This window comes from Oryctolagus cuniculus, chromosome 2 (assembly GCF_964237555.1).
Source record: "Oryctolagus cuniculus chromosome 2, mOryCun1.1, whole genome shotgun sequence".
Lineage (NCBI taxonomy): Eukaryota > Metazoa > Chordata > Mammalia > Lagomorpha > Leporidae > Oryctolagus > Oryctolagus cuniculus.
In genome coordinates, this window is record NC_091433.1 from 57363431 (window position 1) to 57435519 (window position 72089).

The following is a 72089-nucleotide window of genomic DNA, read 5'->3' on the forward strand; positions in this document are numbered from 1 at the left end:
CATATGAAAGATTTATTCATACCCACATGCTTATTGCGGCTCAAGACATGGAATCAACCCAGATGCCTATCAACTGACAACTAGATAAAGGAATTTTGATATATGTGTGTATATGTATATATAGTGTGTGTATATATATATAATGTAATTACTATAAAAATAAAATTTTGTCTTCTGCAATGAAATGGATGCAACTGGAAACCATTAAGTTTAGTGAAATAAGCCAGTCCCAAAATGACAAATATGATATGATTTCTGATATGTGGTTGTTAATATAGAACGTGAAGAATGGATAGGAATGAAATGGACACTTGTGCTATGATTGTTGTTTTCAGCCCTTGTTTATACTCCTGTGGCACTATACTCTTCCTACCTTTTACTTGAATATTATGGTTCATGATGAATTAAGCCTGTGAATATGGAGTATATTAAAGCTATGTTTTTTCAAAAGTTGAAGAAATAGGAAGAGGGGAAGAAGAGAGATTCAGGGAGGGTGAGAAGGAGGGAGGGGAAATGGTTGGCTTCTTTCAGCTGTACCTGTGACATGCATCCAATCTGTTATATTTTGCATCAATAAAAATTTTTACAAAAGAAAATTTTATCTTCCTGTTTTCTAATACTTGACATTAAAAGCCACAATCATGATTCTCATGATCTTTTTCTTTTCCATGATCATCATATTCTCTACAACACAAAGCCAAAAACAAAATAATAATAACTTATATATGAGATTCCAGAATGCTAGTTACTGAACCAAATGGAAATTTTGAACCCAACTTATATGTCTTCACTTTTAAAATTTGTTTCCTTATTATGAATTAAATATAAGAGTATTTGAAATAAATTATTTAATATTGAAATACAGTGTTTAAATTTTAATGAAAGGCTTTACAAATTAATATACAACATTAAAATTCACAATTTTGGGGAATCCAATACAGATATTTATATGAGTGTCAGAATAAACTATGCAAAAATAAATTAGTCAAAATACAGGAATATTGTAGTTTTAGGCATACATAAAATGATATTACAAAACATTGGTTTTAAAATACATATTTTTAATTATATGTATTTGTGGGGTGCACAGTCTCATAATTCAAAGCATGTATACAGTTTTTAGTGATCAAATCAAAGTGCTTAGCATTTCCATCTCCATAATCATTTAAATTTTTTGATTAAATGTAAGCATTGGATATATTCCTGGGGTACAATGAGGAATTATGATTCATGCATATAGAGAGAATATGCATGGACCAAATTAGGAAAGTAATGTTTCCATAGTCAAACAATATTTTTAAAAATTAGAATAATGGCAGTGTTGTCTATCATGTTTTCTTATTTGGAAATAAATCCAAATTATTTTGATGTATTAGTTAATATCTTATCAAAACATAATATATGATAATTACATACTATTCCACTTCAACATAAAGTATTATTGATTTGATTATTTTCTCAAAGTTAGAATTTTCAATTTTTTCAATATTATGAGTAATGCTACATTCAAGTTTCTTTCCTATAAGTATTTGGGCAAATCACTGGATATTACTTTAGAATCATTTCATCAAACAGAGCTTGCTCATTGCCACGCTGCTGTCTTTTTTTCTTCAGTGTGGGGCTTGACTTGTGCTTCTATATTCTGCCATTGGAAGCACCAGTATTTTTACACTCTAATTGCAAGTGGTATCAATTTAATGATTACATTTTGGTTGGTAAAAGACAGAAATACATGGACTCTGTACTCCTGGAAGAAAAATTCACGAGAGTTCAGGTACACAGTAAATGATAACATTCTTGAAGTGTGTAGCAAGTGAAAAGAGAGGACATAGGACATCTTCTTCTGAAAAGCACCACCAGGATGTGCCACCTCAGGGTGCTTCCTTTATTGACAAGGATTACGTTAGCCATTTCTACAGTGCATGGGCATGCTCTAACATCACTTGTGACATTACTTGATAATCGTCAGAACATAATTGTGAAGACATTGGTGGGGTGCCTTGTGACTTGGTTTACTACATAAGTAAGTATGGGAAAGTAGCTGCATGTCCTCATGGGAGCCAACATTCCCATGAGAACTCAATGCTCTGCTTTTTTTTTTTTTTTTAAGATTTATTTATTTTTTGAAAGGCAGAGAGAGAGAGAGAGAGAGAGTCTTGCATCTGTTGGTTCACTCCCCAAATCACCACAACGGCCAGAGCTGTGCTGATCCAAAGCCAGGATCCAGGAGCTTTCTCCAGGTCTCCCAAGCAGGTGCAGTGGCCCAAGAACTTGGATCATCTTCTTCGGTGCTCTTCTTGATAATAGGTCAATTATTACCTCTAATCAGTTTCTGTGGCCACAATCTATGTTCAGAAGAAATGTGTTCCCAACTGAGAATGTGTTGGCAGGAGCTCTGTTCCCACATTCTGTGGTCACACTCTGTTTTCAGGAGCAGTGTGTTTCCAACTTAGAGTGCTTTGGCAGAAGCTATGTTTCCTATATAATATGGTGATTTATGAGAAAAAGAGTGCAGTAAGTAGAATAACTGTGCTCCAAAAATGTTCTTGTTCTGACCCCCAAAACCTGCAAATATGATACCTGAGAAAGGGAAGTTAAAATTGCGATCCAATCAAATTTACTAATCAGCTGAATTTAACATAGGGAGATAACCCTGTTTATCCAGATTAAAACAATGTAATGACAAAGATCCTCCTGTGTTAAAGAAGGAAGAAAAAGAGGCAGACAGAGAATGAAGTGATAGAAAGATTCCATCTGCTGTCTGTTAGAGCCCTTGATAATGGAGGAATGAGGTTATGATCTATAAAATGAGAGTAGCTTCTAGAAGCTGGAAAGGAACTTGCAGGAAAGAATACAGTCATTCCAATAATTTCTTTTTAGCCACAATAACCAGTGCAATATTCAGAAATGTTGAACTCTAAGATGACAACAAATAGACTATGAAGAACTAACACAAATGTTATAAGAAAAAAATAGGCAAGATATGATAGCATTAAAATCTTGGTTGTAGCCAAAATGTTCCATGAAAATCGCTGTCATACTATTCTCTAGTGACACTTCTTGTGTCTGTGGCATTGGCAGAAGTGTCTCCTCTCAATCTTGTTTTCATTTCATCTACACTTTTCTTAATGTAAAGCTTCATACATTGATTTAGCTCCTTTTTAAAATTTTCTACTTCATTTACACCCTCTTTAATTATTGTTTTCTTCCTTCTGTCTTTGGGCTTCCTTTGTTTTTCTTTTGCTAAATCCTAAGCATAAGTTGTTTTTGGAGATGTTTCTTCTTTGTAAGGTAGGTATTTATTATCTCTACATGTCTATCTTGATGCTGCTTTGACTATAACCAAAAAAATTTTATGTTCTATTTATATTTTCATTTAAATCAAGATGCTTCTGTAATGCATTAATTGGTCTTTGAAGGTATCACATAAGTATCTTGAATTGTCTCTGTTTTCTTATTTTTTTTCTCCTTTGATTAATCTCCCACAGAAAATAGATTCTAATAGACATACTCAGAAGTCCAATATTTGCTAGTCAGAAGCCAGTTCTTTGTGAGTCCTGGAAAAGTTGCTCATATAACTATCAACTTTTTCTGTACCTAGGAGAAAGCTCAGAACTGGAACTTTTTGCTCTGTCTTCTCTGTGCAATGAAGTAGAGAATATCTAGGATGTCTAATAGTCTAAGTCCTGCAACCATTCTCCCAGAGATGGCTCAACTGTGCTGTGCCTGTCGGCACTCAAAAACTAGGTAGACAGATGACAGTTCTTTGAGCATGCCTGGAGATGTTATGGTACCTGACATACACAAAATTCTTGTCTTTGGTGGGATTTCACAGCAGCTTACTCTATGCTGAGCAGGAATACTATCTATGCCATCTAACATCTCAAGTCACCATCTCTTTTCTCAGTGGGTGTCTAGACTGTGGGAGAATATGCAGAGCTCCAAGACTGCCAAAAGAGAAACGAGTCCTTCATAACGTCTCCCTCAGAAGGTTTAGAGACTAAACACAAATCAAACAATTCCAATCCTTGGTCAGCCTAGAAGGCTGAAGATTTTATCCTGAATAATAGCATTACAGTAGGGCAAATAATCCACTTGGAAAGTGTCCTGAATCTCCCTAAAAAAATTGTTGATTCTAAATTTGCATTTTCCTAGTGTGCAGGAGCCTTTCAATTAGCTTCAGCATTTGTCACACAGGGAATCTGTCCACAAAATTATTGTTGAATCAATGTGGTTTGTGGAATAGGAGGGTGCAGGACTCCCTAGTCTGCTCTCTTCCCACCATTGCTCTGTAGGAAACTGCTGATTTTCTCAAATATTTTCCGTATGTTTAGTGTGTATGTTCCTCCCAGCTTTTTGAACTGATTTCCTTAAAAATGATTTTAAGTCTTTTCAATATTTTTCTGATTTGTTTTGTTCTATTGATTCTTAAGGGGCTATGTCTTAATTGTTGGTATCTTTTGGGTAAAAGGCCTTTCCTCTTTCACATTATATCATTGGGCCACTTTCTTGCCTGATGATGGGACCAGCAGAAGCCGCTGGGTTTAAGTCTTCCCATGTCATTTAGAGAAGGATTGAGAGATGGATGACACATCTTGACTAATTCAGCTCCATTTCACTGTGTAATTACAGTGCAGATTTGAGTCAGTTAGTGAGGGTTTCACTGCTGCCCTTGAAGACAGTTCAGTTAGCTAGCTACTTGGTACTGAATGAAAGTTAGAATTGCCTATCAGTGTTACGGTGTTGCAATGTGGGCAGAATGAATAGCTTACAGTGCACAGTATGTAGAATGTATTTTAGCTGGACCTTTCAAATATCTGATACTGTCACTCTAGGTGAATCAATACACCCATGTACTGACTCTGGAGAAAATGCTGGCTCACCTCACTGCATATTTGTTGATTTTTTTTTTGACAGGCAGAGTAGACAGTGAGAGAGAGAGAGAGAGAGAGAGAGAGAGAGAGAAAGGTCTTCCTTTTGCCGTTGGTTCACCCTCCAATGGCCGCCGCGGCCAGCGCGCTGCAGCCAGCACACCGCACTGATCTGATGGCAGGAGCCAGGTACTTTTCCTGGTCTCCCATGGGGTGCAGGGCCCAAGTATTTGGGCCATCCTCTACTGCACTCCCTGGCCACAGCAGAGAGCTGGCCTGGAAGAGGGGCAACCGGGATAGAATCCGGCGCCCCGACTGGGACTAGAACCTGGTGTGCCAGCGCCACAAGGCCGAGGATTAGCCTAGTGAGCGGCAGTGACAGCCAGATATTTGTTGAATTTTTTCATTCTCTGTCATTTGGACATCAAGTCAAAACTTTCCTTCAGTTTGTTTTTGTCTATTTCTGTTGGAGGTTCTGGTTTAAAAATCTGTCCAACATTCAATTTGATACATATCTGAGACATTAAAAGAAAACTCAAAGAATTAACCCTTATGTTATTCTTACAGTCTGGTAATCAATTTTCAATCTGCCTTTCCTATCCAACTTTCACTATCTTCTTGTCATTGCTCATTGACTTGCTTCCAGGGTATTAAACTGTATTATAGTGAAAGATAAGAGAAACTGCATCTTTACTATGCTCTAGAACACAAACTGACTACAGATGTTGGAAAAGACACTTCTATAAAAATTTAACCAACTGTGCAAATAGTTTTTGAATAACATCTACATCATTATAAGAAAAAATCTTCATAAAGTATACCATTATATATTATATAAAGGATTTGGGCTATTGCATGGTATAGCAGGCTAAAACCAAGCTTTGCAGTGCCTGTATCCCATGTCAGAGTGCTAGTTCAGTTTCCAGTTACGACACTTACAATTGAGTTTCTTGCTATGCACCTGGGAAGGCAGTAGAAGATGATCCAAGTACTTGGGGCCCTGCCATACAAGTGGAAAACAAGAATGGAGTGTGAGAGTCAGCACTGTGGCGTAGCAGGTAAAGCCGCAACCTGCAGTGCCCATATCCCATACAGGCACTTGTTTGAGGACTGTCTGCTCCACTTCCAATCCAGCTCTCTGCTATGGACTGGGAAAGCAGAAAAAAATGTCCCAAGTCCTTGGGTCCCTGCACCCAAGTGGGAGACTCAGAAGAAGCTCCAGGCTCCTGGCTTTGGATTGGTGCTGCTCCAGCTGTTGTGGCCAGTCAGGGAGTGAACCAGCCGAGGGGAGACCTCTTTCTCTATTTATCTATATCTCTACCTCTGCCTCTGCCTCTGTCTCTCTGTAACTCTGCCTTTAGAATGAATAAATAAATCTTTTTTAAAAAAAGAATGGAGTGTGGAAATGAACCACCATATGGAAGACATCTATGTTACTCTGTCTCTCCCTCTGTCTCTGCCCCTTTACCTTTCAAATAAGTAAACAGAAAAAAAAACCTTTAAAAACAGAATTAAGTATATTAAGTATAATATTATATTAAGACATATTAATATTTGTGAAAGGAACCAGATACTCTGTGTATTTTTCATTATAACAAGACTAGTGAGGAGAGAAGATAGGGAGATGCAAAGACAAATACATATTTTATGATAAGGAGGGATATAGTAAGTACTATAAAAATAAGAATATCATGAGACACACTTGGTATATAACTTTTTGGTAGTATTAGCAATGCTGTTATCATGCAAAGTTGAAAATGAAAGGTGTTGATACTTCTGGCAATTTAACATACAAAGTTGTGACTCAGAAACACAAGATATATGGTGAGCTTACTTGTCATTACTTTTAAACTATTTATTATGGGGAAATAGGCTAATTCTCATATGTTTACAGAGCAGTATAATTATTTCATTTTGGCCACACTTAACCTTCAAAAACTATCAATCTATGGCCAATATTCATTTTCTATTGTTTGCCTAGTCTCTTCTTCAATGTACTACTTAACAGCAAATTTCAGGCAGTTTCTTGAATCATCCTGTACAAAACACTAATCACTTTTAACACATAACTTTTCCTTTCATCCAATTGCACACTTGCGTAATCACTGCCCTCCAAATGTTGCTTTTTATTTTACTTATAGGGCTGCATCTCTGATGATTCATCACTGCCACAAGACAGATCTTTAACAATGAACACTGCACACTGACCAGTTCAGAAGAAGGAGGTAGACTAGCTGTGGCTCCCATTTCTGACTTTTTTGGACCAATGTTTTTATAGCTATAGCTTTATAATGACTTTGAATGAAGCTCTCTTTTACATGAGATTCCTACTCCTGCTAAACTGGCTTGGGGTGATTCTGTCCTTTTGTGGACACATCCAGGCGGAGCAGCCCCCAAATCATAATCCCCCAGAGGTGGTCATTCCTTTGAAAGTAACTGGCAGTGCCAGAGGCAAAAAGTCTCCAGGCTGGCTCTCCTATAGCCTGCGCTTTGGGGGCCAAAGATACATTGTCCACATGAAGGTCAAGAAGTTTTTGCTGTCCAAACACCTCTCAGTGTTCACCTATACAGACCAGGGTGCTCTCTTAGAGGACCAGCCTTTTGTGCACAAGGACTGCTATTATCACGGTTTTATGGAGGGGGATCCAGAATCCCTGGTTGCTCTCAGTACCTGCTTTGGAGGCTTTAAAGGAATGTTATACATAAACAACATGGCTTATGAAATCATGCCCATAGCATTTTCTACCACATTTGAACACCTGGTATATAAGATGGAAAGTGAGGAAACACAATCCCGTACAATGAGACCTGGCATTATACCAGATGAAATAATAGGTCAAGATATTGATCATTCCACTCTGGAGCAAAGTGCTTATGTGGGCTGGTGGGTCCACTTTAGGACAATTGAAATTGTATTGGTGATCGATAATTCTCTATATACTCATTATGAAAACAATGACTCAATGTTGCTGGATGATCTATATGTGGTTACAAATGTAGCAGATTCCATTTATGATGTGCTAGGCATTAAGATGCTGGTGTTTGCTCTGGAGATCTGGAATAATGAAAATTTGGTTATAGTAGATGATGTAAGAAGATCTTTTCAGTATTTTTGCAATTGGAAATATGCACATGTGTTGCCCCGGATAAAACATGATATGTCACTACTTTTTATAAACAAGAATTTAAAAGGATTAAGCGGCCTAGGGTTAACTGGAGGAATATGTGTACCATATAAGAGTTGTGGAATTGTTACTTTCTTAAACAGAACCTTGACAATTTGTGGAATTGCCATGGCTCATCACATAGGTCATAATTTGGGCATGTTCCATGATGAGGATCAATGTGTATGTGGGAACTCAAAATGCATAATGCATGCAGATAACCCACCAACAACAAAATTTAGCAATTGCAGTTTTAATAGATTTTGGTGGTACACTGTAGAAAGGACAACATGTTTGCTGGAACAGGACTACACCAAGGACATCTTCAACAACACACGCTGTGGGAATGGCATTATTGAAGAAGAAGAGGAATGTGACTGTGGAGCTTTACAGCGTTGTGCAAAAGATCCCTGTTGTATGCCAAACTGCACTTTAATTAATGGGGCTGCTTGTGCTTCTGGGCCTTGTTGTGAAAACTGCAAATTCTTACCATCAGGGTCCGTGTGTAGAAAGAAAGACAATATGTGTGATCTTCCAGAGTGGTGCAGTGGGACGTCTCATAAGTGTCCAGAGGATGTGTATGTGGAAGATGGAATTCCTTGTAGTGACACATCTTTCTGCTATGAAAAAAGATGTAGTGACCGCACTGAACAGTGTAGGCGTATTTTTGGCAAGAAAGCAAAGAGTGCAAATCGGATTTGCTACGAAGAAGTGAACACCCAAGGTACTCGTTTTGGTCACTGTGGTATCAAGGGTGTTAAATATAAAAAATGCGATATCCCAGACATCCTGTGTGGAAGAGTTCAGTGCGATAATGTGCAAGAAATTCCACAGTTGAGTGATCATACTACTGTGCATTGGACTCACTTCAATGAAGTAACCTGCTGGAGTACTGACTATCATTATGGAATGAATACACCTGATATCGGTGAAGTGAAGGATGGCACAGAGTGTGGTCCAGAGCATCTCTGTGTCCACAGGCAGTGTGTCCACATATCCATCCTGGATAGTAATTGCTCACCTGCATTCTGTAATGAGAGGGGCATCTGCAACAATAAACATCACTGCCATTGCAACTATTCGTGGGATCCACCCAACTGCCTGATAAAAGGATATGGAGGTAGTATTGACAGTGGCCCAGCCCCAAGGAGACACAAGATGAAGGTTATTAATGCGGGCCTGGTGTTGTTTGTCCTTTTGATTGCTTGCTTTGGTTGTATAATTATTTTTTGCTCAAAAAGAAAAAGAAAGAAAAGAGTTCACATTGTACTTCCAGACAAGAATAACTCTGAGGATGTGAGTGTACCTCCTGTGTTGCATTCCCCGATTCTACCTGGGAGCTCAGGTGAATCAGTAAAAGTCCCAAAGTCTGTACTTAAAAAGAGTGTCCATTAAAAAATTAATTCTTATCATGTTTCTCCTTACTATTCCTTGTTTTAAATAATTTGAAGTTTTATTTTTCTGAAATTTTCCTCTTTATATTTCTTAGAAAAATAGTGTAGCATGTGAGTGATGTACCTTTTTTCTGTTGCTGCTTTTTAGCGTAGTTTGCTCCATAGCACCACGTTTCCTACTGTATCAGTCCTCTCCCAACAGGTACCATAGTCAAGAGAATGAGCAAGAAATTAGAAAGTTGGATTATGTTTTCTTCCTTTTTATACAACTGTTTGGTGAAGGTTTCACAATGGAAGTGATACATGATTTTAATCAACTCTCTCCTTCTCCCTTAATTCACTGCAGACCAACATCATTATCAGACCCAGAGATACCAACATAATTGTCTGACCCATTCTATTTTGAGTTCTGAACCCCTTTGAGTTCTTTACCAGTGTTCCAAATCTCTAGTGCCTACTCTGGAGTCCTGAGTTCCTCATCCTCATCCAAGGCGTCAGTTCTTACAGTCTTCTAGGTTCAGGGAACCCCAACTTCTTTCCTTTGTTTTTCAGCTCCAGGAATAAAATTATCCTTTTTTAGTTAGTCCTTCTGACTTAGTAGCCAGCTAGTTGTACAGTGCCTTCTAAACTTGTTTTGTTCTTCAGTAGCTATTTACCGAATTCGTTAAATTTTATCCTATGGCTTCAAAATCATTGCTGTGTTTTCTCTTTTTCTGATTTAACTCTATTAGAGTATTAGCCTTGGAATAATGGAGAAAACAGGACTGAAGAGATCGCATCCATTTAGTTCATTTTTGATTTCTAATCAAAATTTCTAATTTTTCCTTTTCATTGCCATTCACTATTTTTAGAAAATTACTTAAACCTTTGAACAGCTGACTTCAAAATGAGGTGTGATGACACTATTGGTTCACTCTTCACTTCTGAGTTCCTTTTGTTATAAAGTGAGATAAAGATGTCAGACTTTATAATTTTAAGTAGACTATAGTAAGTCTGGGAAATAAAAAACTATATAATGTTTGATTAAATTTTAAAATATTGTATATTGTGTTCATAAAATAAATGCAGAAGAAAAATATATAAGATCTCAAAATCTGTTGAAATCTAAGAAGTGTCATGGCATCAACTGAATGATGTGAGTGGGAATATGGATCATCGAATTTAATTATAATGACCTTATCATTAGTTAATGGTTGCCACAGGACACAGGGGCAACTTTGTTGGTTATTTTGAGCCAGGATCAGTGATAAGCTTTTACACCAAGGAAGCTGCAGAGCTGGGGGAGAGGGGTAGATAATGCAGATAGTGCTGAAGTCTAAGTGATGCTTCAGAGAAAGGGGTGACCACTGCTATTCCTATGGTTACATCATCTTCCCTCCTTGATATTTGGATCCCTTACTCTTACGATAGCTTGACCTAGTAATATCCGTCTTCTGTAACTTCTTCCATGCTCTTCCAGGGTTCATCTCTGCTTAGCTAGAGATCAAAGGAATCTTGCAAACCTATGTAATGTTTCCATTGCAAGAGCTACATCTTTGGCACCAATCTTTGGTAATGTCTGAAATTGCAGCATGGTATTTTTACATGAAACTGTTGAATTCAGGAAAGACAAATCTAACAGTTAGGACGTGTATCCATGGGCCCCTAGTATACACGTTTTAGCTCCCTACCACCATCTATTTCCAACTCGAGATTCTCCTATGTAGGCAATCTGAAGGCACCACAGCAGTAATCACAGTGTATGCATGGTAGTTGCTAAGTTACTTTTAATTTGAATCCTAATATATTCTGAGTTCTCTTTAAAAAAAGTATTATTTATTTGAAAGGCAGAGTGACAGAGACAGAGAGATGGAGAGAGAGACAGAGAGAGAGACAGAGAGGCAGAGACCGAGACAGAAAGACAGAGAGAAATCTTCCATCTGCTGATTCATTCCCCAAACAGCCACAACAGCCAAGACTGGGACAGGCCAAAGCAGGAAAAAGGAAACAGGAGCCAGGAGCTTCTTCTGGGTCTCCCACATGGGTGCAAGGACTCAAGCACTTGAGCCGTGCACTACTGCTTTACCAGGCACAATAGTAGGTAGCTGGATTGCAAACAAATCAGCAAGGAATTGAACCAGCACCCATATGGCATGTCAGTGTCCCAAGGGGCAGCTTTACCTACTATAGCACAAAACCAGCCCTATCTCCAATATTAAAGATACTAATGTGGAAATCTTTCTATATGTCTAGAATATAGTTCAGACTCTGATCTGTATTTTAATATTATTTTTGTAGTTGATACTTTTTTTTAAGAACTGTTTACTTTATTTGAAAGTCAGAGGTACATAGAGTTACACAGAGAGAGAAGGAGAGGCAGAGAGAGAGAGAGGTCTTCCATCTGCTTGTTCACTCCCAAATTGGCGGCAATGGCCAAAGCTGTGCCGCCGAAGCCAGGAGCCAGGAGCCAGGAGCTTCTTCCGGGTCTCCTACGCAAGTGCAGAGGCCCAAGGATTTGGGCCATCTTCTACTGCTTTCCCAGGCCATAGCAGAGAGCTGGATTAGAAGTGGAGCAGTCAGGACTTGAACCAGCGCCGATATGGGATGCTGGCACTGCAGGAGGTGGCTTTACCCATTATGCCACAGCGCCGGCCCGTAGTTGATACTTTTTGAATGCAATTGCAACCTTCTTGTAAAAAGATTTCTATACATGTATTATATATAATATTAAAATTAATGAAATATGAAAAATGTGGAATATTTAGGCTAATATCTTAAGTGAAAGGAATGTACTGGAACTTGCACAAAAGCTAAAGTGTCTGTGGATTTCAAAATCTTAAAACACTTGTGGTACATAGTATTTACATGTATAAGAGTGTTCTAATATGAAGGAACACAAAACTATTCGGAAATGCTATTTCTTTCGGATTAATTATATATAGATTTGATATTGGGTATTTTGAAAGCTGTATAAAATGTTTTGGAAGTGTACTACTCTTGGGTTTTGAAAAGTATGATTTCAAAAGTGCATTTTTGGAGTGGGATCCATGGCTATATTAGATACTGTTAATAAAAACAGGAATACACAGGAAATACTCTTTTGATAACAATACTCAAGACTAAATTTTGTTTCATCAAATCAAAAACTTTTAGCATGTGATGTGATTAGTGACTACTTTTTAGTTTCCTTAAGATATATATGTTCCTCTATATACATAGTTAATAAGTCTTTTTGTTTCTTTTACAAACTTCCCATTATATGAGTAATTTTATATTCTGGGTATTGTTAAAGTGATTACTAAGTGCCACATCCCATTATTCACACTGTAATTATTGGTGTTATTTCAATTTTTTCTTACTGTGAAAGCAGTGAGAATGATATAGACTAAGTATTTATGTCCTCTTGCAAATTTCTATGTTGAAAGCTCTAATGCTCAGTGTCTGACTATTTGGAGTTCGGGACTTTCAAGAGTGGCTGGGGTTTGATGAATTCATAAGGATGGAGCTTCCTTATGGAATTGATATTTTTATAAGTATATGAAAAGACCAGAAGCCACTTTCATATGAGGAAACAGAGCCAAATATTTGCAATCTTGGAGGAGGTCTGTCACTAGGAACTACATCTACTGTGACCTGTTTTCCCTGCCAGTCTTCAAGAAACACAAGATATGAATGTTTCCATTGTAAATCTATGTTATTTCGATGCAGGCTTGGCAGAGCCACCAGAGCATGACTCCCACTGGCACTGCCACAAGAGCACATACTCAACCTACCTTGGTCCTGAAACCAGGACCAGGACCACCACCCTTGCAGATTAAGAGGGTAGAGCATGAAGCAGAGCAGGACAACAGGAGTTGTCATAAGATGGTGTGATAGAGTTTATTTTGCACTGTTTGGCAAATTCATTATCCCTTTATTCTTTCATATTTCTTGCTTTTGGAATGAGATTGCCTGTTCTAATCATGTTTCACCGTCATATTTTGAAAACACATAATGTATCATCAGTGTATAGTTATAGGGGGATTTTTTTAAACTTTTATATAATAAATATAAATTTCCAAAGTACAGTTTATGGATTACAATGGCTTTTTCCCCCCATAACTTCCCTCCCACCCACAACCCTCCCAACTCCCGCTCCCTCTCCCATTCCATTCGCATAAAGATTAATTTTCAATTATCTTTATATACAGAAGATCAATTTAGTATTTATTAAGTAAAGATTTCAACAGTTTGCACCTACACAGAAACACAAAGTGTAAAATACTGTTTGAGTACTAGTTATAGCATTAGTTCACATTGGACAACACATTAAGGACAGAGATCCTACATGAGGAGTAAGTGCATAGTGACTCCTGTTGTTGACTTAACAAATTGACACTCTTGTTTATGGCATCAGTAATCACTCTAGGCTCTTGTCATGAGTTACCAAGGCTATGGAAGCCTTTTGAGTTCGCTGACTTCGATCTTATTCCAACAGGGTCATAGTCAAAGTGGAAGTTCTCTCCCCCCTTCAGAGAAAGGTACCTCCTTCTTTGATGGCCCATTCTTTCCACTGGATTTCACTTGCAGAGATCTTTCATTTAGGGTTGTTTGTTTGTTTGTTTGTTTTGTCAGAGTGTCTTGGCTTTCCATGCCTGAAATACTCTAATGGACTCTTCAGCCAGATCCAAATGCCTTAAGGGCTGATTATGAGGCCAGAGTACTGTTTAGGACATTTGCCATTCTATGAGTCTGCTGTGTATCCTGCTTCCCATGTTGGATTGTTCTCTCCCTTTTTAATTCTATCAGTTAGTATTAGCAGACATTAGTCTTGTTTACGTGATCCCTTTGACTCTTAGATCTATCATTATGATCAATTATGAACTGAAATTGATCACTTTGACTAGTGTGATGGCATTGGTACATGCCACCTTGATGGGATTGAATTGGAATCTATAGGGGGATTTTAACTAAAGGTATTTAGAGGCAAAATTGGTTTTTAGCCTTTGACTTGATGCTGGAACACATTAAGACTTCTGGTGCTGTTGTTGTGAAGTGAATAGATTTTGCATTCAAGTACAGTAACTTTGGAGGGCCTAGGATAAAATGTTATGGACTGAATTATGTTCTCCCCCAGCTCAAATATATGAATCTTTACCTACACAATGTAATGGTATTTGGAAATAAGCCCTTGAGAAGCAGTTGTATTTAGATGATGACCTTCAGATGGGGCTGTCATGATATAATTGATGTCCTTTTAAGAGCGACAACCAATGGTTTTGCTTAACTTTGTCTCTGCGGCAAGTGAAGACAGCAAGGAAATGGCATCTGAAAGCCAGGAAGACAGCCTTCACATGAATGCCCCCATACTGACACCCTGGTCCTGGACTACTCATTTTATAGAAACATGAGGAAAAAAATCAAAGAACATGTTCTTTTTTTTTTTAATTGTTGTAGCAGCCCAAGCTGACTAATGCAGCTCCTTATAATCAGTTTGGTGAAACACCAAAGTTAACTTGAAAAGGCACTTTAATATCAAGAGGATCAAGCTACACATAGCTAAAGATGTTAAACTTCATTTAGGGTATAAAATACATAGAGATCTGTTCATACATTATAGGTTTTAAAGACAAATAACTTGGGGCCGCTGACTGCAGTGCCCACATCCCATATGAGTGCCAGTTTGGGTCCCGGCTGCTCCATTTCCGATCCTGCTATCTTCTATGGCCTGGGAAAGCAGTAGAAGATGGTCCCAATGCTTGGGCCCCTGCACCCATGTGGGAAACCCCAAAGATGCTCCTGGCTCCTGACTTTGGCCCACTCAGCTCTGGCCACTTGGGGAGTGAACCAACAGATGGAAGATCTCTTTGCCTCTGCCTCTTTGTTACTATGCCTTTCAAATAAATAAATAAATCTAAAAAAAAAAAAAAAAAAAGATGAGATTTTCTCCCTACTACCCTACTTTAAAAAAGAAGCCAAATGACTTTTTACAAACTGCTATAATAACATACCAAAGATTGGGTAAATTATAAAGGCTTGGGCTTTATTCTGCCTCACTGTATTTTTCTGAGGTCAAGGGATTTCATCTGGTGATGTCCTTGTTGGCAGAGACCCTGGAAGACAAAGAGTATTACAAGACTGGAGACAAGGAGCATATGTATGTTCTGGTCTCTCTCCTTATTCTTATAGAGCTACCAGTGTTTAACTATGGACCCTATCTTGATGCCCTTGTGTAATCTTCATTATCTACCAAAGGCTCAACTTCTAAACATGACAGTCACATCAAGCTTCCACCTTCCTAATACCTCAAAGTGGCGATTAAATTTTGTTAATGTAAAGAAGCATTATTCAAACTGTAGGAACATCTAAAAATGCAATTGATCATGATTTATTTAGCTTGTTAGATGCTCTAAAGCAATTTTCTAAAGTGACTAATGCAATTTAGGAGAATTTGATCATTAATGGATATTTTAAATGTATAAAGTGAAAAACACCTATTATTACTCATAGAAAGTAAATCGACAGAGAAACATAGCTTATTTGAATCAAACAATAGTGAAATTTAAGATATTCTCTAAAAACTAAACACTGCAAAGGCAAATTGATCATATTGTGAGATGCAATTAGCAAAATTCTGAATTGCAGACTTTTTAGAAATTAATTTTTCTTTTGTTAACTCAACCCAAATGTCATATAAAATTCTCCATTTAATAATGTGGACACAGTTATGTGTTGGCAAAGCTCAAACTCTTATCTGTTCATTATTTTCCAACCCCATTATTTCTATACGGTGTTTTTTTGTCGTTTGTTTGTTTTTGTTTCGCTTTTTATACATTCAGATAACTATTTTGTTTGACTAGATGTTAGGAAGTAGTTCTTAATTCCAAGATTAATAAATGTTCTCAGGCATGTTGTAAAGTCTATCTTTGAAAATATTTGCTTAGAAATTTGCAGAATAAAAAATTATCAAAAAACACTACTGCAAGGGAGCATTTTACTGAGTACCATTATGGTTACCATAGCTGCATATGAAATGTATTCACAGATGTTAAAGTTATACATACATCATATGACTAAGGAGGAAATATACTATTGGTAGACTTAATTTAAATTATAAAAGTTTCCCTTAGAAAAGGAAGCTTATATAAAAGATTGTTTATAAATAAGAACTAAAGAACTGGAGTCCATACTAAGTAGAAAAAAACAAAATCAGTGATATAAGAGTAATCATTCCTAAGAATATAAGTACATTTACATATTTATATGTACATATATATGCTACAATTAACTCAAAATGCGTAGTCTATTAATTTATAGAAAATAGTGGTTTTGTGATTTTTTTTAAGTTCTCTTTTCTTTTACTTGACAGTTTTTGGGATCTTTTTGGAAATATTACTTGACTACTGTATTTAAGCATGACAAACCATTGCAGTAAAGTGATATTCAGTTCTTATAAAGCGGGTTTCCTTAATGTAATCACAGTGTGATTCCTTAAAAAGTGTCTCTCCTTCAACAGATATTTGCTAGGTTTCATTTGCCCTTGACTTCTAACCCATGCACACTTCCATGTCCCTAATTTAAGATTTACTTAATTATTTGAGAGTCAGAGTTATAGAAAGAGAGAGAAAGAGAGACAGAAAAAGAGAGATCTTCCATCCGCAGGTTCATTCCCCAAAAGGCTGCAACAGCCAGGACTGGGTCAGGCTAAAGCCAGGAGCCAGGAGCTTCTTCTAGGTCTCCCCCTTGTATGCAGGGACCCAAGCACCCGGGCCATCCTCCACTGCATTCCCAAACATATTAGCAGGGATTTGGAACACAAGTGGAACAATGGGGACTTGAATCAGTGCTCATACAGGATGTCATTGTTGAAGGCCACAGCTTTAACCTACTGAAACACAACGCCATCCCTTCCCCTATATTTTCTTATTTCTCTGAGACTTTTGTGATTCCTTCCTTGTCAGAAATTCCTTATGATAAAAATATATTTGCTTGGGGGCTGCCCCCTGTAGTGTAGCAGGTTAAGCCAGGGCCTGCAGGACTGGCAACCCAAAGAGGTGCCAGTTCAAGTCTCAGCTGCTCTACTTCCAATCCAGCTCCTTGCTCATGTGCTTGGAAACTCAGCAGACGATGGCTCAACTCCCTAGGCTCCTGAAGCCAGGTGGGGGACATGGAAGAAGCTCCCGGCTTCTGGTTTTGGCCTGGCCAAACCCCATTTGTTATGGCCATTTGGCCAGATGGAAGATCTCTCTCCCTCTGTTTCTGCTCTCTCTCTAACTCTGTGTACCAAATAAATAAATCTTTAATATATATATATATACACACATATATATTATAAGCTCAGTGAAAGCTATTTGTATTATTTCCATTTATCTATTTTTGATTATTTAGTATAACAATAGTTAAAGATAAGCAGAAATCATCATTTGTGATTTCATTATTTTGCCTGTGTAAGTGAATAGGAATCATTGAGGAAAATTGATTGTCATTAGCTAGTTTAACTTATTCAAAGTCTCTGTTAGTTTTTTCCATACTAAACTCATGATTTTGTTAAAATAAAAGAATGTTTTTATTGATCTAAAGAGACAAAATGTTCAGTAGATATTAGGTCCATTTAGTCTATAATGGAGATTTTTCTGCTGTTATTTTTGTTGATTTTTTTCTGATTTATCTGATGAGTTTGCTAGCTGTTACTAATAAAATGATGAACATATTATGAATATTGCTTCTCTATTGAGTATAATAATGGGGGCTTTAGCACTCTACTTTCATCAATGGAAAGATATTTATTTATAGAATTGATCACCCAATTATTAGATTACATTGGCCCAACTAACCAAAAAAAGTGGAGAAAATCCAAAATAATAAAATCAGAGAAGAAAAAGGAGATAGTACAACTGATATCAAAGAAATACCAATCATAATTAAAAATTGTTACAAACATTTATATGTCACAAATTGGAAAATCTAGAGGAAATGGATAGATTTCTAGACACATGTAATCTGTCAAAATTGAGGCAAAAAGATATAAAAATCTTGAATAAACAAATGAACAATACGAAGATTGACTCAGTGAAAAATAGGCTTCCACCCAATTATTGGTGAAGTTGTCCAAACAACTGAAAGGAGAGAACCCTTCCAAACTCATTCTGTGATGCCAGCATTACCTTAATTCCAAAACCTGAAAGAGTTACAAAAAAAAGTGCACCATAGACTAATATCCCTAATTCAAAAATCATCAATAAAGTATCAGCAAATACTTTGATGTATTCAACAATACATCACAAAAAATCCACCTGGATCAAATGGGATTATTCCAAGAATACATGGATGATTCAACATATGCAATTCAATAAATGTGATACAACACATCTACAAAATTAAGAATGAAAAACATATGATTATCTTAATGGATGAAGAGGAGGCATTTGGTAAAATATATCATCCATTCCCAATAAAAACTTTACAAATTTTAGGTATAAAAGGAACATACCTTAACACAATCAAGGTACTATACAACAAACCCACAGCCAGCATCACAATGGGGAAAAGTTGGAAGCATTTCCACTAACATTCAGAACCAGACAATGATGTTCTCTCACCTCTGTTTTTCAAGATAGTTCTGGAAGTTTTAGACAGAGACATTAGGCAAGAAAACAAGCCAATGTATACAAATTGGAAATCAGAAAGCAAAATTGTCCCTGTTTGCAGATGACATGATCTTTTATATAAGGGAACTAAAAGACTCCACTAAGATTCTATTTGAATTCATAAAATAATTCAGCAAATCTCCAAGATATAACATCAACACAAGAAATCAGTAGTAGTCATATGCACCAAATGATGCTTGACTGAGAAAGACTTACAAGATTAGTCCCATTCTCAATAGCTACAAAAAAAAAAAAAAGGAAAGAAAGAAAAAAACTTTAAATACTTTGGAATAAACTTAATAAAGGATGGGAAAGATGTCTACAATGAAAACCACAAAATATTAAAGGAAGAAATAGAAAAAGACTCCAGAAAATGAAAAAAAATAGTCCATGTTCATAGATTCAACTAATTAATATCATCAAAATGTCCATACTACCCAAAATGATTTACAGATTAAATGCAATTCTAATCAAAATACAGGGGGCATTCTTCTCAGAACATGAAGATGCAAACCAAAAATTCATATGGACACACAAAAATCCTGAATAGCGAAAGCAATCTTTAAAAAAAATAAGGAAAACCAGAGGCATCACGATATGAGATCAAGAAAAGTGACAGGGCTTTTACTATCAAAACAGTCTGATTCTGGGACAAAAATAGACATGTAAACAAATGGAACAAAATAGAAACCTCAGAAATTAATCCACTTAACTACAACACAGTAATCTTTGACAAATGAGCCAAAATAATTCTCTGGAGAACAATCAGTCTCTTCAACATGTGCTGTTGGAAAAATTGTATTCCCACATGCAGAAATTTGAAACAAGAAACTTGCCTCATACTCTATGCAAAAATCAACTCACAATGGATCAAGAATATAAACCTAGGTTTTAAAATTAGTGAATTACTAAAGCAAAAAATAGGGAAACTCTGCTATCATCGACCTGGGCAGAGACTTCTTGGATAAGACCCCAGAAGTGCAGTAAACATTAAAAGCAAATGTATACAAAGGGCGTTACCAAGCTAACAAGCTTTTACACAGCAAAGGAAACAATTCACAAAGGAAAGAAGCAATCAACAGAACATGAGAAAATGTTTGCAGACCAAGCATCTAATAAAGGGTTAATATCCAAATATATAAAGAGTTCAAGTAAGTCAACAACAATAAAACAATTCAGTTAAGGAAAGAACAAAGTATATAAAAAGGAATTTTTCAAGGGATGAACTAAAAACAGCCAACAGACGTATGAAAAAATATTCAGAATCAGAAGTTATCAGGGAACTGCAAATGGAACCACACTGATGTAACATTTCACCCATTCAGTTAGAATGCCTGTCACTGAACATTCAAAAGATAGCAAATGCTGGTGAGGACGTGGAGAAAAAGGTATACTAATATACTCTTCTTGGGGATGCAAACTGGAACAGCTATTATGGAACACAGTATGGAGATTCCTCAGAAAACAAAAAAAAAAATATATCCACCATATGACCAGCTAGTCCACTCCTGGGAAAATATCCAAAGGAAACGAAATTGCATGTGAAATAGTTACCTATACTCACATGTTTATAACAGCTGGATTCACGATAGCTAAGATATGGGATCAATCTAGATGCTCATCAACTGATGACTATGTAAAATAAAATAAATAAATACATGATGGAATATTATCCATAAAATTAAAACCTGACCTTTGCAACAAAATGGATGTCATTGAAGGACATTATGTTAATTGAAATAATAGAGTGCCAGAAAGACAGTAATCTTGCTTTATCTCTTCTTTCTGGTAGCACAAACAGTTCTTCACTGAATCATATTATGCAAAGGACAATATAGTCTTATTCCGCAGGTTGACAAAAAAAAAATAAAGGGAGAGAACAGAGAGGATTCTTCAGGGTAATTGCAATGTTTTGTTCTAAATTTGAGTGTTGGTTATGAGTGTGATCAGATGAAAAAACTTCCTTATTTGTACAATCATATTTATTTCTTGGCATGTATATTGTTTTTCAATAAAATATGTTGTAAAACAATCTAATGGTATTTTCTTTGCTAGGTTTTGAACTATCTTTGGACCCATCATCCTTTTCTTTCCTTTGGATCTACCTTTGCAATGGGATAACCACCCTGTGCATTTTATTCCATTGTATTTTGTAAGCATGTAGCTTATTCAGTTTTGCAGATTCTTAGCTGTTAGAGGAATTTTGCTTCGGGATGAATATTACCTGAAATCTCACCCACATTTAACTTAAGGATTGCCTCTATCTATCTATCTATCTATCTATCTATTTTTTGAAAGGCAGAGATACACAGACACACACACACGCACACACACACACACACAGAGGCAGACAGACAGAGCTCTCCTATCTGTTGGTTAACTCCCTAAATGCCTGCAGCAGCCTAGGCTAGACCAGGGTGAAATCAAGAGTCTGGAACTCACCTAACACGGAGCCTTCACTTGCCGCCTCTCAGGGTGGGAATTATCAAGAAGCTCAAATCAGGAGCAAAACCGGACTCAAACTCAGAGACTCAGATATGGGGTACAGGTTCTAAAGTTGCATCTTAATTTCTATGCCGAACACCAGCTGCTTGATTTAATAGATTCTGTGATGATAAATTGAACTTCAAACTTCAAAGTTGACACTGGAATGAATTCTCTCAGGGCTCGTGGAATGGAATAATAATTATTTACTTGTGAGGACATGAGTTTGGGGGGATCAGAAGCAAATGATATGGACTAAATTGTGAACCAAAGTGTTAAAGTCCTATTCTTCAGTATTATATTATCTGTATGTAGGGAGCTTGTGGGTGTCAATTAAGCTTAGATGAGGTCACAAGGGGCAGAGCTTCCAGGATATTGCTGGTGCTCTGGCAAGAGGATTAAGAGATCAGACATTTTTACCTTCTCTCTGTGTCTCCCTCTCTTTCTCTCCAACATATGAGCAGACACAAAAACAGACGTCTACAGACTAAAAAGAGATCAAAAACATCAAATCTGCTGAATCCTTTATCTAATACCAGCCTCAATAATCACACGAGCCAATTTCTTTAATACAGTTACATTTTGTTTTCATAGGATGGAACAAAATTCATTCACATGAATTAACTGCTAATCAGTATACAATTTATTTGATACCATAAGAATTAAATCATTTGTTTACATGAATCACAATCTATAAAAGTTTCTATATATTGCTTTTGTATTAGATTGTATCTTACCTTCTTGTATTGTAGGTCTGTCCCTTTCTCCCAACTTCAGCATTGTTGTTAATGGCATTGACTTATTGAAGAAAGCAAATGAACTGCCTAGCAGAACATTACTTAATCCAGAAGTGTCTCCTTTTGGAAGTATTTAAATATTTTTCCTCTATCATCTGTTTTCCCATGTAAATATAGGTTAACTTCAGGTGTGCAATAGATACAGGTCTAATCTTTTAAAAAGAATATTTCAAAGATAGTCCTGTGTTCTTGATACTGAATTGATGCAGAAAGCACACAAAAAATACAGGCTCACTTTGGATTTCAGATAGTAATAGCCTCATTTTATACTTGTAGAATAGTCCAATAATTTTTCATGTCTTATCACTGGTAATTAATGCCTGACTAAACTTCCAACACCAAATTATTCTCAAGCAGTAGGAATATCTGAATAATAATAATAATAACAATAACTACATATTACCTGTAGTTATCCAAGGCTTTCTTTTAAAATTATTTTAATAGATATAATTATATATGCAAATATTTATTTATTTTGAAAGAGTTACAGAGGGAGAAGGGTGACAGAGAAAGAGATATCTTCCATCCACTGATTTGTTTCCCAGCTGCTCCAATGGTCTGCGCTGAGACAGCCTAAAGCCAGGAACCAGGAACTTCAACTGGGTCCCCAACATGGGTGGCAGGGAGCCAAACACTTGAGCCATCTTCTGCTAATTTTCCCATGCCATTAGCAGAAAGCTGGATCAAAAGTGGACCATCCAGGACACAAACCAGTACCCATATGGGATGCTGGTGTCGCAGGCAGCAGTTTTACAGGCAACACCACAATGCCACCTCTCAATATAATGTATATATTATAAAACATGATGATGTTTGTATATATGTATGTGTGTATATATATATATATTCTCACCATCTTTGTGGTGAACACACTTAATATCTACCATATAAACTTTTTAAAAAAATAGTATATTGTCATTAATGGTAACCATCATACTATATATTGAAACTTCAAAATTATTCAAGTATTATTATACTGCCAAACTGTACATGTTTTTCAACATTATACTTTATAGATGACACAACTGAAGAATTGCAAGTGGAAACTTTACATATGATGTTCAAAAATAAGTAATTACTGAAAAATGTTTATATATTGATTTATTTATTACTTCATTTTAAAATTACTTCACTACTCTTTCTTATAAAACACACACACAGCTTATCTATGAGTTCCTTCAAAAATGATACTACCTAAAAATAATCTGTAACAAATTCTGGAAATAAAAAAATTATTGGTTGAAGATCGCAATGATTTTTAGAAGGAAAAAGAATCCCAAGAGAATAAAAAGAAACTAGTGATTCTTTCTGGAATTGCTAAGGTTCAAATGATTTGCATGACCTGATTAAACAGGCTGTATCATAGAAAAAATTGATAATACAATAAATGAAAACATTTACTGATAACTAAAATAAGATAATTTTTAAAGATTTATTTATTTTATTTGAAAGAGTTACACAGAGACACACAGAGACCCACAGAAAGAAGGAGAGGCAGAGAGAAAGAGAAAGGTCTTCTATCCGAAGGTTCACTCCCCAATTGGCCACAACAGCCAGAGCTGCGCTGATCCGAAGCCAGGAGGCAGGACCTCTTCCAGGTCTCCCATGTGGGTTCAGGGACCCAAGGACTTCTACTGCTTTCCCAGGCCGTGGCAGAGAGCTGGATCAGAAGTGAAGCAGTCCAACTTTAATCGACACCCATATGGGATACCGGCAGTACAGGTGGCAGCTTTACCCACTACGCCACAGCACTGGCCCCAAATAAGATAAAATTTTATAAACCGTGTATGAAGTTTTTCTAATTCTTGTTTTATAACTTGCTGTTAAATAGCTTAGCTTTTTCTTTCCTTTGTCTGTCTTAAAATTGTAGTACACCTAATGTAATAATAACAAAGTGAAATCATTCTTATATATTTCTTTTTAAACTCTAATGTGTTGTAGAATTTCTCTCATTCATGCTAGTGAGTATCACATGATTCCTGAGAGCATTAGAATAATAATATAATGAATAATAAATAGTGAATATAAATAATATAGCATAGGTCAGTTACCTGTTAGTTATCTCAGATCAGGGAAATCATATGGTATCTGTCTTTTTTTTATTAATGGCTGATTATAAGATCACCATTGCAAGTAACACGTTGTTCATTCCTTGAATCAAACTTATTGCCTGGCTTTAAACTCATAGCAATATTTGCTCTCTCACTATTGCTTTTAGTATTTTTGCATGAGGGAGTTAGTTCTAGAAAAAAAGGAGAAGAAAGTAGCTTCACTCTCCTGGTAATCATGAAGTGTTTAGTTTATTGTATTATGGTTTTACGGTAAGATATAGCCTATTTAATCAAACCATACACTTCATCTTAAACCTTATCAACTCCATATAAATCTCAGTGACTTCTTCATCCTTCCTTGGAACATTTTCTCCTTCTAAAATTCAAGTTCTCCAATCTCCATGTCTTCCAAGATTTTTGCACCTCATGATCAGATTTGTCATTAGAAAATCTTATCTTCCTGTTTTCCAGTACTTGTCATTAAAAATCACCATCAATACTCTCACTATCCTTTCTTGATCATCATCATTGTCTCCATTATGGAATACTACTATTTCATAACATAATTAATGTCACACAACCCAAAGCAAAGCAGAAATAAGAAAAAAATTCTATAAGGGATTCCAGAATCATAACTACTAAGTCACAATGAAATTGAACCAAATAAATGCTTTCACTTTTGAAATGTATTTCTCTTGATTATGAACCTAATTTATATGTATTTGAAATAAATTGTTTAAATTTGAAATAAATTGTTTAAATTGTAGTAAATTTCTTATTAAAATCCTATAAATAGCCGGCGCCACGGCTCAATAGGCTAATCCTCTGCCTGCGGCGCCAGCACCCAAGGTTCTAGTCCCAGTCGGGGCTCAGATTCTGTCCTGGTTGCTCCCCTTCCAGTCCAGCTCTCTGCTGTGGCCCGGAAAGGCAGTGGAGGATGGCCCAAGTGCTTGGGTCCTGCACCCACATGGGAGACCAGGAGAAGCACCTGGCTCTTGACTTCGGATCAGCGCAGTGCACCGGTCGCAGCAGCCATTGGGGGGTGAACCAACGAAAAAGGTAGACCTTTCTCTCTGTTTCTCTCTCACTGTCCACTCTGCCTGTCAAAAAATTTTTTTTAAATCCTATAAATAGCATTTAAACTCACAATTCCAGGAGAAACAAACACTAACATTTGTGTGCACTTTAGAATTAACTTTGCAAAAATAAATTAGTAAAATATTGAATTATTTGTAGTATGGGTCTATGTACAATGATGTCATACAAACATCAGTTTTTGAAGTAAATACTTTCAATTATACATGTTTGTGAGGTACCATTATACATAGTGTGAACTACAGTCTGATAATTTAATGATGCATACACTGTATAATAATCAAATCAGGGTAGCTAGCATTCCAAATCCTTAATGCTTTTTCATTTTTTTATTAAACATAAGAGTTGTATATATTTCTGTGAAAAGTGTTGAAATTTGATACACACAGATATATATATATATATATGTATATATACCTATACATATTATACATATACAAATTAGGGTAACTAATGTTTCCATCTCCAAACAACATTTTTTAAAATTGTAATAGTAGTGTTTTTTATCATGTTTTCATATTTGGAAATAAATCCCAAATATTTTGATGTATCAGTAAACATCCTTTAAAAATATAATTTATCATAAGTGCATACTATTTCACTTAAACATAAAACATGATTTGTCCATTTCCTCAACATTAGGAATTTTTCCACTTTTTTCAATATTATCAGTAATGCTACAACCAAGTTTCTTTCCTGTAAATATTTAGAAAACTCACTGAATATTACTTTAGAATCATTTCATCAAAGGAAACTGGATCATCACCGTATTATCATCTTTTCTCTGCAATATGGGGCTTTCCTTGTCCCTCTATATGCTGTATTACAAAAAGCACCTGTCTTAGTATGCTCTTACGAACTGTAATTGATACCAATTTCATTATTACAATTTGATTGGTACAAGATGGAAATATATTCCTGCAAGAAAAATTCACAAATAAGAATGGGTACAGAGTAAAGGGTTTATGAGGGAAAGCATACAATAAATAAAATAATTGTGCTCCAGAAATATTTCTGTTCTGACACCTAGAAGCCTGCAAATATGCTAATTTATGTAGGAAGGCATGTTAATGTTGCAGATCCAATCAAGTTTACTAATCAGCTGACCTTATCATTGGGAGGTTACCCTGTCTATGAAGCCAATGTGATGACAAAGATCCTTCTATGTTAAAGAGGGAGGCAAAAGAGGCAGACAGAATGAAGTGATAGGAGAAAGATTCAACCTGCTGTCTGTTAGAACCCTTAATAATGGAGGAATGGGGTTATGAGCCATAGAGTATGAGTAGCTTCTGGAAGCTGGAAAGGAAAAGAACTGATAGAAAGGAATGCAATCATGCTGACAATTTCCTTTTACCCAGTGAGACCTAGTCTTGTAACAGAAATAGAGCTCTATGATAGTGACTGTGTGTTGCTTTAAAGAAATGCAGATTTTGGTAATTTGTTACAGCAGCTATAGAAAACAAATACAAAGTCTGTAAGAAAAACAGAGGTGGTATGGCAGTATTAAAATCTTTGTTGTATCCAAAATGCTCCACGAAAAAAAGACATATTATTCACTAATAATTCTTTTTATTTCTGTGCCATTGGCGGTATTGTCTCCTCTCTCATTTCTGTTATCATTTAGTCTACACTTTTTTCTGATTCCAAAATTTCATCTATTTTTAAAATCTTTTTACAAAGAAAATTTTGGTGATTTTATTCTTTTAAAAATTTTGTACTTTATTTACATCTGTTCTAATATTGGTTATTTGCTTCTTTCTGTCCCTGATTTTACTTTGTTATTGCCTTTTATTTGTTGTTGTTAGTCCCTAAGGTTAGTTTTTTTTCTGAGCTGTTTCTTCTTTTTTAATGTAGGTCTTTACTGGTATGTATGCCTCTTTTAATGGTACTTTACTACAACGAATAATTTTGTACTTTCTTTTTATATATTTTAAAATACATATTCTTCTATAATGCATTATTGGTTTCCTTGATGGTTTCACATAAGTTTTTTGAGTTTTGTCTGCATTTATTTCTTCTCTTTTTCTTTCTTCTCCCCTAATTGACCTTCTACAGAAGGATAGACTGTGCCAGACATAATCAGAGGTCGAATATTGGCTAGTCAGAAGCCTATTCATTGGACAGCCCTGGAAAAGTTGAGCATTGGATGCATCTACCAACTTTTCCTGTACCTAGAATAAAGCCTAGATTTGAGATTTTTGTCTCTGTGCAGGAAGTAAGGGAGTATCTGAGATGCCGACCCGTCTAAGCTTGTCTCCATTCTCCCACAAGGGCTAGACTGTAATGGACCTTTCTGCATTCTAAAGCTAGGTAGATGATGACTAGTTCTCTGGGTATCATTGCAGAAATTGGGGAGTCAGACATACACAAATTTCTGTTTGATGCAGAAACCTAAAAACTGGGATTTTGCATCTGCTTGCTTTCCGCTAAGGAGGATCACAATCTATGCCATCTAAAATCTCAAGCTGCCATCTCCTTTCTTGCTGAATGACTTGACTGTAGGAGAATATTCAGCATTCCAAGACTGCCAAAAGATAAGCTATTCCTTCATAAAGCCTCCTTCAGAAGATTTGGAGACTGACACAGAATCCAACAATTCCAACTCTGGATGAAACTAAAAGCCCAAAGATTTCTTCCTGAATAATAATGTTCAATAGTGTATTTAACAGAAAAATTGTGCTTAATCTTCCAAAAATTTCTGATTTTGCATTTTCCCAGAGTGCAGGAGATTTTATGTTAGCATCAGAATTATTTGTCACACAGGGAATTTTTCCACAAAATTGTTGTCCGAATAATGCAGGCCAATCAAAAGAAGTGCAGGAGTTCATAATCTTCTGTCTTGCTGACATCACTCTGCAGGAGATTCTTAATTCTATTAAACCTTCTCTACTAGCAGACAACTATCTTTTTTGATGTTTAGTATGTAAGTTCTGACCTGATTTTGTGGGATGAGTTCCTATAAACTCTAATTTTGAGAACATTTTCAATTTTATTCTAATTTACTTTGTTATATTGGCTCTTAAGGGATTATGTCTTAATTGTTGGTGCCATTTACAATATAATTGTGCAGCACAATTGAGTCACTGAGCTGGGGTTTCATTACTGCTTCTAAAGGCACTTCTGTTAGCTAGTTACTCTATTACTGAATGAAAGGATTACCAATCAGTGTTATGGTGTTGTAATGTGGGCAGAATGGACAGTCTAACATTCATGCACAGGATGTAAAGTGTATTTTGTCTGAACCTGCCAAATATCTGATATAGCCACTCTAGGTTAATCAACACACCTGTATCCTGATTATAGAGAAAATTCTGGAGCACTCACTGGGTCTTTGTTGAACTTTTTCATTCTCAATCATTTGGATATCAAATGGAAATTTTCTCCAGTTTGTTTTTTGGCTATCCCTGTTAGAGATTCTGATTTAAAGAGCTGCCCAACACTCAGTTTGATAAATACCTCAGACAGTCAAAGATTATTCAGATAATTAACCCTTGATGGTATTCTTCAAATCTAATGATCATTAGTCAATTTCTCTTTCTCTGTTTCACTTTCACCATCTTTGTTGTTTCCCATTGACTTGTTCCCAGGATATTAAGTTGTACTTAGAGAGAAAGATGAGAGAAAACTGCATCTGTACTACTTTATTGTTGTATGTGAATTTATTACAAATGTTGAAAATACCCATCTTAAAAAATTTAACCAAGGGACCGGCCCTGTGGTGCAATGGGTTAATGCCCTGGCCTGAAGGGCCGGCATCCCATATGGGCGTTGGTTTGAGTCCACTTCCGATCCAGCTCTCTGCTATGGCCAGAGAAAGCAGTGGAAGATGGCCCAGGTCATTGGGCCCCTGTACCCACGTGGGAGACATGGAGGAAGCTCCTGGCTCCTGGCTTCGGATCAGCTCAGTTCTGGCCATTGCAGCCAATTGGAGAGTGAACCATTGAGTGGAAGACCTCTCTCTCTCTCTCTCTCTCTCTCTCTCTCTGCTTCTCCTTCCCTCTTTGTGTAACTCTGACTTTCAAATAAATAAATAAATCTTTAAAACATTTTAACCAAATGTAAACAGCTTTAAAATAATACTTATATCACTACAAGAGACAATTGTTACCAAGTAGCCCATTATTCATTATACAACAAATTTTGGCCAGTGCCATGGCACAGCAGGTTAGGCCAATTCTTGCAAATGCTTGTACTCTTTATAGAATGCCAATTAAAGCTGCTACTCTACTTCCAGTTGCACATCTGGGAATGCTCCTGGGAAGGCAGTAGAAGATAGCTGATGTACTAGGGCATTATCACACAATTTGGAACCAGAATGGAATTCATTGCTCAGTGAACCAGCAGAAATAAGACATTTGTCTCAGTGTCTCTCTGTCTCTTTCCCTCTATGTCACTCTGCTTTTAATAAAAGTAAATATTAAATAAATCATTAAAACAGAGTTAAGCAAGACATTATACGAAAATAATATTTATAGAAGGAATGAATGAATCTGCATATCTCACTTACATGACTCTTGAGGAGAGAAAGGGAAATGAAAAGTAAATTAAAACATATTTTGTCATAAGGATGTATATAGTAAGTACTATAAAATGAAAAATAACGTGAATTTGGCTTATTAAAAATGTCTTTGTATTACCAATGTATTACCAATAATGCTATTGTATGAAGTTGGAAAGAAACGCTATTGATATTTAACATCAATTTAATACGTAAAAATTGTAGCTCTCAGCAACACAAGATATATAAACAGATTGCACGTCACAGTCTTTAAATCATTTGTTGTGGAAATGTTCACAAATATTCATATATATATTTACAGAAAATTAAAATTAACTCATTTTCTGCCATCCACATTCAGTGTCCATCTATCTGTGGCCAATTTTATCTTTATCCTCTTCCTGAATCATTATTCCAAATTAATATTTACAAGAAAATTCCAAGCAGTTTCTTGAATCATCCTTTATAAAAAGCACTAGTCATTTTTATACCATACCTTTTTCTATTACCTAATTTTGCACTCTCATAATCACCACCCTCCATATGTTGCTTTTTATTTTACTTATAGGGCTGCATCTCTGATGATTCAACATTGCCACAAGACAAATCCTTAAAGATGAACACTGCACACTGACCAATTCAGAAGAAGGAGGTAGACTTCCTGTGGTACCCATTCCTGACTTCTGCTCTGGACCAATGTTTTTATAGCTATAGCTTTATAATGACTTTGAATGAAGCCCTCTTTTACATGAGGTTCCTACTCCTGCTAAACTGGCTTGGGGTGATTCTGTCCTTTTCTGGACACACCCAGGCGGAGCAGCCCCCAAATCACAACCTCCCAGAGGTGGTCATTCCTTTCAAAGTAACTGGCAGTACCAGAGGCAAAAAGTCTCTAGGCAGGCTCTCCTATAGCCTGCGCTTTGGGGGCCAAAGATACATTGTCCACATGAAGGTTAAGAAGTTTTTGCTGTCCAAACACCTCTCAGTGTTCACCTATACAGACCAGGGTGCTCTCTTAGAGGACCAGCCTTTTGTGCACAAGGACTGCTATTATCACGGTTTTGTGGAGGGGGATCCAGAATCCCTGGTTGCTCTCAGTACCTGCTTTGGAGGCTTTAAAGGAATGTTATACATAAACAACATGGCTTATGAAATTATGCCCATAGCATTTTCTACCACATTTGAACATCTGGTATATAAGATGGAAAGTGAGGAAACACAATCCCGTACAATGAGATCTGGCATTATACCAGATGAAATAATAGGTCAAGATATTGATCATTCCACTCTGGAGCAAAGTGCTTATGTGGGCTGGTGGGTCCACTTTAGGATAGTTGAAATTGTATTGGTGATCGATAATTCTCTATACACTCATTATGAAAGGAATGACTCAAAGTTGCTGGATGATCTATATGTTGTTTCCAATGTAGCAGATTCCATTTATGATGTATTTGGCATTAAGTTGATGCTGTTTTCCATGGAGATCTGGAGTAACGAGAATATGATTGAAGTTGATGATGTAAGAAATTCCGTTAACACTTTTTGTAATTGGAAACATCTAAATATATATTACCGGAAAAAACACGATTTTGCAATGCTTTTCATAAACAAAAATTTAAGAGGATTAAGTGGTCTAGGTTTAGTTGGAGGAATATGTGTACCATATAAGAGTTGTGGAGTTGTTACTTTCTTTGAAAGAAGCTTGTCACATTGTGCAATTGCAATGGCTCACCACATAGGTCACAGTTTCGGCATGACCCATGATAATTATGCAACATGTGTATGTGGGAAGCCTAAATGTATAATGCATTTTGATAACCCACCAACACCTAAATTTAGCAATTGCAGTTATACTCAATTTTGGTATTACACTGCAGAAAGGACAACGTGCTTGCTGGAACATGAATATACAACAGATATCTTTAACTGGACACGTTGTGGGAATGGTGCTATTGAAGAACAAGAGCAATGTGACTGTGGAACTTTACAGCGTTGTGCAAAGGATCCCTGTTGCATGCCAAATTGTACTTTAACTCAAGGGTCTAGTTGTGCTTCTGGACTTTGTTGCAAAAACTGCCAGTTCTTACCATTAGGGTCTGTGTGTCGAAAGGAGACCAATCTATGTGATCTTCCAGAGTGGTGTAATGGAACGTCTCATAAGTGCCCAGATGATGTGTATGTGGAAGATGGAATTCCCTGTAATGTCACATCGTATTGCTATGAAAAAAGATGTAGTGACCGCACTTTACAGTGTAAGAGTATTTTTGGAGAGGAGGCAAAAAATGCAAATCTGACATGTTACAAAGAAGTGAACATCAAAGGAAACCGTTTTGGACACTGTGGTATCAAGGGTGTTAAATATAAAAAATGCAATACTTCAGATGTTTTGTGTGGAAGAATTCAGTGTGAGAATGTGCCAGAAATTCCACAGTTGAGTGATCATACTACTGTGCATTGGACTCACTTCAATGAAGTAACCTGCTGGAGTACTGACTATCATTATGGAATGAATACACCTGATATCGGTGAAGTGAAGGATGGCACAGAGTGTGGTCCAGAGCATCTCTGTGTCCACAGGCAGTGTGTCCACATATCCATCCTGGATAGTAATTGCTCACCTGCATTCTGTAATGAGAGGGGCATCTGCAACAATAAACATCACTGCCATTGCAACTATTTGTGGGATCCACCCAACTGCCTGATAAAAGGATATGGAGGTAGTATTGACAGTGGTCCACCCCCAAGAAGAAAGAAAGAGAAGAAGTTTTGTTATCTGTGCTTAATTTTGGTTGTTCTTTTGATTATTTTCTTATGTTGCCTTTGTTGTCTTTGTATGAAAAGGAACAAAGGAAAAAAAGGAAAGAAAAAACCTGAGAGTGCCCCTGTAACACCAAAAGCATCAGTAAAAACTCCAACTGGAAGCATAAAGCCTTAGCATTAAAAAGATTAATTCCTAGTGTGATTCTACTTAATCTTCCTTATTTTAAATAATTTAAAGGTATTGTCTGGAAGTTTGCTTCCTTATATTTCTTAGAAAAACTTAGGACACATCGGTGGTGTACCTGGTTTATAGCGCTGCCTCTTCGAGAACTTTACGTTATGGGGAACCAAATTTCTGCTGTACCAGCTGTCTCCCTATAGGGTTCTGTAGCAAGGATAATGAACAAGAAATTAGAAATCCAAGCAACATTCTCTTCCTATGTATGTCAGTGCTTCCTGAAGATTTCATATTGGATATGATTCATAATTTTAATCCACCTTCTCTTTTTTCCTCAATTCACTGCAGACCAACTTCAGTGTCAGTCCCAGAGATACCAGCATAGCTGTCTGGTCCAATCCATTTTGAATTCTGAGCTCCAGATCTTTGAGTTCTTTACCCATACTCCAAATTTCCAGTGCCTGCTTAGTAATCCCTACATTGGAGTTCTGAATCTCAGATCCAGGGTGTCAGTTCTATAGTCTTCTAACTTCAATGAACTACAACTTCCTTCATTTTTTCTTAGTACCATGTAAACCACTTTTTCAGTAGGGCCTTCTGACTTAATAACAAGCTAGTAGTCTAATGGCTCAATTAACTAGTTCTGTTTTCAATAGTGTTACCCAATTCCTTATATTTGGTTCTATGCCAAAAAAAAAAAAAATCACTGATGTGTTTTCTTTTTTCTGACTCAACTCTATTATAATATTAATTTTGGATTAATGGACAAAGCAAGAGTGAGGAGCCACACTTATTGATTTATTTTTAGGTTTGTTTGTTTTTTTTTTTTCCTTTCCAGTGCCTTTCACAAACTTTGGGAAATTACTTAAACCTTTGACCAGTTGACTTCACAATGAGGTGTGATGAGGTGTCATCTGGGTTCCTTTTGTTATAAAATGAGATAAAGAAGGTAGATGTTATAATTTTAGGTAACTATAGTAAGAGTGAGAAGGCAAGTGATATTTCTTTTAAAAAAGCTATATAATCCCATATTTTTTAAAGATTTATTTATTTGAAAGTCAGAGTTATGCAGAGATAGGAGAGTCGGAGAAGGAGAGATCTTCCATCCACCAGTTCACTCCCCGATTGGTCTCAACGGCCAGAGCTGAGCCGATCCGAAGTTAGGAGTCAGGTGCTTCCTCCAGGTGGGTGCAGGGGCCCAAGGAATTGAGCCTTTCCCAGGCCATAGCAGAGAGCTGGATTAGAAGTGGAGCAACCACGGTGGCCATTGGAGGGTGAACCAACTGCAAAGGAAGACCTTTCTCTCTGTCTCTCTCTCTCACTGTCCACTCTGCCTGTCAAAAAAAAAAAGAAGAAGAAGAAGAAGAAGAAGAAGAAGAAGAAGAAGAAGAGGAGCAGCCAAATGTCGAACCGGCTCCCATAGGGGATGCTGGCATGCCAGGCAGCAGCTTTACCTGCTACGCCACCAGCACCAGCCCTGCCATATTTAATAATATATATTGTTTATATTTATTATTTATATTTATTTATATTATTTATATTTATTTATATTTAATAATATATATTGTTTATGCATCAGAGACTTATGGAAGTAATTAACACAAAATTTTGGAATAAATAAAACATTTGTGAATGGTCAGCAATGCTCCCCCCAGAACACTTGAATATTCTGAACGTAAATTAAGAATCAAGCATCGGGGTAGCACTGTGTGTAGTAGGCTAAGCCTCCACCTGTGGTGGCAGTATCCTATATGGTGCCAGTTTTTGCCCCACTTCTGATCCAGCTCCTCGTTGTGGCCTGAGAAAGCAGTAGAGGATGACCCAAGTCTTCCGAGCCTGTACCCACGTGGGAGACCTGAAAGAAGCTCCTGGCCCCTGACTTCAGAATGGCCCACCTCTGGCCATTGCAGCCATTGGGGAGTGAACCAGTGGATGGAGGACCTTTCTCTCTGTTTCTCCCTTTCCTGCTCTGTCTGTAACTCTACCTCTCAAATAAATAAATAAATCTTTTTTAAAAAATCAAACATAGCCAATCCAGTTAGAGTATTTGCATAAAAAGAAACATGAGAATTATGTCATGTCATTAGTTTCCCATATGGCACATTTGCTAATTTTGGGTTATTTGTGGGATGTTAAGGAGAAAGGGTAGAGCTTCTTAAGGCAGAAATATCTGTAATTCTTTTGTACTTAAGAAGTGAAGATGATGTGGCAGGGGATTTCCTATTGGCGGGGGGGGGGGAGCCATTGTAATCCATAAACTGTACTTTGGAAATTTATATTTATTAAATAAAAGGTAAAAAATAAAAAAAAATACTTTTTAAAAAAAATTTGCCTGGTTTTTGAAGAGCTTGTAATATATGCTATAGCACTGCTGTCTGAAACTGTGAGCATCAAAACTGTTACTCATTGCCTTTCAAAGGTGAGAAAATAGAGAAACGAGGATTTCAATAGAAATTACCTAATATTTCTGAGTCTTAATGAAACTACACTATTTTCTTACCTAATTCAATCCCAGTTTTGTTGAAGTTTTTATACACTCAGTATATATTTCCAAATAGAACATAAATTTTTCTCAAATACAAGTTATTCCTCTTTGAGATTTCAACATTATATATAACTTATAGCATGTAATAAAAAAGCCACACAAAGCAATAAATTATGGCCAGTGATAAAGAGAAAACAGCAAGCGCAGAGATGTAAAACAGAAGTTAACAGTTACCTAAAAAATGATTGAAAGTAGAAAAAATAATAATAAAAAAAAGTCCCACTCTAATTAACATGCCACCCATGTGAGTGACCAGGATGAAATTCCTGGTTCTTGGCTTTGTCCTGGCCCAGTGCTGGCTGTTGTAGCTGTCTGGGGAGTGAACCAGGTGATGAAAGATTCATTCTCTTTCTCTCTCTCTGCTCTTAACCCCTCTGTAACTTTGACTTTCAAAGTGAATAATTAAATCTTTAAAAATAAGAAAAACAAAAAGAACAAGGAGGCCCAAACTATGCTTTTTACAGAAAAATCATTGCTAATAGGTCAGCACTCAAATATTAACGTTACTGCTTCAGGCAGGTAACAAGAACATGCCAGTGGGAAAAAAGAACATAAGGCAGAATAAATATTTGTGTGCAAACTTCAAGATCATCTCTATAATTCAGTATTTTTAAATGAAAGCTTGAAATCTGAAATGCCCTGAAGTCAGAATCTTCCTGAGTGTGAACATGATCCATAAATGGAAAATTCCACATTTGATCTCACGTGGTAGATCACATTCAAAACACAGGAACATAAGTTTATTCAGCCTTATCAAGGGAAAAGCATCCTTGCAGTACCCTTCTTTTGTGATACATCTTTTCCATAGGTGGCTCGATTCCACCTCACAGGCACAGCCACAGAGGGTAACATAATGTCAAATGGAGACCAATCACATCAACAGCAGGTTCCTAAGATGGCCCACATGGAATCAAACCTACTTGAATTACTGCCATTTGTTGTTCTTTGCTTAATCTCTGCTATTTTGAGTAAAGTTACTGTTTAAAATATCTAAAAATGGCATAAAGGAATTCCTGTGCATAAGAATGATAAGAAAAAGAAGCATTTATACTAATATGTGGCATAGAAAGTCAAGCTTCTGAAAAAACTGTAAACCAGTTTCCTTATTTATTTGAGAGGCAGAGATATAGAAAAACAGATGGAAGCAGAAAAAAAGACAGAGTTCTCAGTCTGCTGGGTAATTTCTCAAATATTCACCACCATCAGGTCTGGACCTGGTGGAAGCCAGGAGCTTGAAACTGAAACTTTGTATCCTCTGTGGATGAGAGGGAGTCAACCACTTGAACCATCACAGGTTCCTCCAATGATTCATATTAGCAGGAAGCTGTAATTGGGAGCAGAGCAGGGACCCAAACCCAGATTCTCCACATAGATGCATGTCTTCCTAGTGGATTTGTTGTGGGGAAGCTAGTTCCAGATTCTCGTCTACATTACAAGAGGGAATTCAACGTTGAGACGCTGATAAAGGCCAAAATTATTTACATGCAAAGAGAAAGTACACACTCAAGAAGGAGGTTCAGACATGCTCAAGAAACAGCTGCACTCAAAGTGTAAGTCCATCTCTGTATGATCTGGAGGCATGGAGTCTCATTTCTGGGGTGGAACTTAACAATATTCACAGGGCATGGCATTTTTGATGAGGCATGAGTACTGCTCACTTTTCATTACCCATTTTTGGAAATTTCAGAAATGTCATGACATCAGAGGCATGATGAGAGTGGGAGTGTCCTTCAATAGAATCCTACTATAATGGCCTTGTAATTTGTCGATGGTGATTTCAGGACACAATTGACAGCTATCTTGCTTACTCTTAGCTAGGACCAGTTGTAAGTATCAAAGCCATGGATGCTGTGGTTTCCTGCTGCACATATAGCATTGGGATTGGCGCAGCACATATAGTGCTGAGACGTAAGTGATGCTCTGGGGAAGAGTGGAGCATCTTCCTCACTGGCTATCTTCCTGCTCGCATTGTTTCCTCAGCTATTTTAATCCCTTAATCTTTATGAGACATTGAGAGAGAAAGGTCCATCTTTGGTAACTTCTTACTTTTTCAGGGCTCATCCTTGCATAGGTAGGGATCAAAAATTCCTTAAAATTCCTTACAAACTGGTCTATAGTTTCCACTGGTGGAGTAGATCTTTACTATCAGTCTTTGGTAATGGCTAGACTCCCTGACTGTCAATTTTTTCATGAAACCATTGAATTCCAGAAGAGACACATTTGACAGTTTGGATGAGTATACAGGGCCATAAAGGAAGTATACTTTTTGCTGCTACCCAGATGGTGGAAGCTGAGAAACTTCCTTTACCCATATCACAGAACCAACTGGATTGATCTTAAATTCTTTCGACATTTGTTCCACAAGCTTACAGTTCTTAATATAAGTTAAGGTTAAGCAGGTCTTAGTAATCATTGTATATACTCCACCCTATTCTGCCAGTAGGTAATCTAGGAGTAATCAGTTTTCCAATATCACTTTCTATATGGAATTTAAAGAATATTGCCAGCAATATGGGTTTTTCAGTTTTAATTTGTGTATCAGGTCTACTAGAGGAGACCAACTCTATAATCTCTTTTTAAAAATATTTATTCATTCATTTGAAAAGCAGAGTAACATGGAGCGAGGGAGGGAAAGAGTGAGTGTGAGAGAGAAACAGAGAGAGAGAGAGAGAGATAGAAAGAGATTCAACTCATTGGTTCACTCCCCAATATGGTCACAACCACCAGTGCTGGAAAACAGGATGAAGCCAAGAACCAGGAACTTCATCCAGGTAGCCCACATGGATGGCATTGTCCCAAATAGTTGGACCATATTCTGCTACTTTTCCCAGGCATTAGCAAGGAGCTGAATCAGATGTGGAGCAATCAGGACACAAACCAGCACCCATTTGGGATGCCAGCATCACAAACAGCAGCTCTACAATGCCATTCCCTATACTCTTCACAAGAATTAACTAGCTTTTCAGTATCTTCAGATGGCAGAGGAGTAGCTGGATTTAGAATCTCACATGCATTGAGACTCTGCTCTAGTGAGTCTAATAAAAGGGCCTGGTATTTAGGCATCCTTCTATTAACCACTGGTATCCTTCAATCTCCAGAATCTCATTTGCTTAGTGTGGAGTTTGAATTTCTAGAGACTGACCTAAAATCAATTTTGTTGCTTCCTATGTCAAAAGCTTGACAGCAGCAGTTGTTTTAAAGTCAGTTGTTTTAAAAAGTAGGACACTAGTTGCAAAAGTAGGCAAAATATTTGGGTGAGTATTCCCAGGTGTATTCCTTGCCTTTCAGCTATAAAATGAATTGTCTAAATTAGAGATTCCCATAACAGGGGCCCATTATCTGCAAATATTTAATCTTTTGAAAGATCGTATGCTGTTTTTCTATACAAGTAGCTCAGTATCTGGACATATTAAGGTCTCATCTGGGTGTTTTTCATAACCTGGAATCCAGATCCTGCAAAAGCCTGCTATCCCCCGAAATACCTGTAGATATTTCTCTATGACATTCCTAATATGCAGTGTGACTTCTTTTCATTTAAATGAGAGAGAATGCTTTCCTGGGATCAGGACATATCCTGTGCAAACTACTTCCTTTTAGAGATCTGGACTTTTGTAGAAGAAACTTTATATTCTCATTCCACAAAAAATTTAATATCTGAATGGTGTTTACATTTAACTCTTCCTTAAAGGGACTACATAGATGGATACCACATGCATTTTCTAACATAGCACCAGTTTTTGAGCTCTCCACATTCCTTGTCAAGGGTATTCACAAACAAATGAGGGCTATCCCTAAAGATTTGGTGAAGAACTGTCAAGGTGTAATCTTGATCAGTCCATTGGCATGTGAACAGATAATGGGATTCTGGGTATAGATATTTATAGAAGAAAACATCTTTAAGATCTAGGACTATGAACCAAGTGGTGCCTTCAGGCATCTTGGCTAGGACAGCATAAGGATTTATGATGCTAAGATCCTGAACTAGCTGATGTTTACCATTTGACTTTAAAGCTGGCAGATACTGCAAGAGTTGACATGGAACCAGGATTCTATGCTTGAGAAATGCATCAATAAAAGGTTGGAGTACACCCTTGGCTTCTGATTTTAAGAAGTATTGACATTAAAGAAAGACCATTTTGTCCTTTAGGAGGATTGTGATGGAGGTTGCATGTATACATTCTCTGGGTATGCTCTAATCCCAAATCTGAGAATCAGATGCATTCTAGGTTTCAAAGGGAAATCATGCAAATTAGGTTTTGTATCAGTGCTCATTAGCATAATAATAAATTATTTAGAATTAGGGAAATTAACTTAAGAGTAGTGCCAATGGAGGATAGCAAACCACAGATGAGTAAAAGAGTTAAACATTCCAGAACCACCAAAAGATGTTGGGAGACAAAGATATTTTTCAACTGACAAACAAAAAGCAAATTAAATTGTCTAGAGCAGGATTTGGTTATCAGTTCACAGCACTTTGAGGACTGAGGTCATACATAGGAATTCAGAATAGATTATGTGACTTTTGCGTCAAACAGAAACTTAATACTCCTGTTTATATCATTTAGGATCACCAAGGGGTTCCAATAACGCAATTGTCATATGGGTTGTGGGAACCACCAATTTTCCATGAGTAGTCAGTCCTGAAATAAAGATATGAGGGAACTGGGAGTCATTCTTTCACTACAGAACTTAGGCCAATACCATTTCCAGTACCCTTCTTATTTATAGCAGGTGCAGGGTTAAGAGGTAATTTCAGGTGCATTCCCTGCACCAATATCCTGACTTACCACGCCTGAAGAATTTGCTCTTGAGCTTTTTACCCATTTTGGAAACCCTATGTGTTGGTCATGAGGTTGTAGGACGCTGATTACAACAACTGTTATGTTTCCCATGTTGGATTCTTTTCAGCCTTATTTCCTCTTCAGTACTATTAGACATCCAAAATACTATATCTAACATCTGATTCATGAGAGTTTGAGGTCTTATGGTTAGTTTTGGAGTTTTCTCTGAATATGCGGGGTCAGCTGTTTAAATGGGTATTGACTATCCTTCCAGGATGCTGGGTTCTGCATTAATATACCTCTCCCAGGCCTCTACCAGTCATCCCTGGAATAAGGCTGGGTTCTCTTCCTTATACGTTGTTACCTCACTGGATTTGTCATGACTTATGGGGTTGATAATATTTTTTTTATTCCAGCCACTAGACAGGTAACAATTTGGTCTCAGCACCCTAAATCTTTATGGCCTTTCTGATAGTACAATTAGATATTTGTGAGAACTTTGTGGCTCCCAGAGCATATTGGTTAAAAGTTGAGCTACCAGAGAGATAGCATGGTCTTAGACTTCAGTCTATATTGTTTATTTTTCCTCTGGAGTTCAACATGTGGATGGGACACTCCAGATCAAGTCAAAAGCCAGAGTTAGGGCTCGAGATTTTTTAGTAACTTTGGTAAGATACTCTGAAAACCTTCCTAGTGTTTTTTTTTTTTTAAAGAAAACTTTAAGTCAGTCATGCAGAAAGGGACGTGTACTCTAATTGTCCTAGCATCTGTTAGCCAGCTATCTCAGAGGACAAAGCTTACTTGCAGTTGGATGGTAGTAGTCCTCACTGTGAGTGATTCCAACCAGCCTCTCCTCTAGTAGAGGGGGACAGCTGAAGCCCATGAACTGGTAGAAGGTAAAAGAATCAGAGTCTAAAGGACAGATGAAAGACCAAGCATTACTTGTGAATTGATCCAGTGCAGGGACAAGGTGGTCAAAAAATGTGAGACCTGTATGGTGAAGAATCACTCAATAGTGAGTTATCTATCATACCTATCTATTGTTCCTCCATATCTTGTGTCTTTAGGTGTGTCTGTTGTTGGCAAAAAAGAACTTATAGCTTCTTCTTAGGGTCAGGTTTTGAAAGAGTGCCATGAAGGCCTGAATGTAAGGAATGCATTACCATTTTTACTATCTCTTAAAGAAAGGTCAAGTTGTGAGAGAACATTAAATATGAGGGTCCTAGGGTGACTAGATTTGTTCATTCTTTAACTTATAATGTGGCCAGACATTACTACAAATGGAAATACACATTTTCTTTTTTAGGACATCTAGAATAAGGCTTTTCCAACTTTTAAGTATGCAGCTCTGTGGGGAAATCCATGAGGTTGTATGGGAAGTTACTCATGGTTGAAAAAGCATCTTTTGCCCACACATCTGCAGCAATTCCTGTGAGTTTTGGTGAAGAGAGCAGTTATATGTTTGATTATAAGAGATTTTAGTCCTCAGATTTAATATTTCAGCAAGGTGTTGGCCTGCTTGACACTTCTGGTCCAGAGAGTAATTGGCCATTGTGATCAATGAGGTAATCCTGAAAGCTTAACAATTTAAGGGAGACTAGAAGGCCTTTCTTTCAAATGATACAGATGATCTTTTACAGAGCATTCTACAGGACATTCATCAGTCATGTCCCAGGACCACATACAGACCTCTCATTCTGGACATCTTAATGATTGATGTCTACATTGTAACATACAGTGAAGCAAACAGAACTCTAAAGTAAAACAGGGATGTGAGGAGTGTGTATGTGTTGGGGACAGAAATGTGAGGGTGGCCTCATGCCACAGACCCAGCAAAGGTTTTGCAGAGCAAAAAGATGAAAATTTACTTTACATGTGTAATCAGATGCTTACTGCATGTGTACTAAACACCTCATTGATAAGGGCAAAATAACCCACTCATCATGAAGGAGCAAAAACGCTGGAGTTTTAGAAGGAATAAGCAAAAGAAAGCCTAGGCAATGTAGGAAGTCAGTAGTCAGATGGCAATAAAAACAAGGATACCTGAAGGGCATTGCTTAGGAAAAAGTTCCAGCCACATCTTCACAAAGTACCCAAGATTTACAATCTCCAGGGGTTGGCCTTTGGTCTCCCACCTCCAACAGTCACTGAAGGAAGCAGAAATTGTTGGGATAAGAGATTTTAGTCTAGTGGACTGGAACAGGATGAAAAAGGAGAGATAGGCAGAATAAAAGCAAGAGCCCCAAACACAAAGGGTTTCAATTAGGAGAAAAGCTCACCAGCCAATATCTGGGTGGGCTTCTAACTCCCCTTTCAGGCTCCCAGCTGGCTCACCGCCTACATCGACAGGGTCCAGGCTCTTGTCTCTGATGTAAGAAAGAATTAAAGTGTAAGGCATTGGTAAAGAACAACAGAGAAACAAGACTCAATTGCCTGCAGAGAGAAAGTACATAGGAATGAGTGTAGGCAGGTGCAAGAAAGAGTAGTAATAAACAGGATTTGAGTCCATCCCTTTATATGATCTAAAGACTGATGGGAAGTATCTGGGGCAGGACTTAAATGAATGTATGAAGGGTGCAAACTTTGTGTTTGAGTGTGAGTACTGTCCAATTCCTAGCTTTCTTTTGTAAGTCTCAAAATCTCAAGATATCAGGTGCATGAAGAAATTGGGATTGGTTATAGTAACTTTATTGGAATACCCTTATAACTGTGAAAGTCAGCACTGGCACACAGAAGCAGCCACATTGGTTGCTTTTACCCAGCACCAGTTCTAAGCAGTGTTTTGTGAATGAAGTTTGTAGCAGCCAAAGAAGTTAAGGGACTAAAAGTGACTTCACAACAATTGTAACTCAAGTCTAAACCCTATTATTAGTTTGCACATGATAATATGTATCATGATTGTTTATTATATTTTTGATTACTTTTCACTTATCTGTTTTTATTTCATTTGAAAAGCAAAGAAACAGCGAGATAGGGAGACAAACATAGAGAGATCTTTTATCTGCTGGCTCATTCCCCAAATGCCTATGATAGCCAGGGCTGGGTCAGGGAGAAACCAGGAGTCCAGAGCTCGGCAGTTACACAAGAGCTTCCACAGCTGCTACCTACTTAGGTAAAAAATGTTTCCTATCCTCTCTCAGCCAGTTGACAGGTGTCATCATCAGTGGCTTGGGCTGCGGCCATCTAATCTCACCTTGCTTTCCAAAGACGACACTTTCCCTGGCTCTGGGCTGCTGGGGTCATGTGTTGCGTCAGTGCACAATGCTGTGCACCTGTGCCTTCTACACATATCCATCGTATCTCTTCTCCTTCCACAGAATCTCCACTGCAGCTTTCCCTCCAACTCTCCTCTGAGAATGCACTCTCTCCATATTTTCACTATTTTCTCATAGCCTACAGCAGTCTGCCCTTTCCTCATTCCAACATCTTGGAATACCCCTGAAATGTTCTTAAATGCATGACTTCATTGTGTGTAAAAATGTTTTCCTCTCTGGCTCAGGTTCCCTCTCTGTAATATGTGAGAACGCCATTTCTATTTAAATAAGTGAAAAAACTTAAAGTTTGGAGTCCAAACACATATATATGAATTAGTAACTGAAATTTTAGTAAATAATAGAACCATTCTCACCAATTTATTGGTTAGCAAAGACAACATTCTATGCAATAACTAATACAGCTTATTATGCTTAGATAAAAACATTTTTAAATAATTATGAAAAAACAATGCTACTCCATTATGTAACATTGATTAAATTATTCCTTTAGAAGGAGTCTTCAAATTAGGGACAGCAAATAAAGAAAATTTAGAGATCCAAATTTATAGTAACAATACATATGAATACCCTCCTGTGATTTGCCCTAATCTGATTCCAAGATATTGAAATACTAGAGTCATTCAATTAAGTCACATTGAAATGCTCATGGTCAAATTTATTTCATTAGGACCTAGTGTTATGAAGCCTTTAGGAAAATGAAAAAAACCCAATTAGGGAACTACTGCAGAGCTGTACCTACTAAGATTGAAAGTCTAACGGAAAGAAATCAAAGTATATCAAACATTCCCAGATAAAAGCTCCTGCAATTTCACAGTTGACTTCTCAAAGTGAGATGAGTCATAATAAAGTAATCTAAGAATTACTTCAGGCAGTCCAAGTGACTTGGTTATCTGGCAAGAGTTAATATAGATATTAAATTTCCTCCTAGGTGGTCTGCAATTTTTCATTAATCTTTCATGTCTTTTAAATCCTTATTTATTTGTTTACTTATTTATTTGAGAGCCAGATAGAGAGACAGGTTTCCCATCCACTGGTTCCCACCTGAGTGACAGAAGCTCCAAGCACACAAGTCATCACCTGCTGCTTCCCACAGTCTGCATTGGCAGGAAACTGGAATCAGGAGATGGAGTCAGGAACCAAATCCAGTGGCTGCAATAAGAAAGGTGGGCACCATAACCAGGATCTTGATGGCCAAATGCTTGCCCCCAGATGCTGATTGGAAGCTAATATGGGAACTTATCATAAATGACTTTAGTTGTCCTTGGACAAACATCTGTATGTAGTTATTGACTACTAGATTTTACAGAAAATGTTGTACTATGGGGCTAGATCTGTCTTCTGGACCTTACAGAACTTGAAGTGTTCACTTTAATTAAGGCTGAATGGTGAAAAAATAATCTAGAAACAGGGGAAGAACAACATAAACAAAAATAGCAAAGTTGAAGTGAGCATGTAGTGTATAGGGAGCCACTAGCATAGGGATGAAGAAGCATGTCCTATTAACTCACATTGAAGATGATTCAGAAATAGAGTTGTATTGAGGTGGTGGATTCAGACTAGAATGGAATGCAGGAATCAGTTGTTATGATCCTTAGAACTGAGTGATACATATTGCTAAGCAGGTAAATCTAAAACTTAGGAAATTGAAAAAAAAAGAGGGGGAATGTTTGTTTCCTTTTGTCATAGTAAGTCTCAAAAAAAATACTTACAAAAATGTACAAACTACCTAGAAGTGGAAATCACTAATTCTGCTGGAAGTCATTTAAGAATGTCGACTGTAAATATTTATGTATTCCTGCACACCAGAACAGACACAAAAACCAGAAATTGTTCTCAAGTAGTCAGATTCTGTTTTAAATACAACCATTAATATGCTCATCTTTTGTATTTTATTGTTGAATGTCCACTAAATAGAATTTTCAAGATTGTGCCTCACAGAATTAAGCAAAGAATTGTAATGAAAGAAAGTTTGAAAATACTTTCAAGTGTTTCAAGGCGCTTTAAGAAGTAGAAGAATTAATAAAATAAAGGAAGTCTCTCAGTGTATTTTAAGTCTGCATTATTAAAAACACGGATTCATATTGACATCACTCCACACTGTCTAAGACAATGTGATGCTGCTTCAATATTGCAGTATCTAGAGTCCCTAAATGAATGCAGTGCATACAAAGTAAGTCTGGCTTTCATATTCTTGGAGTCTGCTCTCTTCTTATTACATTTTCTCAATGAGTTAAGAAATAAATTCTGACAAAAATCCATTTAGAGGGTCTAAAAATAGGAAGTATCCAAGCCATGGGGCTACACACTGTTCAGAGTCAGATTCTAATAAAATCATCAAATTTAAGGAGTTGTCCCTGAAAACTGTGACTAGAAACATGATTACTATTGTTGTTCATGAAAAGAGGATTCTAGAAACCCTAGATATATAATCACATAATGTCCATAAATAATGTCTTCCTGTCAAAAATACATGGGAGATAAACATTTTTATATAGAAATATTTCTTTCATTGACATGGCTGAAGCATCAAACTTTGTTAAAATTCAATCAATTTTCTTGGAACAAGTTTTCATGTTATTTCATAATTTGATTGTATAGAAATTCAAGAAAACACAAAATAGCACTAAAAAAGAAATATATTCCAGAAGCATTTCTTAATTTATAGCAGATCAATAATTTCTCATGTTGTTTAAGATCTCATTTCACTACTGGGAAATCATGTTGATGAATTTTTCAGATTCTTATTGGTTATCTGTGTATGCTCATTAATGAGATATGCATTAAAGTATTTTGGTATATTCCAATGGGATTTCTTGTTTTATTGATGGCCACTTTTGAGAGTTCTTTATATATCATAGCCACAATTTCTTTATCTGATATGTGATTTCAAAATCTTTTCCCAGTAAGAAATTTGCCTTTTATCCTTTTAACTGAATTTTTTGAAGTAAAAAATTTTAACTTTTTTGATTCATAGTTATCAATTTTAATTATTATTACTTTATTGTTATGTTAAAAATTATTTTCCTAGTCCTAAATGCCACAAATTTCTCCCTTTTTTGTTCTAAAAGTTTAATAGTATTGGAATTAATATTTATGTTTTCCAGCAACTACAAAGTAGTTTTGTTTAAGATTGATGTTTATTAACTTATGGCATTTAATTGTTCTAGCACTATTTGTTGAAGAAATCTATTCCTCCTATACTGAATTGCTTTTGCTACTTTGTCATAATTTAATTAAAATATTTATGTGACTATTTTTTCAAGTTCTATGATGTGGTTTTATAGTCTATGATTTTATACCTATATTTCTACACAGTAACTTGATTACTGCAACTATAAATCAAGATTTAACACAAATAAGAACTAATCTTCTGCTATATTTTATAAAATAGCTTTTGCCTTCTACCTTTCCATAGAAATTTTTGAATAAGCTTGTTAATATCTACAAAATGTTTGCATTTGTATGATGGCTACTACAGTTTATATTCATTTAATTAATTTGTGCTTTTTCTTGTTCATTTTTAAAAATTCTATCTTATTTTAACAATAGTTTATATTTAAAAATTTTTATTAAAATGTAATACTTTTATATTTTTAAAGGATGCAGTACAATATTTCAACACACACACACAGCATACAAAACAAGTCAAGCAAGTAGTCTCTCATTTATTTATCTTTTAATTTGGAGCCTATTCAATTCCTCTCATCTGGATCTATATGCAATATATAATACATGATTGTGAAGTATTGTCACCCCATCATGCTATGGAACACTGGAATGTGTAATTTCTAGTTGTGTTACAGTACCCTTCTTGTAATCTCTATCTCCCCCTCTAGTATTCCTTGTTGTTAGTCATAGCTGTTTTAATTTCAGATCCACTACTTCTAAAAGTTCCACATAGAAGACAGAACACATGTATTTGTTTTCCTACGTTTTATTTCACTTAACATAATTATCCCTAATAAAACTATATATCAATTTATGGCTAATAGATGTGTTCAATATGTTGAGCCTTCCATTTCATGAACATTTTACATCTCTGCATATACTTAAGACTTTGATTTCTTTCACCAGAATTTTGTATTTTTAACCTGCATGCTGAGAACATATTTAGTTATGTTTGCACTTACAAATGTGCTTGTATTTCATTTGCTACAGAACAGTTCATAATGTTATATTTTAATTCTAATTCTCTATGTGGTTAGAATACAAAAATGTGATTCATTTTGTGTACTAATACTTTTATCCTATCACTTGCACTCTATATGTTTTATTGTATTGTCATATAACTGGAGCTTTTATATGTAAGTTAATTTGACATCTGCAAACATGGCACAGTTTCATTTTTCCATTCTGATTTGTATGTATTTTAATTTTTTCACTGCCTTATTCAGCACAACACTCAAGGTGCTAGAGTGAATATCTCTCCTTTTTCCTAATGTTTAATGGAAAATACATTTTTTCTCATAATTAATGTGCTGTTACCTATAGGGTGTATGTGTTTGTGTGAGAGAGTGCATGTATGCATGTTATCTTTAAGAAGTTTAGGAACGTTCCACCTATTTTTTATTTGTTGAAAGTTGCTATCATAAATGGATACTGAATTTTGTGTAATAAGTTTTCTGAACCAATTGATATAATAAAAATTTTGTTCTTTCACTTGTTTATATGGTAGACTACACATATTGACCTCTATATTTTGATCTAATTTTTCATTGCTGGGATAATTTTCATCTGGATGTGGCTATAATCCCTTTTACATTCCATTGTATTTGATTTCCTAATTCTTGTGTCTTAATTCACAAGTGCAGTTTAGTTATTTTCTATATCTTGCCAACTATTGGTACTTATTTTCTCTTCTATCATTTTTGTCAATATTAAAAGATTTTTTCATTTTAAAATTTTTTGTTGATGAATCAGCTTTTATTTGTTAGCCATCAACTTTATTGTTTTCCTACTCCAATTCAATTTATTTATTCTTCTCTAACTATTATTTCCTTCCATTAGATTGCTTGACTTTATTTGGCCTTTTTTCTAGTTTTCTTTTATAAAAATTTAGACTATTGCTATGTTTCTCATTTTGATAAACGTATTTAGTGATGTCAATGATCACTGGACACTACTACTTTTTAGAAAAATGATTGTGATTTATTTTCATCTACTTGAAATGCAGATGAGGGAAAGAAGGGAGGAAAGGAGAGAGGAAGGGGGCGGGGGGGAGAGAGAGAGAGAGAGACTGACTCCATCAGTTCATTTCCCAAATGCCCACAACTGCCAAGGACTGGGGTTGAGGCTGGAGTGGAGAGCCAGAAATACAATCCAGGTTTCCCACACAGGTTAGAGGAACTCAATGATTTGGACCATCAATGCTGTCTCCCAGGGTCTGCAACAGCATGAAGCTGGAGTAGGGAGCTAGAAATGGAAATTAAACCCAGATAATCCAACATGGGTCAGGTGTCTTAAATATTAGGCCAAAAGTCCACTCCAGACTTTTTCTATTTCTATAATAAAAGGACACCATTGGAATGGTGATAAGGATTGTATTGAGTCTCTAGATACTTTGGATAAGAGTAACATTATAATAGTAATTTGTATTACAATTAATGAACATAGAATTCCTTTTCATCTATTTATGTTCTTTATTTTCTTTCATAGTTAAAGCTTCCAGTATAAGCATTTTTAACTTCTTAGTGAAAATGATAAAAATTTAATATTTTTTGGTGTGATTTAAACTCTGATTGTTTTCTTTATTAACTTTTTTGGTATTTTATGTTAGAATATGGAAACATAACTAATTTTTGTATTCTTCAGATCTATTGAAGTCATTTTTATCCTAAACAGTTTTTTAAATGCAGTCTTTTGAAGCTTCCATATGTAATATATCATTTTCAAATAGACATAACTTTTTCCTTTCTGATTTGGATGCCTTTTATTTCTTTTTCTTGCCTAATTGCTTTGTCTGAATCTCTCAGTACTATAAGTAGAACTGGAAAAAATGACAATGGTTGGCATGAGCATGGTCTCACAGTTGAGAAGGCCACTACTTGGGACAAATGTGCTGATTCGAGTACTGGCTTCTCTGCCCACCATGCAGCATCCTGCTAATGCATGTTGAGAGGCAGCTGATGGTGGTTCAAGTGCTGGGACTCCTGCCGTTTAAGTGTTTGACCAAGCCCAAGATGTTGAGAGCATTTGGGGAGTGAACCAGCTAATGGAAGATCTCTCGCTCTCTCTCTTCCTCTCTCTCTCTCTGCCTTTCAAATTGATGCAAATAAAGTAACTTTTAAAAAATGATCATTTTTGTTTTCTGGCTTTTATCACGGGGTATGATGATATCTGTGGATTTTCACGCAGGGCCTGCATCATGTTCAGGCAGGTCCCTTCTTAATTTGTTCAGAGACTTTTATCCAGAAAAGCTATTGAATTGTATGAAATGCTTTTTCTATGTCTATTGAGATGTTTATGTGTGTTTTATACTTTATTCTGTTGATGTGATATATCACATTAATTGATTTTGATGTGCTAAACCTTCCTTGTCCTTTTAATCACACCATGAACCAGATCTTTCTCCTCACAAATTAGTGTGGATGGTCTACCACTGAGGGCTTGATCTTCAACTTTGTCTCATCCTTTGTTAAAATGAGCCATACATTTTTAAACTTCTGATTTCTTTGTGGGACTCTCTCCATAAACTGTTTATATTTGAAATCTATCTGTCTATAGCTTTTTTCATAATATGTATTTTTCTTGAGTTTTTTTTGAATATCTTTGTAGATGATTAGCATTGATTATACACAGTAGAATCCAATGTTATATCTTTTCTCCCTGATTTTGTTTTTGTTTTCTTGTAGAAAGCAAAGAATATCTTAGGTGATTATTTAATTGATTCATCCTAAAAACTTCATGATTTATTAGGCAGCAAACCATAAATTCCTGAAAATAATAAAATTGTGAAAGCCAATGCTTTATGTACTTGAATATGTCCCTAATTATGTGTGCCATGCATTTGATAATAAAGTTCTTTCTCTCACATTGCTTCTGCTATACTGGGATCTCATAATCCTTATCATTGTCATTGATATTAGACATCCAGTTTTATGGAAGAATCTTATAAAAAAACCAAGTGTGCAAAAATACTTTGAGATGATGGAGACAGACTCACAATGAGTTTTTCTTAATGCCCTAAATTAGAAAGTGTCTCCTGGGCCCACATCTGAGAAAAATTATCATACGATAGATCTATCCTATTATTTTCATCAATCTTTAAGATATTTTGGTAAAGAGGTTCCAGCATACATATTTCATTTCTTTAGACCAGGCTTCAAGGAATCATTCTGCTGCTAAAAGATAAACTTAGGCAAATTAAAAATTTGAAGGGTTTATTTGAGCAGACAGTCATTCATGATTCACATAGCATCAGACTGCAAGCAGTTTAGGGGAGGATGCTTTGAAGGAGAAATTTTTCTGGTGTTGTTCATTTTAGGGGAAGACATAGAGCCAGAATAAGAAAGCATAGCTCACACTGTACTTAATTCTTATTCTGTTATCAAGCTGATGCTACATGGATAAGTTCTGAGGATAATAAGCATCACTTTATGAATCACTTCATTTGAGGACATTCCATGGAGCCACAGTTGGGGAGGCTTTATTTTGACAAAGAGTAAACTATTTTCTTCTAGATGGTAGAATGCCTGGGAACTAGTGTTAATTTAAGACATTCTAGGCCGGCGCCATGGCTCACTAGGCTAATCCTCTGCCTTGCAGCGCCCGCACACTGGGTTCTAGTCCCGGTCGGGGCGCCAGATTCTGTCCCGGTTGCCCCTCTTCCAGGCCAGCTCTCTGCTGTGGCCCGGGAGTACAGTGGAGGATGGCCCAAGTGCTTGGGCCCAGCACCCCATGGGAGACCAGGATAAGTACCTGGCTCCTGCCATCGGATCAGCGCAGTGCGCCAGCCCCAGCGTGCCGGCGGCGGCGGCCATTGGAGGGTGAACCAATGGCAAAAGGAAGACCTTTCTCTCTGTCTCTCTCTCACTGTCCACTCTGCCTGTCAAAAAAAAAAAAAAAAAAAAGACATTCTGACTCCAGCCCACGTTCCTTTCCTGTGTATCCATATTCCACTTATCCTTCACTGTTACTTGGGAGAGGGACCAGACAAAAGTGGCAAGAGGCCCTCTTTACACCTCTGCCATCCTTAAGTGGGAGGATAGCCACTGTTCCAGACTGTGGAAAGTGAAGTGTTCCTCTAAATGTGCAGAAGGGGTCTTTTGGTCTTCAATAGTTCCAAAAGCTCTCAGCACGTACTTTATTTATAGGTTCAATCATGTAAGGACTCCTATACTGCTTCATTGCTGAAATTATTTTAGTCCCTAATATTTTTCCACTACCTTCAGTTTGTCCAAATTAACCAAAGGGGAAAGTTTAAGTTATATGTGATATTAACTCACAAGATAATGTTGCAGTGTCTTTTTTTTTTTTTTCAGACAAGTAGAGCATAAAAGCCATAAAGCCCTCCTATATATCCTTTAGAACCATTTGGAGTAAAAAAAAATACATATCGTGTGGTGCCAATAAAGAAAGCCTCGCACAAAGATTAATTAGTGATTCTTTTTATTATAGGCACAATCTCAGGGCATACAAAGTGAGTGAATAGGAAAGTGAGGCAGGAAATGATGCCCCATTAGATGGAGAAGACAGGTTATTATACTGTCTACTGTTTTCAGAATGAGCCACAAAGAAATACAGTAGGGTTGCTTAAGTGGTTAACAACCTATCCACGGCAGACATTTGGCATTTAAGATGCTTCCGGGAATATTGGCTTTCCATACTGGAGTGCTTGAGTGTGAGTTCTACAGCTAATGTGTGCTCTGAGAGGCAGCACGTGCTGGCTCAACAGCTTGGGTCCCTGTTACCCACGCAGAGACCTGAAGTGAGTTCTCAGTTCCTGAATTGAACCTGGCCAACCCTTGGCTGTTGCAGCATATTGTGGTGAAGGTGGGTGGAAGATCTCCCTCTAGACAGACTCTCTGTCTCTCTGCCTTTCAGATCAATTAAAATAAGTAAATAAAATCCTCAGCCATAAACAGCATCTTTCAATACATTAATAAAAAAAACTAGACTAGGTTGCATGATTTCTCCATGTAACTTACATGCACATAGACACAAGAAAATTTCTATTCTTTTTCTCAATTATGTTATTGCACATTAAGCTGTGTTTCTGAGTAATTCCCTATATTTTATCTTCATATTTTCAGTCATGTGCTTTTTAATTTATTAATTTGTTCAACCCTTATTTCTTAAACATTATTTGAAGCTTTGAATATATAATAATGAATGATAAACACAAGTGTTATTCTGTAGTGGGTCAGATTGTGATAAAGATACATAGATAAAAAGAGACAAATAGCAAGGAAAGAGAAGGAATGTATCTGCTTGGCTTCCTCTTGTATTCTGGTTCCTGTCAGTCAAATGGTCCTCCCAAAAGAAATAATTTTTCCCTAATTTAATATTGCATCATCTGTTCCATTTGTAGCTGTTTAGGGAGCCAAGTGTCCTAACCAGTGGAGTGGAGGGATTATGTCCTCTTTGCTTATATATGAACTCTAAACATTTGCTTTAGTATCCTGTGGCTATGAGATGTGTACAGAAATAGGTCCTTTATGAAAATGCCCAGTCATATGACAGAGAGCCATCAAACATCTCTTGCTAATGTCCTTGAAAACTATCATTCAGTAAAAATAGCAAGAGCAATCAAAGCTTACTACTAAAACACAATTTGGTTTTATATTAAAGAAGTATACTTCAATTCAAAATTATGTACACATTTCTCATATCAATGCTAGACAGAGAGTGGGTTGCGTATCTAAGCATCCATGACAGGTTCATCAAAATACCATGAAATAAACTTGACATTAAGTATTGAAGTAAAGCAATCTTTGGAAGGAAATAATACTATAACAGAAGCAGTGGAAACAAATGATTCCCACACATCTATTTATAAAACTATTGTACATGGTATTCTTGAGTAAGAGAGTGCTTAAAAAAATCTGTATGCAAGTAAAATTGCTTTTTCAAATCAACAATAGTTTGCTTTCAGAAATAGAATTTGTTTCTACTGTCTATCACTGTTTCTACAGGCTTTCTTCAGTCAAGTTACCAAAAGAACTCCTATTCTTTCTTTGACTTTAAATTTAAGCCACTGTTTCAACCCATGAAATATTTTTCAGTCTCCCCATGAATACACTTCTCTTGCATTCTTTAATTCCTTCAGCAAAGCCTGTATTGGTTTCTTTGATAACTGTAGTTTCATTGTCATCACCTCACAGCCCAAGGAGAGTATCAATGTTTTCACAATCTCTAATTCATTGTCTGAAAAGTAAAGAATATATACTGAGTACAAGTTTGCTAAATAAATGATTATAGATCCTACATGACTTAAACCCAGCTATCTTCTATTAGATACTCTCTCTCTTTTATTTCACCTCAACTATTTTAGCACTTTTGGCTTCTCCAATTGCTTCAAATCCTTGAACATGATTTATTGCCTTACCCCACTCCCCCAACTACTCTTTACAGCTTTATTTGTCTTATGGCCATTTGGGGAGTAAACCAGTAGATGGAAGACCTTTCTCTCTGTCTCTCTCTCTCACTGTCTGTAATTCTACCTCTAAAATAAACAAATAAACAGAATCTTTAAAACAAATAAATAAATACATGAGTGAAAATGGACTACATGGAGACAAAAAGATAGGAAACTACTTAGAAACACAGTTTAACATGCAATAGCATATTTCAGGGAAATATTTTTGTGTGTGCATATATCAAGACCTTCTCTAGTTGCTTAAAATATCTTTTTTATTTTTATATTTAGAAGTTAGTTTTAATGAGATATTATTTAAATAGTAAGCAGGAGTCAGTGTTATGGTGCAGCAGGCGATGCTGCTACCTGCAATGCCGGTAACACATGTTGGAGCACTGCTTTGAGACCCAGCTGATTCACCTCTGTTCCAGCTCCCTGCTAATGTGTCTGAGAAGGCAACAGAAGATAGCCTAACTATCTGGGCCCCTGCCACCCATGTGGGAGACCTGGGTGGAGTTTCTGGCTACTAACTTCAGCCTGGAGTTGTTGCTATATGGCTTACTGAGATCACCTTGTTAAAACAATCCAGCTCCCTGCTAATGTACCTGAGAAAAGCAGTGGAGGGTGGCTGAGTTGCTTGGATCCCTGCACCTGAGTGGAGGACACAGATGTAACTCCTGGCTCCTGACTTTAGACTGGCCCAGCTGCAGCTATTGGGCCATTTGGTGAATGAACCAGCAGATGGAGGATTTCTCTCTCTCTCTCTCTCTCTCTCTCTCTGTCCTTTTCTCTCCCTTTCTCTCCCTCTTTCTATCTCCATAAATTGGCCTTTCAAATAAAATGAATTTTTGAAAACAGTTCAAATCAACTATTTTTTAAACTTTAATATGTGAAAGTAAATATAGTATTTGGTTTTCTGTGTCAGGCTTCTTTCCCTTAACATAATATCCAGTACCATCCATTTAGCTGCAAATGTCATTATTTTGTTCTTTTTTAATGAATAAATGATATTCCCTGTGTATGCAATCCACATTTATCCATTCATCAGTTCATGGTCACTTAGTTTGTTTCTACTTCTTAGCTGTTGTGAAAAGTGCTTCAGTGAACATGGGAGTGCAGGTGTCTTTTCAACAGCTGAATTTCCTTTATGTTGGTTACACTCAAGCATGGATTCCTAGACCATATGGCAATTCTATTTTTAGGTTATTGACAAACCTCCATACTGTTTTCCACATGATTGTACTAATTAATATTACCACCAACAATGTGCAAGAATTCTTTTTTCCACATATTTGCCTACATTTGCTATGTTCTTTTTTTTTTTTTTTTGATAATAGCAAATCTTAAGTGAAGTAATAAACATGGTTAAAGTAGGCATCATTTTCTGAAACTGAAAGTGTTCAACTCTTCTCCACTCAATATAATGTTAGCTGTTGGCTTGTTAATAACGGTTTTTATTATAATGAGATATATTCCTTATACATCTAATTTAGCCAGTTTTTATCATCAAGGGTGATCGCATGATTTTTTTCCTTCATTCTGCTGATTTGGTGAAGTTCCTATATTGATTTGTGTAGGTACAACTATCCTTGCATCCGTGGGATGAATCACTGTTGATCATGGTGATTGATCTTTTTAATGTGCTCTTGGATTTGATTTTGTAGTATTTTTCCCAAGGATTTTTACATCTAAGTGTGACCTGTAGCTTACTCTTTTTGTTGTGTCCTTTTCTGGTTTTGGTACTAAGGTAACACTGATTTCATCTAATGAATTTGGAAGAATTCAGTCATCTACTTCTTAAAATACTTTAAGAGGTGTTGCTGTTAATTCTCCTTTAAAGGTTTGGTACAATTCAGCTGTAAAACCAACTGGTCCTAAAATTTTCTTTCATGGGAAATTTTTATACTTGTTCTGTCTCAAGACTCGTAATTTGTGTCTGTTTAGGTATCTATTTCTTCATGATTCAATCTCGGTAAGGTGTATGTATGTAAGAATTTATCCATTTCTTCTAGGTTATCAAATTTGTGAACATATAGTCATTTATAGTAATCTCTAATAGTTCCCTTTATGTTTCTGTGATGTCAGTCATAATGTCTCAATTTCCATCTCTGATTTTAGGTATCTGAATAACCATTCATTTTTTAATATTAGCTTGTATATGTGTTTTTCAGTTTTGTTTGTCTTTTTAAGAACACATTCTTCATTTTATTGTATTTTATATTTTAGTATCTACATCAATAATTTGGGTTTTCAATTTTACTATTTCTCTCCTTCTGCCAATATTGGATTTGATTTGTTTTTGTTTTTCGAGTGCCTTGAAGTAAGGTGATGAGTTGTTTACATGAAATCATTCTGTTTTATGATGCAGGCTTTGTTTCCTATAAACTTTGCTCTTGGTACTGTGTTTGTTGTGCCTCATTGGTTTTAGCATGTCATAGTTATCTTTTCATTCATTTTTAAATTTGTTTCTTAATTTCTTTGTTGTTTTCTTGGAGTAAATTTTTTAATTTCAGTTTACTTATATAGTTTCTAACAATTTTCTAGTTCTTTATTTCTAGTTTATTGGCACTGTGGTCAGAAGAATTCTCAATATAATTTATATTTTTTAAATTTGTGAAAACATGCTTTGTTAAATAATATATTATCTATCCTGAAAAATATTCCAAGTGTTGCTTTAAGTGTTGGACAGAAAGTTCTATAGATGTCTGTTAGTTCCAACCAATTAGGCGTAATTTAACAGCTTTTTTTTAATTGATTTTTCTGTCCAGGTGATCTGTCCATTTCTGAAAATGGGATGTTAATGTTCCCTATTTTTATTTTACCTGTTTTTAGGTATATTAATATTTTCTTTATGTACATCGGTGTTCTGATATTAGGTATGCATATATTTATTAATGTCATTTCCTCTTGCTGGATTGAGCACTTTGTCATACATATTGAAGTTCCTGGTTTTCTTTTTTGTCCTCTGATGTAAAATCTATTAGTCTGATGGAAGTATGGCTACTGCTGCATTCTTCTGGGCTCATTTGCAGGGCATATCTTATTCTAGCTTTTCATTCTCAGTCTATGTGTGTTCTTATAGGGGAAGGACAAGTCTCTTGTCAGCTACCTGTAATTATTTTTTGTTTTGTTTCCCATGGACCACTCTGTAACTTTTAATTGGAGAATTTAGCCCACTGATTTTTTTAAAAGATTTTATTTGTTTATTTGGGAGGTAGAGTTACAGACAGTGAAAAGGAGAGACAGAGAGAAAGGTCTTCCTCCTGTTGGCTCACTCCCGAAATGGCCACAATGACCAGAGCTGTGAAATCCGAAGCTAGGAGCCAGGAGCTTCTTTCTAGTCTCCCATGTGGGTGCAGGGGCCCAAGCACTTGGGCCATCCTCCACTGCTTTTCCGGGCAACAGCAGAGAGCTGGATTGGAAGAGGAGCAGTCGGGACTAGAATCGGCGCCCATATGGGATGCTGATGCAGCAAGTAGAGGATTAACCTGCTGCTCTATAGTGCTGGCCCTGCCCACTGTTATTTAAGGTAATCATTGGTGGGTAAGGTCTTACTACCACAATTTTGTTAATTGTTTCATATTTTTTTCATTTCATTTCTATTTTTCTCCCTCCCTTACAATCTTCATTTTTTGACGAGTGATTTTCTGTAGTGGTGTGTTTTGTTTCCTTGTCTATTAGTACTGGTAAGTCTGGTAATAGGTTCTTGCTTTTGATTACCATGAGGCTTATTTAGAAAACCCCTGAGGACCACAACAAGCTGTCTTGAAACTTGATATTGATTGGGTTGGGACTAGCATTGTGACACAGAAATTTATGCTGCTGGCTTTGACATTATCATCCCATAACACAGTACTGGTTTGAGTCCAGGCTGTTCCACTTCACTTCTAAGTACCCAGCTAATTTTCCTGGAAAAGCAGCAGATTATGGCCCAAGAGCCTGAGCCCCTATCATCTCCATGGAAGGTCCAGATGGAGTTTAAGGTTCCATAGTTCCTGTGAAGGTGAGTTGGTACATGCACATGTTCAGGTGTTCACGTTGGTGTCTCTGTAGAGAGGACAATGCTGCAATCTTGTTGTTTTACTTCCTGCTTTCTGGGAGTAAATAATTTCACGGCTCTACCTCTCTCCTTTTCACTTTACATACTCCTTAATGGGTCATTCTTGTTTTACCATAAAGTAGGCAATATTTTCAATATTGGAGATTTAGCAACCATTCCCTGCCCCAAGGACATTTGGGGAGGTCAAACTGTCTTCATCGTGCATTTGTTCTGTCCCTTTCTTTACAAACTGGTTCAATATTAAAAAAAATAATAATGGATTTCTTCAGAATTAGTTTATGGTATGTTCCAGTAGACAAAAGTAGTATGGACTAGTCTCTTGGGTCCATAGAGTGTCTGATGTGAGACAACAGTCTTATGATTCCTAGAAGCTCTATTTCAATATGGCCTGTACTTTTTTCAGAGAAATGGCATGAAATTCCACTTATTCAGTCTTAAGTAATTGAAATCCTAGTAAGGCTTTTTTGAAGCTGAAATAAGAAATACATGTGAAAGAAATATAAACATGTTTTATAAAATTATAGTACAGAATTATCATCACTACTAGGAAGGTTTTTCCTGAATTGGCTCTAATACTGTACTAAACTGATCATGTTATGCCATAATACATTGCTTTGTATATGTATTATGCTATACCATAATAAATTACTTTTGCTTGTAAAATTGGGAATGATTATCTTCTCCTTTTGGACATGCATGATTTTAAGATTTCTAAAATGAAAAGCTTTTCTTTTCCATGAACTTTCTTTCAGTCTTTGTTTTCCCAACTTTCTTTCATCTTAAGTACAATATGCAAATATCTTCTAATATCTTTTGTATCTAACTTGCTATCATTACATTTGCTATACTATAGATCTCAGTGAAACCACATTGTAACAACACTATGAACTCTACTTTTTTACATGCCTCTAGCTTTTGTTAATATCAATTTTTTCATTCTAACACAACTAAAATAAATGTAAAGGAAGCATTGTGTTCATATAGATTTTAGCTTTATACTGCAACATATACTGAGGTGTAAAATATCTAGACAAGAAAAATAAGTTTCCTTCTTCTGGCTTAATCAAAAGGAACAAAGATAAGTTAGTTAATTCTATAGCAGATAGTGAAGCCATCTTTTTCTAATTTCTAAAGTTAATTGCTTTGAATGCCCAAATAACTTTAACCATTTTCCACTTTTCTTCAAACTCATTCTACCATTTCCAGTGATCATTTTGGCTTTGATCAATATCCAGTAGCACAAAACCTTTCCAGCAATGCTTATTCAAGTGTGTTTCATATTAATGATCTTGGTCTGCTGGAAAACCAATTACGCATTCTTATATTTAATCACTGCTCTGTAATGGATAGTGTTTGCATTAATGATGTGCCAACAGTGTATTGCTACAAATACAGGAGCAAACACAGCTGAGATTATTTTTTAAAAAATAGTCCAAGCCAGGTGTTATATAAGAAACTCTTGAAATAAATCAAGGTAGCAAAGTAAATTGTCTTCATTTTCTTTACTTTAAGAAAAGCATATTTACTTAGTCTCTAATGTTTCCAATGACAGACTACCTGTGCTATCTCAAGAGAGTATATATATCCAAAGTTACTCCTGAGAAAAATTAGGATAGAATATGAAAAAATACTCAATTATAGTTTGTTAAGTGTCTAATGTTCACATGGGACTATTTTTTAAATGATAAATATCATTACTTGACCTATAAAAAAAGAACATTTAGAGATTGTTATTTTTCTGAAAGATACAAATATATTAATAATATCTGGCTCTATGAGAAAACAGTTGGAAATTTGGAGAAAAAGAATGAATTGCTTTCCTTTATACATTTTTCTTATTGTCCTTATTTTTACATTTGCTTACTGTATTTTATCATTTAAAACCTTACTTGACAAAATAATAAATTTTCAACTAAAATAATAGACCCATAAAACAATACTGCCATCATCATTAAAAATAACTAAATGATTTTAGAAAATTAGCATTGAGAATCATGAAAATACAGAATTAGAAACTGACTAAACAAGGAGCATGAGGCAACCTATTTATCACATGAAGCCTCTTAATACATTCTTTCTAATTCTTTCTGGCTAAAGTATAGCATTAGACCTTAGCAGTGAAACTAGTAGTAGACAGAAGTACACCTTTAAATATATGGAGGAGACTACATCTTTTGTCAGCATAAAATCTTTAGAGACCCTATCAATCTTATGGCAGCTCTCAATGGTCTCCTTTTACCTAGATTAATCGTTCAAATATCATTCAAAACCAAATTAAAGAGAGCTAATATCCCATGCATGTGGGGAGCAGCCCGGACTGGACTGAGTTACTGGAATTAAGACTTATTCTATGCATCTGCTCTCCCACAATATGGCGCTGGGAGAGAAGTAAACAGCTTCCGCACAGCTGCCTCCAGTTCAACCAATAAACTGTAGGACTTGCTCCTGATTGGAGAGCAGCGTACTCGGCGTGTGGGCAGCCGAGTTAGGATTGGCGGAGGAGGACTATAAAGGAGGAGAGAGACGGCATGCACCAGGAACATCTAAGGGGAACATCTAAGGGGAACGCCTGTGCAGCCCCCGAGAAAGCCGGCCGGCAGTGTGCCGCTCCCCTGCGGAAGTGGGGAAAGCGGCCAGGGGGAACCGCCCTTCCACGGAGGTGGAAGGGATAGTAGCCAACCCGGGAAGAACCAGCAGCAAACCCGGGGAGGGCCGAGCAGACGAAAGAACAGCGCAGGGTCCTGTGTCGTTCCTCCACGAAGAGGGGGAGCGACATAATGGTGCCGTGACTCGGATATGAAGCCCAGGCAGGGTTTAGTGTCGCTCCTCCACGAAGAGGGGGAGCGACATAATGGTGCCGTGACTCGGATATGAAGCCCAGGCAGGGTTTAGTGTCGTTCCTCCACGAAGAGGGGGAGCGACATAATGGTGCCGTGACTCGGATATGAAGCCTAGGCAGGACTCTGTGTCGTTCCTCCACGAAGAGGGGGAGCGACATAATGGTGCCGTGACTCGGATAGGAAACCTAGGACGGATAGGAAACCTAGGACGGATAGGAAACTTAGGAGGGAAGAAACGGGAAGAACTGGGAAAATATCGGAGAGAGAGACTAGCAAACAGCCTAGGGAAAATACCAGAGGGAGAGACTAGCAAACAGCCTAGGGAAAAGCCGGATGAAAGAGGTGCCGGAGGAAGCTGTTGAAAGCCTAGGCATAGACTCAGATACGGACTACGGACTACGGGGGGAAGCTGGGAGAAATCTCTAAGGTCGAAAGCGAAAGTGAAAGCTAGAACAAACAGACTCGGATGCGGACTGTGGGGAGAGGCCAGGAGAAATGAGGGAGGAGTATTATTGGAGGAAAGCTTGGGGAAACATACCGGGTAGAGAAAAATGTTAGGGAAATTGAAGCCACGGGGGGCAGGCCGAGGCGGAAACGAAAGCCACTTTGGGATTCTCAAGTTAGCCCGGGAATAGGGGGCGAAAAGTTGAAACCAGAAGCTGAAACGTAAGCCAGATTGGGATCCGTCTGATTAGCCCGGGGAGCAAAGGACGGGAAGTCAAATCGTGGGGCGGAGACGTAAGCTGGGTTGAATTCGCCAGGCTAGCCCGGGGAACTTAGATTGAATGCTAGTGGCGGACACGTAAGCTACGCTGTGTGACTCGCGGAGGCTGCCGCGTGCAGACAGAGCGTGCGGGGCTCAAGTACATAGGGAACGCGGGGCTGGCGCGAGGCCGTGGTTCAGACGCGAAAGGGCTAGTGAGTAACCGCGGAGTGTGCGCGCAGAGCCGAGAAGCCGCGCAGATGAGAGAGGCGCGGGCTGAAGCGGCTCAGAGCCTGCGAGGCGCCGAGAAGCAGCCTCGGGGCGGAGCCCGCTGGCGGGGTGAGGCGCCGGGAAGCCGCGCGGAGCCGTGAAGCTGCTGGCAGGGCGAGGCGCCGGGAAGCTGCAGGGATAAGAGAAATAGAAGTTTAGAAGTAAAGTGAGAGAAATAGGAATGCTGGAAGATAGAAGTAAAATGGGAGAAATAGGAATGCCCGGAGATAGAGAAATAGAGAAATAGAAAGGCCTCCCCTCAACATGGCAATGAGAGAGCTTGGATTCAGTCTGCCTGATTAAGTGAGGCGATGAGCACCTGCGGAGGCTAGCAGCTTATGCGCCGCAGGTCACCGAAGACAGGCACGAATTAACATCAGTAAGGCCTCCCCACAATACAACAATTAGGAGGCTTGGATTCGGTCTGCCTGATTAAGGCAGTAAGCACCAGCAAGCGGCTCGACCAGAGTGTGAGCCGCAGGTCACCGAACACAGGCACGCATCAGCGCCTAAAAACCTCCTCACAACATGGCGAAGAGAGGACCCGGATTCGGTTTGCCTGATTGATAGGACTTGTAAGAACCTGTGGCAACTCTAGCAAGTAGAGCAGAGTGTGTGCCGCGGGACACCGAAGACAGGCGCGTATCAACGCCAAAAAATAAAAAGAAAGGGGGATCTGTGGGGAGCAGCCCGGACTGGACTGAGTTACTGGAATTAAGACTTATTCTATGCATCTGCTCTCCCACAATATGGCGCTGGGAGAGAAGTAAACAGCTTCCGCACAGCTGCCTCCAGTTCAACCAATAAACTGTAGGACTTGCTCCTGATTGGAGAGCAGCGTACTCGGCGTGTGGGCAGCCGAGTTAGGATTGGCGGAGGAGGACTATAAAGGAGGAGAGAGACGGCATGCACCAGGAACATCTAAGGGGAACATCTAAGGGGAACGCCTGTGCAGCCCCCGAGAAAGCCGGCCGGCAGTGTGCCGCTCCCCTGCAGAAGTGGGGAAAGCGGCCAGGGGGAACCGCCCTTCCACGGAGGTGGAAGGGATAGTAGCCAACCCGGGAAGAACCAGCAGCAAACCCGGGGAGGGCCGAGCAGACGAAAGAACAGCGCAGGGTCCTGTGTCGTTCCTCCACGAAGAGGGGGAGCGACATAATGGTGCCGTGACTCGGATATGAAGCCTAGGCAGGGTTTAGTGTCGCTCCTCCACGAAGAGGGGGAGCGACATAATGGTGCCGTGACTCGGATATGAAGCCCAGGCAGGGTTTAGTGTCGTTCCTCCACGAAGAGGGGGAGCGACACATGCACACAACTTTTCATCTATTAGTGGTACTGATGGATCCCTAATTTCAGAATGATACGAAATGTAGGCCAGGGTTTTAACCTGCTGCACCACAGCACTGACCCCAGAGCGAAGATGAAGTTAATCCAATATATATTTTTATGTTAAAATTTTCAGAAACTGTGTAAAGGCAAAACTTGTTTTCTCTTTTAGTTGTATTTTTATCCAATATTACCTATCTTATAATGGTTCATAAATATATGAAGTAATAGCATTTCTATTGAAAAATATATAACTCTGATATTCTAAAGCCTGAACAATTTCTCAGACATGTCTTAATACAGTCTCTGGAGTTATCACAGTCTCAATGCTTATCTTGTTTAAGACTTCTATATCTATGACTCTTATTTATCAGTTGCATCCAATAAGAAAAAATAAGGCCTATATTAGAAGTAAATATATTGAGTGTATCAAAAAATTACATAGGGAGTTTAGACCAATAATTTTTCTCAAAATATATAATTTATTTTATTGGCTGGCTAATAACATTTACTGTGTACTTACCTTAAACCAGGCTGTCCTAAGTGCTTTAAATAGATTTTCTTATTTCACCCTCACAACTAATTTATGGATTTCACAAACCCAACAGACAAGCTTTAAAAAGTTTTACAATTTTTCTAGATAGCAGTTTTTAAAAATTAGAATTAGGTTCCTGTCACTGAAAGCTTGACTTTACAGTGAAAATTCTTAAAACCTAAAATATATCCAGAATTTTAAAAAAAAACATTAATATATCTTTGCTTCCTAAAACATATCGACCATATATCATCAAAGTAAGTTAATAAAAATGTCATTATTGATGTACTCATATACTATTTTTACATTAAGATAGCTCCACCTGTCTATATGATTTGATTTTAAAAGTGGAATTATAATTCATCAATACAGAAACCACTGCTCAGATAGGTTTAGGGTATGTTACAGAGACTGGAGAAATCAGTTGGAAGTCTTTATGATCACTGGTTCGTTTATAAAATATTTAGAATTGTTCTTTTATTTTTTTATTTGACAGAGTTAGACAGTGAGAGAGAGAGAGAGACAGAGAGAAAGGTCTTCCTTTTGTTGGTTCACCCTTCAAATGGCTGCTACTGCTGGCGCTGCGCTGATCCGAAGCCAGAAGCCAGGTGTTTCCTCCTAGTCTCCCATGCGGGTGCAAGCACCCAAGCACTTGGGTCATCCTCCACTGCCTTCCCGGGCCACAGCAGAGAGCTGGACTGGAAGAGGAGCAACTGGGACTAGAACCCGGTGCCCATATGGGATGCCGGTACCGCAGGTGGAGGATTAACCCAGTGAGCCATGGCGCCGGTATAGAATTGTTCTTAAGAATAATGTATTAGTTCGCAATAATTCCCAGTGTGTCAAATTTAGCAAAATAATTTTAAATATATATATATTTTTTGGACAGGCAGAGCAGACAGTGAGAGAGAGAGACAAAGAGAAAGATCTTCCTTTTGCCATTGGTTCACCCTCCAATGGCTGCCGTGGCCGGCGTGCTGTGGACCGAGCACCACGCTGATCCGATGGCAGGAGCCAGGTACTTATCCTGGTCTCCCATGGGATGCAGGGCCCAAGTACTTGGGCCACCCTCCACTGCACTCCCTGGCCACAGCAGAGAGCTGGCCTGGAAGAGGGGCAACCGGGACAGAATCAGGTGCCCCGACTGGGACTAGAACCCGGTGTGCCGGCGCCGCAAGGCGGAGGATTAGCCTAGTGAGCCGCTGCGCCGGCCCAGTTTTAAATATTTGTTGTTGTTCTTTTCAACTTAGTTTCCTTTTTTCCTGTAACTCTCCATCGAAATCACAGTTAATATAAACATAATACATATCCATTAATGTAAAATATTATAATTTGTGGACAATTTATTTTCCATCTAAACTTTTCATTTCAAAGGGAGAGAAAGAAAGAGAGACTAGAAGAAAAGAAGAGAAAGATATTCCATGTGCTGGTTCACTCCTCAAGTGTAGCAATAACCAGAACTGGTCCAGACAGAAGTCAGGTATAAAGAATTCAGTACAGCTCTCTCATGGGGGTGTCAGAATCCATGCATTTGAGTTACCACCTGCTGCCTCCCAAGGTATCACCGGCAGGCAGTTGGACTATATAATGGAGCCAGGACTCAAACCCACAAAATGAAAAAAGAATAGCTTTCTTTTCTGAGAAAGCAATGAAATTGTTCTACAGGGATTTGGTTTGAGGCACACAGGTTCAAGCAGCTGCTTGCAAAGCTGGCATTCCATATCAGAGCTCCTGTTCCAATCCCAGCAGCTCTGCTTCTGATCCAACCTGCTAATGTTCCTGAGAAAGCATCAGAGGTGGCCCAATTACTGAGATGCCTGCCAGGGGAAGACCCGGATGGAGTTTCAGTCTCTTGGTTTTCACCTTTCCCGCTCCTGTACGGTACAAACATTCTGGCAGTGATCCAACAGATAGATCTATCTGTTTCTCCCTGACTCTCCCTCTCTTCCTGTCACTCTGCATTCCAAATATATAAATATTTTAAAAAATAATTTTTTTTACCTAATGATATTCAAAAGTGTGTTGGTTAATTCCTACCTTTATGAGAATATCCTACTTTTCTTTTTTTAAAAAAAATTATTTATTTGAAAGGCAGAGTTAGAGACGTTGACTGTACCAAGAATATAAGAGAAGTAGTTGATCAAGATATAGAGAAGGAACCCTTTTACACATTGATGACAATGTAAAATAGTGCTGCAGCTACAGAAAATACTAAGGATGTCCTGGCTGAAAAGCCCATGAGAGTATTTCAGGCATGGAAAGCCAAGACATTCTGGCAAAAGATCTCTGTGAGTGAGATCCCAGTGGAAAGAACAGGTCTTCAAAGAAGGAGGTACCTTTCTCTGAAGGGAGGAGAGAACCTCCACTTTGACTATGACCTTGTCTAAACAAGATAAGAATCAGAGAACTCAGAGGGCTTCCATAGCCTTGGAAACTCATGACTGGAGCATAGGGAGATTACTGATGCCACAGACAGGAGTGTCAATTGGTAAAGTCAACAACAGGAGTCACTGTGCACTTACTCCTCATGTAGGATCTCTGTCCTTAATGTGCTGTGCATTGAGATTTAATGCTATAACGAGTACTCAAACAATATATTTCACTTTGTGTTTCTATGGGGGTGCAAACTGTTGAAATCTTTACTTAATGCATACTAAACTGATCTTCTGTAAAAAAAAAAAAAAATTATCAATTCCCAACTTGACTCTCACTGGGATTAAACATGACAATAGGTCTGTTCTGATTTCATCATCATTTAAAAAAAATCATCTATTATTTTTCACTTTATGTTTCTGTGTGGGAGCAAACTGTTGAAATCCTTACTTAATATATACTAAGCTGATCTTCTGTATATTAAGATAATCGAAAATGAATCTTGATGTGAATGGAAGGGGAGAGGGAGTGGATAAGGGGAGGGTTGTGGGTGGGAGGGACGGTATGGGGGGGAAACCATTGTAATCCATAAATCGTACTTTGGAAATTTATATTCATTAAATAAAAGTTAAAAAAAATTAAAAGAACTACCAATCAATTTCTCTTAAGGACGTTTGACCAAACACATTGAAATCAAGATCTTAAACAGATATTTAAATTCTCATGATTGTTGAGATAATTTACAACAGTTCTATGTGGAAGAAAACTAAATGACTATCAACAAATGGGCAGATGAGGAGTAAATGGCATTTACATACAACAGAATATTTTTAAGCCCTAAAAAATGAAATACTGCATTATGCAACAACATGAATGAAACTTGAGAATGTCATGCTCAGCGAAATCAGTCAGTCAGAAAGGACAAGTATGGCACAGTTGAGTGGTGATTGCAGTGAGCCAATGGGGGAAAGAAAAAGAAGAACCGTTAAGCAATGCTTATAAAACTTCAAATTCTCGTGATCTGCTCTACTACACTGTGCCTACAGACAGTGATTCTGCATTGTAAATTTAAAATCTGTTGAGAGTTAATCTCATATTAAATGGTCATGCCAAAATCTAAAAAAAGAAGATATTCTAAAAGCAACATAAAATTACAACATTATGATATCCTTTATAATTATTTGCATAACCTTTTTTATCAACCTTTGTTTTAAAATCTAACATTATTCAGTGGTAGTTATGTCCTTAAATATTTAAATTATAGGTAGGTGCTTCATTTAGTTTAAGTCAGTAGCTATATAGATTGCTAGGGTTGGTAAAAGTCTTAAGTTCTTTAATCTTCCAGGTAAGTGTTAAATTTATCACTTCATAATCAAATGAAAGGAAGAGCCTTGCTTGTGAGGAATATAATATGGCAGTTAGGTCAAGGTAGATAATGGCTGTAAATCAAAGAGTTGGATAACCATGAAAATAGGTGCCTAAGAACCATCCTTTTTGGCAACAAAATGACCTTTTTAATATGAGAAATAATGTTAATTCTAAAACTAGAAGCTGTTGATCAAATAGTTTTTAACCTTTGAAGGCATGAACTATGACAAATAAGGGAACAGAACTAAATATTAATAACCTCCCTACTGGCAGAAAAGAAAGACCTGAGGTTGTTGTCGAATTGTATTAGCTTATTATGTAGTTCAGGGAATAGTTTATGGATTTGTAAGTGCATTAGAGCAACTTGTTTTTTTTTTTTTATTTTCTATGGTGCAGATTGTATTCTTTATTTAAATGTTATTTAATTTTTTCATGTTTAAGCTGCTGATCAGTTTCTAGTACAATCCAGAAATTTATTGTACACATTTTGTAGGGTTAGCTCTTCTTTTTTGTTCAAGTTTGTATTTGCATAACAAAATTACAAATGGTAGAAAGTAAAATGTTAATGTTTTGACATTCAATTTTAAAATAATTTTACTGAGTACAATATTTTTGCAAGACATTGAGAGATAATTTGCTACACACAATAAATATGTCTATATAGTCAGAAGCCCTACACTTAAAAGCAATGATTCATTCTCTTGAATATTTCTAATTTTAACAAATACAAATCAGAGACTGGCTCTGTGGCATAGTAGGTTAACCCTCTGCCAACAGTGCCTCCATCACATATGGGTGCCAGTTCCTGTTCCAGCTATTCCACTTCTGATCCAGCCCCTGGCTAATGTCATGGAAAAGCAATGGAAGATAGCCCAAGTGCTTAGGCCCCTACACCCACATAGGAGAACCAGAGGAAGCTCCTGACTCCTGGCTTCGGATTGGCCTATCTCAGCTGTTGAGAAGTGAACCAGTGGATGGAAGACTTTTTTCTCTGCCTCTCTCTCTCTCTCTCTCTCTCTGACACTGCCTCTCAAATAAGTAAATAAATGTTTTTTTAAAAAAAGCCTACAAATCTGTTTATAAAGCAAAAATTCAATAAAAACTGAAAATATAAAAGAAGCATAATATATAAAAGGGCCATTTATGTTGGTAAGTAAAGCACAAAGGTAAGTAATTTTATTTCATGCTATTTCTACGTTTCTTCCTTGTTTTACATTTATATACAAACTTGTTTATTTTTACTACCAGCTCATCTTAAGAGCATACTGTAAGGGCCAGAGCTGTGGCATAGCAGGTAAAAGCTGCACCCTGCAGTGCCGGCATCCCATATGGACGCTGGTTCAAGTCTAGGCTGCTCCACTTCCAATCCAGGTCTCTGCTGTGGCCTGGAAAAGCAGTAGAAAATGGCCCAAGTCCTTGGGCCCCTGCATCCATGTGGGAGACCCAGTAGAAGCTCCAGGCTCCTGGCTTCTGCCTGGCCCAGTCCCAGCTGTTGCGACCTTCTAGGGAGTGAAAAAGTGAATGGAAGACCTCTATCTCTCTACCTCTGCCTGTCTGTAACTCTGCTTTCATACAGATAAATAAAGCTTAAATTAAAAAAAAGCAAATTGTAAATGAACTGTGCCTTCAGGGAACTTTAAAAATACAATACTCTCAATGATATTGTTACATCAAGTATAGATAATTGAGCTAAATAACGCTTACAATAAATTGACTCCAAATGAACCACTTTGCCATAAAAATGATTCTGAAATCACTAACAAAGCAAGAACATACACGTTTTATACCGTATAATATATACTTTAGAAGAGGTACTGAGAGATGAAATAATTAATTTTGAATTAACAATTTTATAGATATTTTTGGTATGTAGGAGAAATTTCTAATGCCAGTATTCTTATACATTGTTATAATTATATATTTTGTATATCAATATAATTATAAATGTGATGAATACTAATATGGGGTAGTATTAATTTCATGATATTTTTATGAGTGTTAAAGAATTGAAATTCAAGTTTAATCAATAATTGGAACATATTCCACTCATGTTATAGGAAACTAATACTGAAGACTTATAAATCATTTTTAAAAATATTTCACACTCATACAATTTAAATTAAAGGTCCTCATTGCTAAAATAAATGACTTCATTCTATTAATTTTTAAATAAAAATTAATTAAGGTATTTAGGTAGATCACAGAATCCTTAGGAACTGTAGAAATTAACTATTAACTTTAAAATCAGTCCTGAAAATGAGGGCTGTTAATATAATTTCTAGGGCCCAAAGCAAAATGGTTATGTACAGTCTCTTGCTTTAAAAGGCATGGAAAAACATGCTATCAATGATATTAAATTTTGTTTCCCTTTCTTTGGAGTATTTTACAACTTCTCATGTTGATTTATTTTGTTATTCATGTCAGTTCAAGTAAATGAAAGTAGCATAACCTTATCATCATTATAGTATGCCATGTGATGCCTGTTTTACATGCCTGCATGGTACCCATTTCCCTGACTTTGCATTAAAAAAGAATTCAGAAGCAAATCAGGGAATAGTGAATAGCATTCCACAGGTATTTTATTGAGAAATCAAAGATGCACACTCCACAAAGTAGGGCCCACTTAAGAGCAAGAATTATTTTCTGGACTGTGTTTACATTGTATGGATTGTTTATTGAAAGAGAAGGTAGGGGCCAGCAATGTGGTGCAGTAGGTTGACCCTCAGCCTGCAGCGCCAGCATCCCTCATGGACACTGGTTCTAGTCCCGGCTGCTCCTCTTCCGATCCAGTTCTCTGCTGTGGCCTGGAAAAGCCGTAGAAGATGGCCCAAGCACTTGGGCCCCTGCACCTGCATGGGGGATCTGGAAGAAGCTCCTGGCTCATGACCTTGGATCTGCGCAGCTCCAGCCATTGCGGACATTGGAAGAGTGAACCAGGAGATGGAAGACCTCTCTCTATCTCAATCTCTCTGTTTGTAACTTTACCTCTCAAATAAATAAATAAAATCTTAAAAAAAAGGAAAAAAGTATATTCTAATAACAGGGGGGAAATAATTCCTGGTTTTTGTGGGAAGTAGAGATTTCCCAGAAGCTAATAGCTACTGCCTGGATTCTATGCCTTTTTTTTTTTTTTTTTCAAATTATGTTTCTTTTGCTCCTTATGTTATAATGTGTCCTGTCATGGCAGCTGGTAGTTTTGTCATTTAGCATGCTATTACAATCAGTACACAAGGAACTGCAGGTCCATCTAGGACGGGCTTGGCTCCCTAAACAGTTATGAGCCTCTTCCAGGAGGGGAATCTACTTATCTTTAGAGCAGGAAAATCAAATTCATACACTACAGGTCTTGAGATAATAGGAATTGCACAGGTGACTCAACTGCTCCCTCTGCCTCCAGGTCTCAAAAGCATCTAGATTATAAGCAAAATCACCAAAATTGCACAATCCAATTTTATATACTCTACATATAGTTAAACAAGCTTATTGGACACCATTGTTAGAGTGTCTGTACTAACCTTGAAAGTTTAAGGCAGGCCGGCGCTGTGGCTCACTAGGCTAATCCTCAGCCTGCGGCGCCAGCACACTGGGTTCTAGTCCAGGTCGGGGCACCGGATTTTGTCCCGGTTGCTCCTCTTCCAGGCCAGCTCTCTGCTGTGGCCAGGGAGTGCAGTGGAGGATGGCCCAAGTGCTTGGGCCCTGCACCCCATGGGAGACCAGAAGCACCTGGCTCCTGGCTTCGGATCAGCGCGGTGCGCCAGCCATAGCGTGGCGGCCACGGCGACCATTGGAGGGTGAACCAACGGCAAAGGAAGACCTTTCTCTCTGTCTCTCTCTCTCACTGTCCACTCTGCCTGTCAAAAAAAAAAAAAAAAAAAAAAAAAAAGAAAAGAAAAGAAAGTTTAAGGCAGCAGATAGGGTCCAAAACAGATCATTTTTTTGAAAACTAGTGATTTTAATCTATCTGAGCCAACATAGTAAGTAATTTACTTCTATCTTACAAAAAAATAAAACTTAAGTAACTCAATGTTAATGAATTAGCCTTTTTTTCCCATTGTTCTTTTTCCTTGTTCCCAGCTTAAAAAACAGTTGTTTTGTTATTACACTGCGTAAGTTTTCATTCTGTTTGTAGAATGATTCATGAATTGAAAATAAATGTCAGTTAGGCCCTTAACTAAATATATTACAAATTTATCTTTCAAAATTGGTCATATATATTAATATATATATATATGTATTAATGGCCACGGCGGCCATTGGAGGGTGAACCAACGGCAAAGGAAGACCTTTCTCTCTGTCTCTCTCTCACTGTCCACTCTGCCTGTAAAAAAAAAAAAAAAAAAAAAAAAAAAAAAAAAAAAAAAAAAAACTAGTAAGATAAGTGAAAAAGATAGGATTCCCTGATTGCTCTTGTGTTTTAAAATGCCATTGCCATTTTTGTGTAAGAAATAAGTTCTGGTTCAAGTGGAAATTGTGGTCTCTTGGAGTACCCTCACATAGGTCAATGGTGAAGTGATGGTTAGCATTTGTGCCTTGTACTTACTTT

At 37.2% G+C, this 72089-nt stretch overlaps 2 protein-coding genes across 2 annotated transcripts; both read left to right on the forward strand.

Moving 5' to 3' along the window:
• The first annotated feature begins 7090 nt into the window (after positions 1 to 7090).
• Positions 7091 to 30661, forward strand: LOC100349472 (disintegrin and metalloproteinase domain-containing protein 29). Its single transcript, XM_051832444.2, has 2 exons — positions 7091 to 10320; positions 30528 to 30661. The coding sequence occupies exon 1, from the start codon at positions 7163 to 7165 to the stop codon at positions 9428 to 9430; it is 2268 nt and encodes a 755-aa protein (XP_051688404.2). The 5' UTR covers positions 7091 to 7162; the 3' UTR covers positions 9431 to 10320; positions 30528 to 30661.
• Positions 30662 to 30680: 19 nt separating this feature from the next.
• LOC100349728 (disintegrin and metalloproteinase domain-containing protein 29) lies at positions 30681 to 32915 on the forward strand. Its single transcript, XM_008249943.4, has one exon. The coding sequence runs from the start codon at positions 30681 to 30683 to the stop codon at positions 32892 to 32894; it is 2214 nt and encodes a 737-aa protein (XP_008248165.2). The 3' UTR covers positions 32895 to 32915.
• Positions 32916 to 72089: the final 39174 nt, after the last annotated feature.

What these genes read in the sequence shown, in the direction of transcription:
- LOC100349472 (XM_051832444.2), top strand. Translation starts at nt 7,163, where the DNA reads ATGACTTTGAATGAAGCTCTCTTTTACATGAGATTCCTACTCCTGCTA.
- LOC100349728 (XM_008249943.4), top strand. Translation starts at nt 30,681, where the DNA reads ATGACTTTGAATGAAGCCCTCTTTTACATGAGGTTCCTACTCCTGCTA.